This window comes from Tamandua tetradactyla, chromosome 7 (assembly GCF_023851605.1).
Source record: "Tamandua tetradactyla isolate mTamTet1 chromosome 7, mTamTet1.pri, whole genome shotgun sequence".
Classification (NCBI taxonomy): domain Eukaryota; kingdom Metazoa; phylum Chordata; class Mammalia; order Pilosa; family Myrmecophagidae; genus Tamandua; species Tamandua tetradactyla.
The window spans coordinates 27,607,138-27,668,085 of record NC_135333.1 but is presented as its reverse complement, the minus strand read 5'-3'; the positions used below and the strand labels follow the sequence as shown (position 1 = coordinate 27,668,085).

The 60,948-nt window shown below is 39.1% G+C and overlaps 1 protein-coding gene across 3 annotated transcripts; it reads right to left on the bottom strand.

The window, feature by feature from the left end:
* Positions 1-2,407: 2,407 nt before the first annotated feature.
* On the bottom strand, positions 2,408-39,841 carry HMGXB4 (HMG-box containing 4). Of its 3 annotated transcripts, XM_077168657.1 has the most exons (11): positions 39,754-39,841; positions 35,197-35,295; positions 34,399-34,547; positions 34,033-34,111; positions 32,291-33,246; positions 13,117-13,198; positions 11,995-12,059; positions 11,080-11,185; positions 10,442-10,611; positions 5,006-5,128; positions 2,409-4,517 (listed from the first exon to the last, which is right to left on the bottom strand). In XM_077168657.1, the coding sequence occupies exons 2-11, from the start codon at positions 35,225-35,227 to the stop codon at positions 4,473-4,475; spliced, it is 1,806 nt and encodes a 601-aa protein (XP_077024772.1). In that variant the 5' UTR covers positions 35,228-35,295; positions 39,754-39,841; the 3' UTR covers positions 2,409-4,472. The 3 variants fall into 3 exon arrangements, with proteins under 3 accessions (XP_077024774.1, XP_077024773.1, XP_077024772.1); XM_077168659.1 differs by lacking the exon at positions 35,197-35,295 and having other exon boundaries at positions 2,408-4,517; positions 39,754-39,816; XM_077168658.1 differs by lacking the exons at positions 35,197-35,295; positions 39,754-39,841 and adding an exon at positions 33,811-33,925 and having other exon boundaries at positions 2,408-4,517; positions 34,399-34,428.
* Between the last annotated feature and the right edge of the window lie 21,107 nt (positions 39,842-60,948).

Genomic DNA, 60,948 nt, shown 5'->3' with positions numbered 1-60,948 from the left:
CATTAGTTTACAGTGTGATCCAAAAAACTTCCTTTTCTCCTCTGTATGTTGGAATTAGATCAAGGATGCAACTTCTTTTGAGGAGTCACAGGCTTCTTTGAACGTTTGAAGAAAGCCATGAACCTTTCTGGAGAAAAAGGCAGACACAATTTTGCTTGTAACCTTAGGGAATTACGAGATTTCTGAAGAATGCAAGTGGACTCCAGGTTAAGAACCTCAAAGGCCTCTCCCAGTTTTGTGACTTGTTCATTCCTTAACCTTCTTTGCTGTGTATCTTATCTCAGCTATGTCACTTACACATTAGGCTCCTGATCTACTTACTGCTTATGGTTTTTGATTTCTTCCAATGACAGGCACTCTAAAAGCTACAATAATCACTCTTTGGTACTTTGGACTACTTAAGGATGCTTTGGTATCTACTGATCATGATAGCTACAATCTTTAAGTCTGAAATGCTTGTAAACTGACTCTGCACAAGTTTTTAGGATGATGGATAACCAAAGTTAGAACTTGTTTGAGCAGACATGGGAACTGACATCTTTATCAAACAACATAAAAACTTGATGGAAGTCATGTACACCTTTGCTTTGAAGTGTTTTAATAATGCTCATAAAGACCTGATAATAAATGCCCTCCCCCCCTCCTGGTCTTAGATGGTCCATGAGAGCTGGGACACAATGTCTATTTTGCTCACTAGTGTTGTCTAGCACAATGATTATCATATGAAAATTTAAATAAAGTTAATCTACCTTCAATTACGGTATTTGGATTATAAGCAGAGAGTTACATTTAAGATGATTTTTCTGTCAAGTACTTTAAGCAGCATTGCGTGGTTGTATGGAGTATATTTAGTGTGATATTGGGTGGTGATTTGCCAGTTTTTGACTTTTTGCATCACTGTGGTTTAAAGTGACTATGTACAGAAGAACCTAGGCTTTAGTGCTAAGAATAAAATAGCCATCAGCATTATTCTTCATGGCAGAAAATGAGAAACAACCTGGATGCTCTGAAGTGAAAAGTGGAATCATATTAACTTCAATCATACAGAATGTATTATACAGCTATTAAAACAGAATGGAAATGTGTGGATTTTGTCAACACAGTAGACAGGAATGTGAATAGCACACACTGTGTGGTAAAAAGCTGATTAAAACCATGTTTTAAAAGTGTGTGCTAACAAGGAACACAATCATTTAGCAAAAAGTTTATTACAATTTAATTTTTCCTTTTAAGTGTATTAGCAACGCTGATATTAAATGCCTTCCTGAGGGTAAAAATGTTTACATCCTTTAAGACTGACATATTGCCCAAGTGTAATGAAATGTTTATATTCTTTAAGCACTTTTCAACAAAAATCAAGAAATTTTGCTCCTAAAATTTAAAGAAAATAGTATGATAAGAAAAGTGAAGTTTGGTATAGTGAAAGTCAGCTAAGCCAAAAACACATTCCTCAGATAGTTTTCCTACAATCACATCTGCTAAGAGCTATAATAGATAATGGAGGATTCTAACGATATATATGATTTAAATTTGAAAGTTGCTTAGGGTAGAAAGGGCCTAGGCCTTGGAGTTAGCTCTATCAGTGTTCTTATTCTAGTTTTGCCATTTACTAGCTGTACACTTAGGAAATGTACTTTTCTGCAACTGTAAAGGATAATACAACTCATAAGGCTTTGGGAGAATTAAATGGGCTAAAGTATATCAATTATTCTCTATATAATAACTGTTCACCTATATATGGTGGCCTCTTTCTTGCTGCTTCTCCTCAAACCATTAACCTTTTAATCAATTATATTATTTTACTATTTATGACTATTAATACCTTGTGTCTGCGCTGAAATTTTGAAAGGTTAAATCTCCATGCGCTCAATGTTCATAATATTATTCAATATTCATGTAAGGTTGGCCAGCTGCAGGTCTAGAAACAGGGAGGTGATATTAACATTGTATTACAGATGGGAATTTGGAAGCTTATAGATTAAATGACTTATTCAACATCACAGACTAGGTCAGGACAGTGCTGAAACAGCATAAAGTATATTCAGCACATAAATGAGATGCAACCCTTGCACAAGATTGATGGATATTTTCTTGATTTAGGTCAACTTCGTAATGTACATATAGTCTCATTTGCCAACAAGTAGAGGTACGGTTTTCAGATTCACTGGATTTTCAATTTGTAAAAGAGAGAAAATGTGAACCTCCACAGCATAAAAATGAATAGAAATAGAGCAAGGTATATGTAGGATAATGGTAAACATTAGAAATTGACCTTTGTTCCAGGTAGATTTTTGTTTAATAAAATTATGGTAGGATATGGTGTGAAAAACAGCTAGTTTTATAATTTCATAGTAACTGTGGTTAGCGGTAGGGAAAAGATATCTGAGACTGGACTATAAATATTAAAAATGTGATTTTTAATAATATAAGTACAAAATTTTATTTCTTTATACAATTGTAATGGGATTTGGATCAAACCACTAGAATTTATTTAAAAAACAAAATAAAACAATGATATAAAAACTGCAAGGAGGTCTGAATCCAAAGTTTTTCCTCTAATAGTACCAAATACCACAAGGTACAGATTATTATACAAATGTGTACAAATTTTAAATACAAATACAATAGGGTTGGGTTTCAAAAGAAAACAAAAAGCAGGTCCTCATCAGGATTTCATTAATATATATAAATGATAATGGTATGATTGATTTCATCCTGTACTAATTTACCATGTCTTCAAGGCCCCTCCTTAATAATACCCTGTGTCAAACAGGAAACTTCCATGGGTATAGATGAGGTGTGTTGTAAGGGTCTAACCCCTTTTAGATTTCTGTTGTTCTTGATTTTTGGTTCCCAAACATTTCTCTGTTTCCCTGGTTAAATCATAAAACTGCTCCGAACTGAGAAGGGTGTTCAGCAACCAGAATACCTTAAGAAATACAGCCTATATATGACACCATAAGTAGGAATAAAGGGGAAAGAATTAAATAGGATGCAGGCAGGCTGTATTGTCCCCAAGGATTCACTCTGATGCTGTAATGTTCCAACCAGGCCAGAGGAAGAAAGAACGATTACTTCAGCTGGGTTTTCTCAGGTAATCTCACACCAAATTTTAAAACCCTGAAGTACTAAAAACTGTCTTCTCTCTAACTGGGAAGCAAAAGTCTGGTTCTTTGGAAATAAGGGTACTGGGAATGGTAACATTCCTTTCTATTTTTCTTTCTTAGACATTATTGAAGGCCATGAAGTTCTTTATAAATAATTAGAATCTCAACATAATGATTCCTTTTTGAGACAGAATGCCTTAAAATGTGGATGATCTGGAGTTTTCACAGCAGACCAAAGGAAGGAAAGAGCACATGACCAGTCTGTATCTTCCACATGCTGTTGCTGGTGGATGCTTTTGTTATTAAATTATATATACAGAAATTTACAGGATAAATTAAAATCTAAGAGTTCAAAGGTTAAATATACATAATTAAAACACACATTCATACATACACATAAATAAACCTACATAAGAATCGTGTACTTTTTTTTTGCAATTCACTTATGTGTGGAATGCAGAACACTGTGCATCTGCCCGCCAGGGGAACCAAGAAGATGAATCCAAGAATCATGCTAGGAAAGTTTATCTTCTACAACCACCAAATAACTAAGCAGCAGAAATTGTGAGGACTAGGTGGTTAACTTATTGCTGCCAATGAAAGATACCAGCTCTTAGCTTTGCAGACTAAAATATTCTGGGTCAGCTCAGAATATATACAGTTCAACTGGCGGCACTGACAGCTTTACCCTCTTCAAGGTATTTTAAGCTGCCAGTACTCACATAACTTCTTGGCCTCTACTGAGTCCGCCAATGGTACCAATGATTACAATAAATTTTGAGACACGGACACCTGTATAGCAGGAATTGGAATGATCCCCTCTCAGGTCCCCCAAGCCATCTTGATAACTACAAGATGGGAACAGTTTTATTACCTCCCACCTAGGTCACTTCAAATGGAAAGGCTTTGTACTTCATTCAGTTAGTATCTTCCCATAACTTTCTTTCTTATTATGTTTTGGACTGTAAGACAGGTAAGGCAAATGGTCAGTGATGGGTCTGGAGGTACAACTAAGCTTGGAAAAAAAATCACATTTCAGCTGTCTATAAAGAGATGCACTGGGCATCCAGAAGAAGTCCCCAGCCCCCAAATTACACTGATTTTTAAGGCAGATTTATCCACCAAAGGAGAAAAAGAACCCCAAACCCATATTCATGCCAAGGTTTCCTCTTGGCTAAACCTTTGCCATTTCATAAAATTATTAAAAGCAAAATAGTTACAGTCCTATTATATTTTGTACATTATGTGTGTGTGTATATAAATTTAATACCTACACCCAAAGGCCAGTGAAGGGATTTGGAACAATCACACATACACAAACCAGCAATGGGTAGGATAAAGTTTCTGTCTCAGGATTTTTTGCTGTCAGAGTCCAGGCATGATGTAAGCAATGTTGTCTAGTGTATTTGACTGCAAAACAAGGAAAAAAGTTTTAATTGAATAGTACTTACTTTGGTTCCCTGAGAAATGTTTCTTATTTAGGGGAGAGGGATGATGAAGAAAAATTAGTGTTAGAGAAAACAGTACATAATAAAGATGGCAGGCATCCCATTGTCTGTTATGCTAGAGGCTTTTCTGCTGATTTTTCTCCTTAGCCCTTACAAAAAGGAAGAAAACTCTTAGCACTTCCTTTGTATGTAGAAAAGCAAACAGGAAACACAGGAGTTGCTATAACTCAAAACTTAGAATGTTTCTATTTCTCTTCAAAGCATATTTTCCAGTTTCACCAAAAGCATAGCACATATTTTAAACAATATGTTCCATGGACTGAAATATGAAGGGAGTACTATAAGTCATGAAGCTTTATGAGCTTGTGGCTGACACTGCACATTAAACCAGGATTTTCTGGGTCCTAAAGGGCCTGGCTCATAAATCCAAGGAAAACAAGGAAAACTCACCAAGACCTGTTTAGGACATCCATTCAGTTCAGGTAGTTGTGTGGTTAGACATGCCAGGGGGCCAAGTGCACAGATAATGGAATCCAGAAGCACTGACAAACTGCCAGATACAGCCACCATTCCCTGAAAAGAGGAGCATGAAAGGAGGGGAGGTAATAACTTGAATCACATTCCTGATGCTCCCTCTCATGTTCTGGTTGATCCCCACACTTGGTTCTTTAAATCCTGGGCCGTTCAAATCACATGATATAAACTTGCAGTGGAAATGGAAAGCATCTATTTTGATAACTCTTTAAGTAGTTCAGGCCACCTTAGCCTCTGTGTGACCTTGGGGATGTGACCCTGGGGGAGTGACTTCCTCTCTCCTTAACAGGAATAGTAAAAAATGTCTTACCTACACCCAAGAGCAGTTGGGAAGACTAATGGAGATCATATATGCAAAAGGTATTTTTCTTATAAACTCTACAAATAAACCTCAAATACGAGTGATTATCATGAGAATGCTATATACAACATAAATTCACATACTTCTCTACCTATGAGGCTTTTGATAGTTGATGATATCACTGTTCTGGGTTGGGTTGTTTACTCTCAGAAAGGAGTGAATTTGATTCATTTTTAATTTTAACATCTTGTACAATTCCCATTGTCTGTACCACTATGTTTCAAAGTGATAAGATTGTTTTCTGCAAATACTGATGTCTAGTTCTCGTACAATCTGTTCTAACTAGTACCACTGTGAGGGTATGTCATCTCAGGAGGTAGCATAGAAGTGCTGTTAAGTGAATGAGCTCTGAACTCAAAACTGTCAGGATTTAAATCTTGGCTCTATTACTTCTTGTTTTTGTTCCTGGGCAAGTTGCTTACTATGCTATATCAGTAAAAGAATATGAGTAGTACCTGTACACAGAAGGGATTAAGTGACAGAACAGACACAAAGTTATTGTGGTGGTTCCTGGCACAAAGTAAGTGCTCAAAAAGCATCAGTAATTATTACCATTATTAACAAAATCTTCATTTTCAAAACTGCATTTCTGGCTGCCTGCTGGGTCTTTCCTCTTGGATATTTCTCCTTCTCAATGCCCCCTCCTAGCATCCACTTCTTTGCTAAAGTCACCACTATTCACTCAATTACTAGTTTCAAGGCCTTGGCCATTGTTAACTTTTCCTTCCCCAAATCCTCCTTGTCCAATATCTCTTCCCCTACACCTTCTAAAGAAAACAGTTATAGCAAGGAATTAAGAACATCTCTTAACAGATTAAGAGAAAACCAAATGATATCTAAGCTAGTGTTTAATACTTAGAATTTAAGAACTTTGCTATCGGAATTTGTAGAGTTTTTCCTTGTTGTCTTAATTTTAAATTGGTTAATAAAACTTACTGCACAAACACAGGCTTTACAATGATTATATGGATGCAAATATGTCTATAGTTAAGCTAACCAAGATATCCATGTTTGGTGGTTCTAAGTGTATTGTTTATTTTCTTAAATTGAAAAAAAAAAAGTTAAAAAAAAAGAGAAAACCAAATGAGAGCTCTGATCACATCCCTCCCTACTCAGAACATCCCTGCAGTTCCTAAACCCTATACTATAAATGCTTCACAGAATATCCCTAAAGATCCTCTATAATTTGGACTCTAGCCTTAATTTTCAGCCCTCCTCCACCTTACACATTATATGTTCCAGGTCAGTAGGTATAATTTAGCAGTAAAATCCTTTCTCAAATAAAATCATATTTGGAATCCCAACATATAAAACAACTATAATGATCTAGTTAAAGTCAGGGTAGGGATCTAGAGTCCCATAGGCCTCCATTCACTCTTCTCTGCAGAAGACTCTGAGGTTGAAAAACACGATGAACACTATTTTCTTAGCTTAGAATATCTTTTTGCACCATCTCCTTGGACCAAAATCATACTTACCCTTCAAGATCCAGTTTGAATATCACCTCTTTCACAAAGTCCTTCCTGATTCTTCCCTAATTCTCTTTGTTCTTTGACAGTAGCACAATACAATAGAATGAGAATAGGGCTAAAAGTGAGGTAGCTGAACTCTATTCCCAACTCTGTCACTAATAACTAGGTAAACTTGGATTAGACACTGGGCTTTTTAAATGCGTGATCTGTATAAACCAGCATTTCCTAAAGTGTGTATACATTCAGGTGGTACCTAAGTGAACATTAGTTATCTCAATTATATATTTATATATGTCCTTTTCGATGTGTATAAGAAAAAAATTTCTCTAGAATATCACCATTATGATGCCAAGGATATCGTTGTGAAAGTATGGATAAATTTATTTAAATAAAAGTATAAAGTAAACAGTAAAAGTGGTACATGGAAACTGTAAAATTGGGAGGATAAATGCAAAAGATTATAGTCTGGGAAAATGTGGACTAGAAGGGGGATGAGGAATGGACTGGGAACGTGTACAGGGTTTCTTTTTGGGGTGATGAAAGTGTTCTGGAATTAGAACAGTGGTGATGAATCCATAACTCTGAATTAATACTAAACCACTAAGATCACCACTTTAAAAGAGTGAATTTTATAGTATATGAATTATTCAATAAAAATGTTATTTAAAAGAAGCAGACTAAAAAGTCTATAAAGTTCTTTCTCTTTTCTGGTTACTATGTATATGTAAACCTCCTAACAACTACTCACAGAACCTAGCTTGTTTAAATTTGTTAACTATGTTTATATTCTGTTTCTCCAACCAGACTCTAAGTTTCCTGATGATAGGAATACTGTGTTTTTCAAATTTTCTATTTCCCCATGTTCCTGGAATAATGCCTAGATATGTAATAAGTATTTGCTAAACTAAATGGAAATATCAGAGAATATCTGAAATATGGAAGGTCTTTAAATAAATAATTTTTACCTAACTTTTTAGGGAATTTAAGAATGACTGAATATGAAAAAAAGTAAAGATCACAGAATATCTTATTCTGGAAATATCCATAACCATTCAGATATCTGAGCCTACATGAAAATGCTCTAATCTAATACTTGCTATATTTTTAGAAACTAGCCAAAGAACTTAGTTATAGCTTCATCTCATGTAGCCTTCGGTATTTTATTTGTTGAATGATAATTCAACTTTCACACAGAAGCAAGGGTATAGTTTTATATTCCCACATTGATTTCTTAGCTTAAAATGGCTTTACTAGGGGGAAAATTCAACTTCCCCAAGTGGAGAATTCTTGATATTCTCACAAGCACCAGGGACAACCAAAACAATAGGCTGAGCCCCCAATCTTGGGGTTTGTTCATATGAAACTTAACTCCACAAAGGATAGGCTAAGCCTACTTAAAATTAGGCCTAAGAGCCACCTCCAAGAGAATCTCTTTTGTTGCTCAGATGTGGCCTCTCTGTCTCAACCAACACAACAAGCAAACTCACTGCCCTCCCCCTCTCTATGTGGGACATGACTCCCAGGGGTGTGGACCTTCCTGGCAACATGGGACAGAAATCTTAGAATGAGCTGGGACTCAGCATCAAGGAATTGAGAAAACCTTCTTGACCAAAAGAGGGAAGAGAGAAATGAGACAAAATAAAGTGTCAATGGCTGAGAGATTCCAAACAGAGTTGAAAGGTTATCCTGGAGATTATTCTTAAGTATTAAATCGATACCACTTTTTAGATAAGACATAACAGAGAGGCTGCCTGAAAATGTAGAGCTGTGCTCCAGTAGCCACGTTTCTTGAAGATGATTGTACAATGATATAGCTTTTGCAATGTGATTGTGTGATTGTGAAAACCTTGTGTCTGATGCTTCTTTTATCTACCTTATGGATAGACCAGTAAAACATTTGCATTAAAAAAAAATAATAGGGGGAACAAATGTTAAAATAAATTTAGTAGATTGAAATGCTAGTGATCAATGAAAGAGAGGGGTAAGAGGTATGGTATATATGAATTTTTTTTCTTTTCTTTTTCTTTTTATTTCTTTTTCTGAATTGATGCAAATGTTTTAAGAAATGGTCGTGATGATGAACATACAACTATGTGATGGAAAAAAAGAATGTTCATATTGTATGTTGATTGATTTTATTAATAAAAATTTAAAAAAATATTGAGGGCAGGCAACGGTGGCTCAGTGGCAGAGTTCTTGCCTACTGTGCCAGAGATCCAGGTTTGATTCCCAGTGCCTGCCCATGAAATAATTACTGAATATATAGCGTTTATATATAAAATTGTAATACCAATGTAAAGAACTCCTGGCCTGTTCAAATTCCCAATGGTTACAGCTTCACCACATTTACTCCTTGTCATGGTCAGGTTCATGTGTCAACTTGTCCAGGTGGTGGTACCCAGTTGTCTGGTCAGGCAAATACTGGCCTGTCTGTTGCTATAAGGACATTTCATGGACTTAAACCATGACCACATTGGTGGCATAATAATTGAGTAGCATGTGGGACAAATGTACCTATTGCAAACTATGGGTTACAGTTAACAGTAATATTTTAATATTCTATCATCAACAGTAACAAACGTACCACACCAATGCTACGAGTCAATAATAAGGGGAAATAAGGGCTACGGAAATTTTTTTTGATTAATGAAAATATTCTAAAATTGATTTTGGTGACGAATGGACAACTATACTGTGTTTCTCTGAGCCATTCATTGTATACTTGAGATGGATTTTGTGGTGCATTAATTAATATATCCCAATAAATCTACCAAACATCATAAAAAAAAATGGCTTTACTAGCTTGAAATGATTTCTTTGCCAAAATGTCCTATTAGAACCCACTGAATTTGGTTCCTGGAGCCTGCCCATGCCAAAAAAAGAAAAAAAAGAGCCCACTGGAAAGCAGAACTACTACACTACTGAGTTTGCCACGGGGGCAATATGGTTAGAAAATGAATACGGTAATAAAAATGGAACATAACTGATTTGCAGGTTAAGTGATTTTGAAATTGAGGCTTAAAAGGACAATGGTTTCCCTACGTCACATAGTATTGCTAATTCTAGTGCAAGTTGATGAAGAGCTTGAGCCTCAACTTCCCTATTTGGTACCTATATTCAAAGAAGTAGAGGAACACTTAATCCCTTATACAATCTAATAGGTTTATTTAAAATCTTGCTAGAAATGCACAGAAAATTCAAATTCTCTTAGAAGTTCAAGGGACCAAAACTGCCATGGAAGTTATATTCATCTTTTTTTACTGCATTAAAAAAAATGAAAATAAGTTATAAGGCATTCTAACTTCTTTTGGTGCCACTGTTTCAACAAGATGGTAATAGTATAAACTCTGAGAGCCAGTAGGTAGATTCCAATGTGTTTCTATCACATTATTATCACTGTATTCTGAGCACCTGGCATAATCTAACATAAAGTAGCTGCTCAATGAATGCATGAGCAATGAATGATCAAATCCAAGTTATAAAAGGAACTGAAGTCATGCTGCTGACAGCTCTGCTCACCTCTGTTTCCTGCAGGCGGTGTCCAATAAGGCTCAGGGACTCTCCCAATAGCTGAAGGTGAGCAGCAACGTCAATAGGCTCCGTCTCAGGGGTTTTGGCTGGCGAGATTGGGAACAGCATGGTGCTGGGCGGGGACTTCTTTTGGGGTGACAGTACTCCTATGGATGGAGCTGAGAACACAAGGATGAAACAGAGAGATCAAACTTGTCGAGGGCCACAAAAATGTGTTTCCTGCTTTTCCTTTCATGAGCCATGGCAGGCACTGGCAAAACTATTGCCTGTAGGCCAAATCTGCCGTGACCTATTTTTATATGGCCTGCTCACTAAGAAGGTTTTACATTTTTAAAGTGTTGTAAAAAAACCCAACCAACCAACCAAAAAAGAATATGTGACAGAAACTGTATATGGCCTGCAGAACCTAAAATATTTATATTTTGTATAAAGGTTTGCCAACCTCTGATCTATGTTTTCTAAATCTTAACATCTTTTTTTTTACAGCCCACAGTACTCAGTAGTGATACCTAGGTATCAAAATCTGCTTTTAATATAAGCTGCCCTACTAATGTCCTAGCAAGGAAGCAAAATTCACAGTGCTCTAAGGAAAAGATCTAAGATCAGGAGTGGGGTGTGGCCACTACCTTTTACTTTCAGGGAACCTTCTGAGTTGGATGCTTTTCTTTTCACAGTTGTAGCTTCTGCTTTGTTCTGCTTGTGCTGTAGATACTGAGCTTTCTGCTTCCAAATCTGTAGTCAGATTAGGGCAAAATAAATTAAAAAGGACAAAAAAGTAAAAGGGGAAGCAGTCATGGAAGACAGAAAGAATAAATAAAAGGGAATAGTGAAGAAGGTGTGGACAGAAGGTTAACACTAACTAATAAGCTGAGGGTCAGTGAATAGGCTTCAGATAGTCATTATATTCATATCTTAGCTAAGGACTGCAAACATTCTTCAATGCTGATGGTCTAATCTCAGTACTGATTTTTAGATCACTCTGGGGTTGAAATGTGAAATCATGGAGTAAATATACGGCTCAGTATAATGTCTTTATTAAACATTTCCTCTAACCTGCTGCACATGGAATCCAATGACGTGGAAAACAGAAACTAAAGATAGGCTCTCTGAGTAAAATGATGACCTAGAACCTATTTACCTAATAAACTTATTTCCATGTTTTTATTGTTTGTAGTGCCTATTAATAGGACAGCTTTCCTCAGTTCTCTGACCACTGCAGTAGAGTAGGTGTCTACAGTAGAGGGCTCTGACTTTAAATTCCTATAACACTTTACTCACTGCCCAAGTTAGGCCACCTTCGGCTCAAATGTAAGGTTGGAAAAAAATTAGATAAAGGTAGTAAAGACAGCTTTCCTGCGGCTAAATTCCTATCTTTGGTAAACTGGCACCAATACAGTTAGTGCCCTTTGCTAAGCCATTTTCCACTTATCTGTTAATTTTTCACTTTTTTCAGTGTTATCCAGCTGGCTGGTCTACAGAGGAATTGCACATTTTGGAAAGCATAAAGCAATGAAAAAATGTTCATAAGAAAATGTACTTACCAGTTTGTCCTTTTCTGGCAATTGCTTCCACACCTCAGCCAGTTTTTTACTAAGTTCCCCAAAATCTGGCATAAAAGAATAAAAAAACAATAAAGGTTAACTATCCACAAACAAAAGATTGATGAGAACAAAGACTGGAAAAAGGTTTTTGAAGATAAGAATGTATTTAAATATTTCAGAATATCTTTTAGAAAAACTAAACAAACCAAACTAAACCCCATCACTTTCCTTCTGATTCTTTTCTATACAAAAGGGTTTTTTTTTAGTGGTCATGTGATAGGCTCAAAGTCTCCCACATCTATTCTCTAGGGATCCATCTGGTGTCTTCTAATTTGATCCTACAATATTCAGCTTATCAACTTTAGTTAAAGGAAACATGTTTTGGAGAATTTGATAAGAGTAAAGGTGTTAGGCTTCTACCAAATTTCTGAGGTCAGATCCAAAGAACTTTCCTATAGCAGCTCAGAAGCAATCCTCTTGATATATAAGAACATTACTCTTCTTCCATTTGTAGAATAATTTTATGCTTTACAAAGTAAATTGGTATCTTTTATAGCATTTCGTGTGTGTCTCACAACAACCTGGTGGAGTAGGCAGGGCAGCTATTTGACCCATTAGGCAAATGAGATTTGTAGAGGTTAAGTGATTTGTCCATGGTCTGTGGTGTGGTATCTTTCTCACCTCACTAGCTTTAATACAGAGATGAATTTGAACAGTATAATAAAAGTCATCTTGGCCATAACTCTACAACTAAGGGCAGTTTAAGGAAAAGGTCAACTGCAGACTCTTAGAAATGAACATTTATATTCTCATATAAAGGTATTAACACACAACAGCATATGGCTGTACATGTATATGGGTACTGTGCTTTGTAAAACTTAATTTCATACAGATCTCCAAAGTGTCAATTTAAGAGATAAACATAGAAAGGTTATCTCTTTTATAGATGGGGTAACTAAAGCAAACAAAGGCAAAAATGCAGAGATTTGCAGAATTGAAGAAACAATTTTGTGTTCTTCTAATACTATGGCAAGATGTCACCTGCTGACTGACTGATTTAACAGTACTGTTCTCTGATAACAACTGGAAGTAAAAAATGCTGAAAGTCAGAAATATTCTTACCTATGCCTGGATGGTCAGCCACAATGGTTACACGATACTCTTTACAGAACACCTGATAGGCCGACATGTTCTTCTTTTTTGGCTAGTGCCACACAGAAAACAGAACACAGCAAGATTTATTTAGCATAAATTTAGCAACCCTGAATTTATGATAACATAGAGAGGATACCTGCAATTTTTAATCAAGGGAAATATTTTAAATTACTAAACGACTTTCTTAAACAGGATAATTTTTAATCCACATTATTTTTTATCATTCTGAAATGAATGCCAGGTTCACTTTCAGAACTTAAGAACCACATGCTAAATTATTTTAGATTTTTCAGGTTGTTGCAGCCTCATGATAATTATCAAGTGGGGATTTGAAATTGGCAAATCCCTTTATTTTTTCTATATGCAATCCCATGCTACATATTTTTTTAGAACTAAATGCTAAGAAAATTTCTGCCTCTTCTGAAATGTCTATTTCTCATCTTTGAAGATAAGAACCACATAACCAGTATTTTCCTTTAAATTTTGCTGCCAAAAAGCCAAGGGCCAAATCAAGGTTCTTTTTCTTCTCTCAGTTTCATTTCTAATCTTATAACTTCTCTGGTCCTGCTTTTATTGTCACTCTCTAGTTTACCATTATTTTATTATTCACATTCTTGTGCGTCAAGGTGAGAAGTAAATAAATAAGGCAATTCTTGGGCAGTCAATGCATGACAAACCTCTTCCACTTAATAAACTCTTGCTACTTGAATCAGTTTGTTTTCCACTGAATTATGAATTACGGTAATTCGGCAAAGTATACTTTTTAAGAAACAAAAATCAAATACACTTCTTACACCAGTTCAACAAGGGCTATATAAGAGATTATACTATTCTTTATTCCTCTTTATAACTATCCACAGCCTGAGAAAAAAAGTTAAGTTTTCCTACCTGGAAAGGTACATTAGATGTAATCTGTCCAAACCCCTCATTTTGCAGATAAGAAAAAGGAAACTGAAAAAACTAGTGATATGCCTAAGGTTCCCAAACTAAGCTAGTTATAATACCAGAAAATACAACAGCCTAGCTAGCCTGACTTCCAAGGCTATGCACTGTGTTATGCTTCATAGGGCCAAAAAAAGAAAAGATGTTGCTTCATTATAGTAAAAGTCATTTAAATTGAAAAGATTACCACTTTAAAATCTGTATCTGATAAACAGATGTTTTCAGGATAGCTTTCCTTTATTAAAAATGGATCTGTGTAAGCATCAAAATATGCTAATCAGCTCCCCCACAGACTAACCACTTGCAACAAATTCCCTTTTAGTCTTCTAGTTATTATAATTATACAAACATTCGTGTTTAAAAGCTACTGGCAATCTTTGTTTGTCTTAAGAGTCAAATTTTATGACCAAGTCTGTCCTGCCCCAAACCAAAAAAGTCTGGTTTCATTACTTCAGAGTTGCATCTTGTTTAACTAAAGCCTGATCAACACTTTATTCACCTGACTAGTTCTCTTAATATCTTTTAGCAGTTTCCACAAAATACCTTAAAGGACAAAGGCTTGCTGAGAGAGATGACAATAAAAGGTTTGTATGGTGCTCTGACTGAAATTTCAAAAGGAATCCTGAAACTGTTTTGAGGAATGGAAACATTCCTTGAACACCTTCCAGGGTAACTGCTTTGAATGAAAAAGCACTTATTTGGACAAAAAACTGTGGTACGTTTGTTAAACATTTAACTTAAGATGTTATAATTACTCTTTTTTAATATGCCTTAAACATAGGTCTGACATTTATTGTACAAATCTATAACACAGCAAAATCTTTCTCAATTGTAGAATCAATCCCAACACTTAATATGGAGAATATTTGAAAGACTATGTGCTTGAGAGATTTCATAGCCCATATGGCCATATTGTAAAACTTGCAAGGAATTTTAACAATGTTTTCTTAAACACTATATAACACTGTAAAAGAATAATGTTCCTTATATTTAACAAGTCTATCTTTATAGGTGTAACATAAAATTAAACCAGCTTCACAAAATTAATATATTTATAAATAAAATTTTAATAGTAACAAAAACTAAAGTGAATCAACCTAACTTTTAAAATCTTTTAAATTATTGAAATCACATATTGAAGAAAGGGGCTCCTCTCATAATTCTTATAAAGGATTTAATTCAATAATGTAGGAAATAAACTAGTATTTATTAAGTATCTGTACTGGGAGGTAGTATAGTGAATGGTTAAGAATATGAGCTTTTGAAACCCAGATGTTATTCCAAGGCAATCAAGCAGCATGAAATGGGGAAGTACAGGAAATTTAAGTGTAAAGGCCTACCATCTTGTCCTGGATTTGCCATATACTATGTATCTGAATCTTAATAAAGCACATGAGAAGTGGAAAGCAGAGACTAAATGGGGAAGATTTAAAAAGTGACAGATAAGAAGTAGGCAGTGTCCCCAAACCAGGGACTTGTAACCCATATTACAGTATGGACTCTGACCAAAAGAAAGAAAGGCAGGAAGACCTGTTAAGAGGCTGCTGCTGGAGTACAGGGGAGGGATGATGACAGCCTACAGCCAAGATAGTGGGGTTGGAGAGAAGCAAATGATCAAAGAGAAGTGACCGCATGAATCAGAGAAAGTGTTGCAAAACCGGAAGAGCCTGGGCTTTGGAGAACAACACATCTAGGTTAGAATCCGGACCATACTACTTACCAGTGCACAAAACTACTTCATTTCCTTGAGTTTTAGTTTCTCTGTAAGCAAAATTTGGATAGTACCACTTAAAGGTGGGACTTCATCAAATGGTGTCTGGAACTTTGGTAAGTGATACTGAATATCACAAGTAAGTGACATATGATAATATTATTTCTGTGGTAGGCAGGATTGCAAGATGGCTCCCCAAATTCCCACTCCTGGTGCACATGCTCTGCATAATGCCCTCTCCTGGAGCATGGGCAGGACTGGTGAATATGATGGGATAGCATTCTCATGAATATGTAATATAGCAAAAGGGATGTTTTGGGGGGTGCATAGTCTAGGAATTGAACCTGGGTCTCCTGCATGAAAGGCGGGCATCCTAACCACCGAACTACCTGTGCACCCTAGCAAAAGGGATTTTGCAGCTATTACTGATGTCCCTAATGAGTTGAATTTGAGTCAATTAAAAGGGAGATAATTCTGAGTGGGCCTCAACTATCAGGTGAGCCATCAAGAGACAAGCGGCCACTGCAGACACTTTCCTGCTGGCCTTGATGAAACAAATTGCTATGAGTCCAACAACTGCAAGGAACTGAATGCTGCCAGCTGCCAACAACTCTCACTCCTTGGAAGTCTGGTCTACCGAACAGTGAGATAATTATTGGATGTTGTTTTAAACTGCTAAGTTTGTGATAATTTGTTATGCTGCAATAGACAAGACATCTACTAAGAGCTCTTTTCTATTCCCTCTACATTTTTCAAACTAGAAGTTATGGCTCCCCAAAAAGTCAATGCAAGCTTTTTTTTTCTTAATGGAAGCTTTTTTAAAAATAGAAATTGTGGTGGAAGAGGACAGGGTGAAATCATTTGACCCACATTAGACAAAGAATACAGCAGCAAGGCCTTTATTTTAAAAATTATTGATTTCAGTAGTAAAGGTCCATTTTTAGTATTCTTTTGTTGAACCCAGTCCTGTTTAAAGATGTTACAAAAGTGAATTTTGGGTGCCGCATCTCCTTTATAATCATTTAATAGCAGCTTCATATCCCCGAATACTTCTAAGTGTTCTAATTAAAGCTCCCTCTTTTTGAATCCCACTTTATTAGACACAAGATTCAATGGAATAGCCTTTTACACACACACACAAGTTCATGTAAGTTTTATATTTGGCTGTTTCAGAAAAAGATTAAGATGTTTTCCCCAGATAATTTCCTATATGTCCTTCTCCGTGTGCATCTTACTATACCAAGTGGGATTTTGAAGTTTGAAGCTAACATTTTTTTTTAATAAAATGGTGGCTTCAGATCATATATGCTAATTACTTCATCTGGTGCTGAAGAGAGAAAATCTAGCTGTAATGGACTGAAAATTTGTCAGCCTTCCACGTAGAGCCTTCCCAAGGGATTTTCAAGGGACATTCTATTTACAATTTTCACCTTATGCAACTTAACTATCACATAAGATGCAACTCCAGACTGTGGACCTAAAGTTTTTTTTTTTTTTTTATTCACAGAGCTGCTTTATTACAGGCAAAGGATACACCCCAGCAACAGGAGAGGGCTATAATTGAAAGGGATGAAAAGATAAAGAAAATGTGGTATATCCATGGACTGGAATATTATTCAGCCATAAAAGGGATAAAGGTCTGGTATATGCTACCACATGGATGAACCTTGAAAACATTACGCTGAGTGAAATAAGCCAGCCACACGAGGACAAATATTATGATTCCACTTATGTAAAGCTTCTAGAATAAGCAAATTCATAGAGACAGAAAGTAGATGAGAGGTTACTAGGGGCTGGGAGGAGGAGGGGAAATGGGGAGTTATTGCTTAATGGGTACACAATTCCTGTTTTGGTGGTGAGAATGGTTTTGATAATGGGTGGTGGGGGTCATAGCATCACATTGTAAATGTGAGAGAAATGTAATGTGAGAGAACAACAACCTTCTCATTTCTTTAAGCCACTGAATTAATTACTGGGTTTCTTTGTTGCCACTCTAGCTTTAGCTTACCCAATGAAGCAACTGGCACCTAGAACTGGGGTGCTTCTGTAAAACATGTGTGTGTGTGTGTGTGTGTGTGTGTGTGCCCACACACATGTGAACAGCAAGAAACAAGCAAACAGTTTTCGTTTTATTTCTTTTTCTGATTAGATGCAAATGTTCCAAGAAATGATCATGATGATGAATATGCAAATATGTGATGATATTGTGAATCACTGATTATATATGTAGAAGGGAATGATCAAAATAGGAATGTTTGCATTTGTTAGGTGTTTTTTTGATACTTAAAAAAATAAAATTAAAAAATTAAAAAAAAAACCAAGCAAAGAGATATTGCAGGATGGAGAACTAGAGATCATTTTCATGGCATGACAGAATATCCGACACATCCCAGAGGGGCATTTACAAGAGCCAAAGGGCAGACCATGTGTGCTCCCAGAAGCAACTAGAAAGTGCCAGAATGGTGGTGTGTGTTGGCTATTAGTGACAGGAGCTGCTTTTCCACAGCCACTGTCAATTCCCCCACCCTCGAGGCTGCATATCCCAGCTACTTCAAGGTGCACGCCTCCCAGACTGTGGACCTAAAGTTTTAATCTCAAACTTAGGGGTAAAAAATTTTCTAGGGCACAGACATTTTTTCTAAATGAGTAGCTTTCAGCCAGTACACAAATAGTAGATAATCTCTCTATATACAAAACATTTTCACGTGCTTCCAAATGCAAGGCCAGTAATTCCCTCTAGACTTTCTCAGGCAAGAAAATATACAAAATAGCAAGTGAATCAAGTGGTTATATCTGGAATAAAAGTGACTCCATTTTAATGTAATAAAATGTCAATATTCTGAAAGCATGGATACTTAATTGTTAGTAGCAAATTACCTGCAACAAACCATATTTAATGTGACAACTCAAAATGTTCTAATTTTACAACCTAAAACCACCTCTTAGGTTAGTCACAATAGCAAGACCTTTCAAAGAGCAACTCAGTGCTCTTTGTAAAGTAGTCATGCTTAACTTATGGGGCATCACAGAACTCTGAGAATCTCATGAAAACTTCCTTCCAAGTCCATCCATTGATACTTGAATTCCTAGAACTCCCCAGCATGAGACCAGTATACACTTGAAATTGTCTGTCCTTGCCTCTCAGACACTGTCCTCTCTCAGGTCTCTCCTTCAACACAACTGTTCCTTCTTCAGTGCCTTAAACCTAAGTATTCTGAGATTCTGCGCTGGGCTCATTACCCTTTTATCTATTCACATATCTCATTTAGTGCACATGAACACCCAACTTCTAATTCTAGTTCCAGCTGTTCTACTGAATTCTAGGAATTGCATTTCCAGCACTTTCTAGCAATTCCTACCTAGATGATGATTGTACCAACAAAGTTTATGGAATGCTAACTAATGTGACAAGCCAGAGGTTCTCAAACATTCTTGGTTCAAGGTACCTACGTGACTTTTCATGTGCTTTTTATCACAGCAGTGACAGAAAACTCAATTTTGCAAAGATAAGACATTACTGAGAGGAATGTAACATGCTACAATGTTGAAACTGTCAACTCCTTCAAGCTAATAGTTCATGAGGTACCTGACAGACGTTAAGTTCACCCTGTTTCCCTCAAAACTGAAAAAAATCCAGTGGTCCTGTGAGTTTGGTATGGTACCCCAGTGGGTCTTGCCATACTTGAGGCCCTTACTTTGACATGTACGACCTTGTTTAACCCTTAACAACCCTATGAGGCAGATCTATCATTTACCTCCAATTTAGAGACAGAGAAGTCACGTAACTTGTCTTTACAGCACAAAGCTTGTAAGTGGTAAAGCCAGGATTTGAATCCAAGTGGCTTGGTTACGGAGCCCTTACCCTCAACCACTTAAACAGGCTGAATCTTTTGATACTTTACCTCCAAATCTAAACCTAACTTATTTTCTCCAAAATCTAGCTATTCTCACCTTCTCTATTTCTATCACAGTCCTGGCCACAGAATTTAGGCAGAAAGGGCCCATAGAAGTGAGTATTCAGCTTTTTCACCAGTTGGTTCTCCAGCCTTGGCTCACTATAGGCTTACCTTGGCAACACTGCTCCTGAAGCATTCTTTTCTGTCTCTGGGTAGACTTTTCCCCTGACTTTAAGGTAGTTTATTTTAATACTAAAACAACATTCTGTAAACATGCTTCTATATTCTGGTGTAGCTTTATCCTTTTGGATGGCCTAATCCCTCTTTCACAAGACAGAACACTGAATAATAGAAGAGAATAACCAAGAAACCTGGGTTTCTTCAATTACCATATTTATCAGCACATAAGATGTTCAGATTTATAAGATTTATCTTCGTTTTATGAGGGGTTTTTTTTTAGAAAACAAATGAAATATTTTTCATCATACATTTACTGAAAATGATTTGAAATGGTTTTGCAGGGGAAAATATATATTGTGTTTGCTGTACCCAGTAGCTTTCAGCTGCTTTTGTTTTTCCAATAAGTTATTTTCTGTAGTCATGGCAGACCAAAATATTGATGGCTGGCTCTGTTACCATGTTCTCCTACAAAGTTTATAACATGAAATTTGAATCTAGTTAAGATGATAAATTAATTTAAATCTAAAATGCTGGGGAAATAACCCAAATCTCTCTGATCAGGGGTCCAACACTTGTTCTTTCTCTATTAAGAAAACTACTGACCTCTAATCACCACAGCAGAATGAGTAATGTGGGAAGTTTTCGTTCCCACTCTAAACACAGGAATACCAGCATGGTAGTTCGGAGCTGTTATGTACCCCAGAAAAGGCAATGTCCTTTTAATCCTTTCTTGTGGGTGCCGACCTAGTGTGGGTGGGATTTTTGGTTAGGTTATTTCAATTGAGTGGTGACCCAGCCCATTCAAGGTGGGTCTTAATTCTTTATTGGAGTCATATGAGAGGATGAAAGAGAGGAAAACCCCTGGAGAGAGAGCCATTGAAATGAGAACACAGGAGAGAAGGACCAGCAGACATCACCATATGTCTTCCCTTGAGACAGATGAATCCTGGATGTAGCAGACTGTCCTCAGAGAAGGTATCTTCTTTTTGATGCCTTAATTTGGACATTTTCATGGCCTTAGAATTGTACATTTGTAAATGAATAAATCCGCATTGAAAAAGCCAACTTATTTCTGGTATATTGCATTCTGACAGCTTTAGCAAACCGAAATAGTCAGATACAGCAGAAAATTTTTTTAAATCTGTAAATCAGTTTGAAACTAAGTTAAAGGAAATCCTTAGATGTCAGGAACCAGAGGAAACTCAAGGAATAGTGAGTGGGACCTGATGCTAAGGAGATCAGTGAGAAATCAAGACAGACCTGGGCCTTAACATAGAAACTTAAAGCTTTAATGCTAGGTCATGAATTCTTAGGGAACAGAGTTGAACCTCAGTTATCTATATAAAGCTAAGTTAATAGCATGCTTGATCTCATATAGGAACCACAAAAATTCTACCCCAATCCAGCATCAGGTCATGAGGGTGAAAAGTTAACACTGAGAAACTGGAAATCAAGTTGGCATGCACATGTCTATGTTCTAAGGGTCCATCAATCTTACTAATTTTCTCATAGAACCAGTTTCTGGTTTTGTTGATTTTCACAACTGTTTTCATATTCTCAGTTTCATTTATTTCTGCTCTAATCTTCATTATTTCTTTCGTTTTGCTTGCTTTGGGATTAGTTTGCTGCTCTTTCTCAACTTCTTCCAAATGGACAGTTAATTCCTCAATTTTTGCCCTTTCTTGTTTTTTGATATAGGCATTTAGGGCAATAAATGTCCCCCTCAGCACTGCCTTTGCTGCATCCCATAAGTTTTGATATGTTGTGTTTTCATTTTCATTTGGCTTGAGATATTTACTGATTTCTCTTTTATTTCTTCCTTGACTCACTGGTCGTTTAAGAGTGTGTTGTTGAGCCTACACATATTTGTGAATTTTCTGGCACTCTGCCTATTATTCATTTCCAACTTCATTCCTTTATGATCTGAGAAAGTGTTTTGTATGATTTCAATTTTTTTAAATTTACTGAGACTTGCTTTGTGACCCAGTATATGGTCTGTCCTTGAGAATGATCCATGAGCTCTTGAGAAAAAGGTGTATCCTGCTGTTGTGGGTTGTAATGTTCTATAAATGTCTGTTAAGTCTAGCTCATTTATTGTATTATTCAAATTCTCTGTTTCTTTATTGAGCCTCTGTCTAGATGTTCTGTCCATTGATGAGCCTGTGGAAGTGAAGTCTCTGACTATTATGGTAGATGTATGTATTTCTCTTTTCAGTGTTTGCCTCATGTAGTTTGGAGCATTCTGACTTGGTGCATAAATATTTATGATTGTTATGTCTTCTTGTTGAATTGTTTCTTTTATTAATACATAGTGTCCTTCTTTGTCTCTTTTAACTGTTTTACATTTGAAGTCTGATTTGTTGGATATTAACAGGAGAATGTACTCCTGCTCTTTTCTGATTGTTATTTGCATGAAATATCTTTTCCCAACCTTGAACTTTCAACCTATGTTTATCCTTGGGTCTAAGATGTGTTTCCTGTAGACAGCATATAGATGGGTCCTGTTTTTTAAACCATTCTGCCAGTCTATGTCTTTTGATTGGGGAGTTTAATCCATTAACATTTAGTGTTATTATTGTACAGGTAGCACTTTCTTCTACCATTTTGCCTTTTGGATGTTATATGTCATATCTAATTTTTCTTCTCTTTGCCTTTATTGATAGTCTTCCTTTCTACACTCTTCTCCACATCTCTCTCTTCTGTCTTTTCATATCTGCCTCTAGTGCTCCCTTTAGTATTTCTTGCAGAGCCAGTCTCTTGGTCACAAATTCTCTGTGATTTTTTTGTCTGAAAATGTTTTAATCTCTCCCTCATTTCTGAAGGACAATTTTGCTGGATATGGAATTCTTGGTTGGCAGTTTTTCTTTTAGTAATTTAAATATATCTTCCCACTGTCTTCTCGCCTCCTTGCTTTCTGCTGAGAAATCTACGCATAGTCTTATTGGGCTTCCCTTGTATGTGATGGATTGCTTTTCTCTTGCTACTTTCAAGATTCTCTCTTTCTCTTTGACCTCTGACATTCTGACTAGTAAGTGTCTTGGAATACGTCTATTTGGATCTATTCTCTTTGGGGTATGCTGTACTTCTTGGATCTGTAATTTTAAGTCTTTCATAAGAGTTGGGAAATTTTCATTGATAATTTCCTCCACTCCATTAGTTTTTCTCCTCCTTTTCCCTTCTCTTCTCCTTCTGGGACACCCACAACATGTATACTCGTGCACTTCATAATGTCATTCAGTTCCCTGAGTCCCTGCTCATATTTTTCCATTTTTTTCCCTATATTTTCCTTTGCTTGTTGGATTTCAGATGTTCCGTCCTCCAGGTCACTAATTCTATCTTCTGCCTCTCGAAATCTAACATTGTAGGTTTCCATTTTTTTCCTCTCTTCTACTGTGCCTTTCATTCTCATAAGTTCTGTGATTTGTTTTTTCAGACTTTCAGTTTCTTCTTTTTGTTCATTCCTTGCCTTCTTTATATCCTCCCTCAATTCATTGATTTGGCTTTTGATGAGGCTTTCCATGTCTGTTCATACATTCTGAATTAACTATTTCAACTCCTGTATCTCATCTGAATTGTTGGTTTATTCCTTTGACTGGGCCATATCTTCAATTTTCCTAGTGTGATTTGTTTTGCTGGCATCTAGGTATTTAATTTCCTTAATTAGTTTATTCTGGAGATTATTTTCATTTCTTTTACTTAGGGTTTTCTTGCTGGATGAATTTGTTGTCTGTTCTCTGACATTCAGTTCCGCTTTTTCCAGGCCACTAGCTTAGGTTTTGTTTAACAGAGGAGAATTTTTCAGTTTTCGTTTTCATGTTTCTTGCCCTGCCTTTATGGTGCCTTTTCCCCCCACCCTTTAGGAGGGTCTACTTAGGTATTATAGACCCCAGCCAGATTTTCCCAGACCAAACTGGCCCCCTGTCAAGGAGGAAAGAGACACCTGCATCGGCTTTTCCTGAGGGTGAGACCCAGCAGGTTGAAGACTTTCCTGTGAAGTCTCTGAACTCTGTTTTTCTTATCCTGCCCAGTATGTGGTGCTTGTCTGCCTGCAGGTCCCATCAGCATAAGATGATGTGGTACCTTTAACTTTGGTAGATTCTCCCTGCTGGGGGCTGGTGGAGAGAGAGGAGAGATTGTAGGCTGGTTTTAATGGCTTCAAATTACCAAGCCCTGGGTCTGAATTCCTTGAGGGAGAATTCCACCTGAGTTGGGCCTCACCCCTCCCCTGGCGAAGGCACAGGCTCCAGACAAGCTCTCAAAAGAAGCTTATTTCTGTCTATGCCTGGGGCAGTTGCAGCTTGAGAAGCCCTACTGCTGTATCCAAGGGCAGCGAAGCCTCTGTAGAAACACAGTCATAAAAACCTGTTTCTTTTTTCCATCAGCCCTGCCCCCTTAGTGCCGGGGCAAAAATCAGCCACCTCCACTTTTGACCAGGTTCACCTGAGCTGGGGGCCTATTTTCAGTATCCAGAATCTGTGAATTAATTCCACACTTGAGGCTTAGTTGAGCTCAGCTCCTGCTGCTGGTGAAGTCCCTTTCCTTTCCCCTCTGGGAAGCAGCCTGTGGGGGAGGGGTGCCGGCTGCCGCGGCTTGGGTAACTCACGGTTCTGGGGGCGCTCGTAGCCAGTCCAGCTGGTCCAGACTGGGGTACGCTGTGTGTCAGGTCACTGACGTGGCCCCAGGAGCTGTTCTGTACTGTTCCTGGTTATTTAGTAGGTGTTCTGGAGGATGAACTAAACCTCACACCTTGCTAAGCCACCATCTTGGCTCCTCCCTCTCATATCTATGGTCTAATTCACATTCACCTTAGCTGAGGTGGTAAGGTGATCTTAAACCAGGAAACTGACATAAAAACAGGTCAGAAATGTAAAAAAAATCCATATGGTTCGTGATAGAGGCAAACCTAAAACCATTTTGTAGAGAACTCCCATAATGCTGGGCACTAAGAGGACATCCAGAGTAAACAACCTTTGCTGAAGTGTGATTTATAATTAAAAATTATAAATTTTTAATTATAAATTACACTAAAAGGAAATATTATGAGGAAGTGTCAACAAAAGCAACAAACAGAAGAACTTGTACTTCAAAAACTAGAAATACTGAATCAAAACAAAAAATGACTTTAAAATAAATGTTTATTCAATTTCCGGTGTCTGCCCATGCAAAAAAAATAATAAATAAATAAAAATAAAAATAAATAAATATGCTTAAAATGTTCAAATAGACAAGGTAATAATAAAACCAGTGGACAATAGCTGGACAAAGTTAAAAACACTTGAAAAATAAAAATAAACACATGGTCATTAAAATAAAAAATTCATTTCAATTGTCTATATAAAACCGAACAGAATTAGACAGCAAATTAGAAGACAGAAAGGACCAAATGAGAAGGCCAAATTGCTAGTAAGAGAGAGAACAAAGGGAATGAGAGAAAAGGACTTACTTGAAAACAAAAACAAAAAACTAACAATTGTAAAAGACAACTTGAGTGTCCAGGATGAAGGAAGACAGCCTCATGCAACACAAATAAAAACACATTCCACATCTGTACAAACTGCAGTGAAACCAAAGAAAATAAAGATATAGTCTGAACTACTACCAACTTACATACATGCAAACACACATGAGAAGGGAATTAAACTGATAGTGAATTTCTCGTCAGCAGTGATAAATGTCAGTCACTGGCATAAAATCTTCAAAGTGCCCACAGAAATAACTGTCAACTTAAAACTTTTTTTCCTTTTCTGTAATGCCTTCATGGGGGGAAATAAGGACATTTTAAGAACATGGAAAGAGCTTATTATTCACAGACCCTTCCTGAAAGAAACTTGTCCAACAAGAAAGAACATGAATCCAGAAGGATGAAGTGGGCTACACTATGAACAACAACAAAAAAGATAGTAGATATGTTGGTAAATCTGTGTATCAAAATTTTGAAAATATTTTGAGGTGGAATTAAACACAAAGTAGAACTAAAATATATAATAAAAATAAGTGGAAGATGGGGAAGGAAGGTAGTAAAACCGGATACGGTAATCTAAAGTCGTTATATTGTCCAGGATGGAGAGTGGAAAGGCAGATTGACTTCAGACTTTGTTATATACGATGCTCCATGTTAAAAATTTAAGAGTAATACCCGGATACACACACCCTCAATCTCCTTGTGTTTTTAAGCCAGCAGTGGGGCAGGATGGGCTGGAGCACAGAGATATGGGAACTGTGGAGCAAGTGAAGAGCGTCACCAGGGCCAGGCCTGAGCTCCAGCCAACTACACCTTGCACTGGGACAGGTTCCTCTCCAGTGATTGAGAAGTCACACCCCTCACTGCTGTAACCTCAAGATGTCAGAGACAGGGTGGAAATGTTCATGTGTTTTAGGACAGCACTGTGTCATTTATTAAAAAACAACAGTATACTCCCCCACTACGTGAGACATTACTCCCAGGGTGTAAGTCTCCCAGGTAATGTAAGACATTACTCTCAGGGATGAGCCTGGCCCTGGCTTTGTGGGATTAAGAATACCTTCTTGACCAAAAGGGGGAAAAGAAATGAAACAATATAAAGTTTCAGTGGCTAAGAGATACCACACAGAGTTGTGAAGCCATTCCGGAGGTTATGCATGCCTCAAACTGCCATAGTATTCAAGCTTCAACCAAAAGTATCCCTGAAAACCCTAAACAATATCCTGGTCTTTCTCTAAGACTCTATAAATGTTTTACTTAGTAAGTTTATTTTTTCAGAAATGTAAGTCCTCCAGATTGTTCCTATACCAGATAAGCCCTGAAATCCACAGGTACCAGTCTCTCCAAGAACATCAACCAATTTCAGTTCCTCTACTCCATAAGGCTGACACCCCTTTCCAGCAAGAAGAAGCTAAATGGTCATTGTCCAAAGATCCCTGAAGATCGAGAGAATGCTCAAATGACAGGGAAGAGGTATAACTGAGAAATTAGGATTTAACAAATTATGACTACTGACTCATTATTTAGATAGTTCTTTTTAGTCTAGTGTATTAGAATAGGCAGAAAGAAATACCTGAAATTGTTGAACTGTAATCTAGTAGCCTTGTTTTTGATAATGATTATATAACTATGTAGCTTTTATCATGTGACCATGAGATTGTAAAAACCTGTGACAGATACTCCCTTTATCCCGTGTATGGGTAGATGAGTAATAAAATAAAGACATACATGAAAAAAAATAGGTTGAAATATGGGGAAAAATACCCCTATGTAAACTATGGACAACAGTTATAGTACTACTTTAGTAATATTTAATCAATTGTAACAAATGTAACTAATGTTAAAAAAACAGAATTACAAGAAAGTGTTATCATCAATGGTTACAAATTTTCTACACCAATGCATGTATTGGTGACGGGGTGGTATAAGGAAATCCTGTATTTTATGCATGATTGTTTTGTAAACACAACTTCTCTAATAAAAAATTTAAAAACAAAAACAAAACAAACAAAAAATTTAAGAGTAATCATGAAAAAAAAGTAGAAGTAGATTGTATGGATTTCAAACAGCAGGGGAAAAGGGATAAAAAAGAAAACTATACAAACAGTAGGGGAGAAAAGAAGAAAGAAGCAATGCTAAATCATGGCAATAGCAAACAACAAATGACAACAAATAGCAAACAACAACAGATTAAATTGACGTAATGAAAGGTAAGCTAACTGACAAGATGCAATACACACAGATAATCCAGTTATTTGCTACCTACCAGAGACATATTTAAAACAAAATGACACAGAAAGATTGAAGATGATAGGTTAGAAAAATATATACTGGCAAATCTAAATAAAAAAAACTGGTATGGCAAGAATAAAACCAAACAAAATATAATTTAAAGCAAAATGTGTTAATAGCAATAAAGAAATTTTGTACCTATGAACTTTTACCAAAAGAGAAGTATCATGAACTTTTATGTACCTAACACAGACTCATAGCATACAAAGCTAAACTGTCAGAAAAGGAAAAATTGTCAAGTTCATTTCACAGTGGGAGATTTTAATATATTTCTCTGAAAATATATAGATTAAGCAGACAAAAAGTGAGGAAGATTGTAGAACACTTGAACAGTACATCTGAAGCCTAATTAAGAGATGAAAAAATTGAGTACATTCTAGGCCATAACGGAAATCTCAGCAATATCTGCCAACAAAGAGAAATATTTCAGCTCACATTCTCTGAACACAAAATAATTACTTTAGAAATTAACAACTGAAGTTTAAATTTGCAACCTTTATCTTTGGAACAAACAAACAAAAACAATTCATGGTTAGGGAGGAAATTAAGTAGAACTATTTAGAACCCCATATTAAAATCATCAGAGTTGCCAAAAGGGCACTGAGCAGGTAACTTAAAGTCATTTATATGAATTTATGAGGAAGCAACTGTTAAAAGTGAAACAATCTCTACTGTGATATTTTGTGTTATGTTCCTTGTGTGACAAATTTTAAAATTCTATTACCTTTCTAGTTTCTTTAGCCTCTGGATGCCACAGTTGGGAACTATCCTTCTGAAAGTGTGGCACCTAGAAAAGAATATAGCTTTTTTGGCTGTGAACTACCCAGTAGAAATTAGAACGGTTCTATTACTTACTCTGTTTTGCTATCAGTGCTTCTTAGCCTTGGATGTGCATCAGATTCACCTGCGGAGTTTTTAAAATAATAAAAAACCAAAACCAAAACCAAAAAAACCAGATGCATGGGCCTCACCTCAGACCTAAAGAATCAGAACCTCAGAGAACAGGGCCCAGGCAAAGATACTTATCTTTTTAAACTCCATAGGAAATTTTTAAACATACGTAAGGTTTAAAAGCATAATATGTGCTTAACACATATTTGTTGGAAAAATAAATGATTAGATTTAGAGCATGACTACTTCAATTTTTATTTTAGATAGCTATGATTAAATGTTGATTCCTAATATGGTTTTGCTATAAATATTGATTCCTAATATGGTTTTGCTATAAACTAAAATTAATTTTGCACTAGCAATTGCTAGCCATAAGAGGGAATTATAGATGAGTAAGTCCCAACTCTTGAGGAAACTATAATTTTATCTTCTTAAGTATCCAGGTTCAAAACTTTAAGGGTTACCCTTTATACATTCCTATTTCTGCCTTTCAGATCCAAGTCCAGTTGCCAGACCTTATCAATTTTTCCTTCGGTCTTTCTGGAATCTCCTCAACTTTATTTCTATCAAGTTTTTATTATTGATCTTCTGGAATATCACAACCTCCTAGGTGGTCTGTCATAAGCCTCTCCAAGGTACAATCCACTTTGAACAGCTCTATAATTTAATTCTTAAACTATGAGGTAGATCATATGTAATCCCTGCACTCAAAACCCAAAGTGTCCACTGCTAAATCCCTTATCTTGGCACTTAAGATTCTCTACAATTTGATCCCAGTCTGCCTTTTCATTACCGTTTTCACTCACCCTCATTCCTCTGCCAAATACTTACAAATGATTACCAAGGACACTGTGGAATTGAATGCATTAATAGTATAATTATAATAATTAATAGTATTAAGGTGACTAAAACAATCACTACACTTAAAGAGCACAGCCTTTAATAGGGCAAATGGGATATGTACAAAGATAATTGCACTATAAGGAAGAAAATAAGTACAAAAAGAGAGACAGCAAGGTGTTATGGGGTTCTGAAGTTACTTCAGACTTGGGAGAAGTTTTAGAAGAGATGCCATTTGATTATGTCTTGAAGGGAAGTCAGAGCTTCAATGTGAGGAGAAAGTCACTGCAAAAAATGAGCAAAGTAATGGAAGTAAGAATGTATGGGAAATAAGTTTGGTAATTTACATTATATGTAAAGCAGACTAATAAAAAGTAGAGCTGAAAAGAGAGGTTTAGGGCTAAATCATGGGTAATAATGTTTGGCCAAGGCTCTGGACTTTGACATTTACTCATTCAACAAGTATTTTCAAGAGGCCAAACTGGGCTAAGCAATAGAGATAGAGTTGAGAGCAAGAAAGGTAAGATTATGGTCCTTTGGGAGCTTGCAGCCTAACATAAGGGCAGTAAGGATCCACTGGAGGTGGCAAAAAGAGGACTATAATCATCAAAGTGATACTTGAAGACCAGACTGCCATCAATGTGTAAGATTAACTGCATGAGGTAAGTAACAGAAAGGAGGCCTTTTGTTTCATTAAGTAAGAGAGTGATGAGGCCCAAGAGAATAGCAGTGGTAATGAGGAGATACAGGCTTACAAGTTACAGAGGAAAAAAAAGTTACCATAATGTGAACATCATAGGTAACAACTTTCAACATGTTACTGCCCATTGAGGAAGAATATCAGGCTTAATACTTGAGTGCAAATAGTTGGGAGGCAACCAGGGAAGAGGGAAATGTAAAAGTAATCCATGAGGTTGGAAAAAAATCTGCACATTTGTGGGCTTTGGGGGTGGGAACGGACTGGGAAGGGGTATGAGAGTGCTTGTACAGCATTATTGTGACAGTAATGTCTATATCTTGACAGCAGTTTGGGTCATACAGGTGTATGCATTTATCAAAACTCATCAAATGGTGTACTTAAGATCTGTACATTCCATCATGAAAACGAAACATAGCCAAAAACCTAAAAACAAACATTGAACTCATGTAAATGATATGAGAGCTGAAGAGTTTAGGGGTGAAGTGTATGACACATGCAACTTACTTTGAATTACATTTAAAAAGATGGACTGATGATAGAGGGATAGACACGATAAAGCAAGTATGACAAAATATTACTTGTAGAATCTCAGGGGAAAATATATGGTGTTCCACTGTACAATTCTTTCAATCCTTTTAGTTTGAAAATATTCATAATGAAATGTTGAGAAAAATGATTGCAGGTGGCTTTGACTTTGACTGGGAGGGCAGTTGGAATACAGGAGGACATGCAGGTTTGGGGGCCTGAAGGACAAGCTCAATTAGTGACACACTGATTTGAAGTACTCAAGGCAGACAAACAGAAATGTGTATCAGGCAGTTAGAAATACAGGACTACAGTTCAGTTATTTCACAGTAATTAGTTTCCCTAAACATCTCTCTGCCTCCATGCCTTCCACTGAAATTCTTTCTCTTCTTCAAGGCCTGGTTGAAAATGATCACAATACTCTCTCAACTTCAGCACTGTAAGATTAGTTTATAGTATTATCATATATTACTAGAATGGAAATTCCTATGACAAACACAAAATCTAACAGAGAATGTACACTATGGATTCGGTGAAGCAATGTTCAAATAAGTAAGTGAATAAAAACTGACCCAGTATTTGAATACCCAGTTCTTTGTGTTTGCATTGATTCTTGGCTCAAGGTATCATCTGGTTTCCTCCTTTGATATAGTCACTTTCTTAAAAGGCACTCTGCAATGGGGACAATAACTTGCACCTAAGTTGTAGACTAAAATGAAATTCCTGTTCCCAAGTTTTTTTTTTTTTTGCATGGGCAGGCTCCGGAAATCGAACCCGGGTCTGCAGCTCCGCAGGTGAGAATTCTTGCCACCGAGCCACCACTGTACCGCCCTCCCAAGTTTTTAATATATTTGCTTTTCTCTCATATTTTATCTGACATTTCATTTTGCAGAACTATATACAAAGGAAGAGAGAGGTTCTCCTCAGGTGACAAAATTATGATTTTTTTTCTTTCTACTATTCTAAATTCCCAAATATCTACAAAAATAATACACTACTTTGATAAGAGGGAAAAAAGTTTGCTTTTTAAGGGTACTTTTGTATCCTAAAGTACAACTGCTGGAAAATTCCTCAAGTCGTGAGAAATCAAACTGAGGTGACTGATTTCTCATTTCTACATCCCCAAAAGACAGCGCACTCCCTGAGGTCAAGAACTATCTCCTGGTCCTCCTTGCACCTCCTGGCACTATCGCAGCACTGAGGCTGACATAATAAGCACTCAAATGGTGCAAGAACACGTTTGACACTCAAAAGAATACCACAACGTACCCAACACCAGTTAGTGGAAATCCATTAGCATATTCCATTAACCTGACTGACTACCATTCTATTAATTTTGAAAATCTACTTTTCAAAATGACCTCAAAAACAACCCTCTTATCTATCAATTGTCTCCAGACAGATAAGTGTTGCTGAGTCAAAGAAATCGGGATTTTCCCCTTCTATGAATTCTAAGTCCCAGACAGAATTACCCAATGTATTCCTAAACCTTTGCCTGGCACAGTGGGATAAAACTCTACTAAGAAAATTCATGACTAATGAAGATTGCTTACATTCTGTCCCAGACAGACTTGGTCAGTGGTAATATATTATCTTTTATACCATTCTAAAAAGATCCTCCTACTCTGCAAAATTCCCATTGGTTCACCTTAGCTGTTTAACCCCAAGTCTTTTAATCCCCATCATACTTATTATTATTTTACCTTTTCTCCTCTATCTCTTTCTCTGTCCTTCTCTTCTTTTTTCTTTTTCTTCTCACTATGCGCATCTGTATGGAGGCCTGGAAGTGGTGGGGGAGGGGCAGATGCTCCAGTGTATGGGATGCTAGGAGGAGGGCCAGGTGTCCCTGTGACCTCTCCTACTGCTGCAGTAGAAAGTCCTGAACTTCTCTTGGACTTGGAATGTCTCTTCTCTTTATGCTTCTCCTTGTCCTTCTTCTTTTTACTCTTCTTTGATTTCTTTTTCTTCTTGATTTCCCGGTAAGAATCATCTATCACTAACTCCCCAGCCTCCAGCTCCCCACCAGAGGATGAGTCTGATTCTACTAGAATAGGTTCAAGCCCTGAAAGATCAAGGTTAGCACTCTGAGATTCTGGGAACTGGGAGGCATCAGACCCACAGCCTTCAAGGCCAGGAGATGAATGTGGGTCTGAGGACACTTTGTGCTTCTTCCGGGCTGTTTTCAGAAAGCTCTGTAACTCATGTCCTAGGAGTAAAGCACCTTGCTCATCCCGAGCTGATTTCTTAGAGGATTTTTTCACAGTCACTTGTTGAGAGGGGTACTGAAAAGATTCCTCATCAACTGAGCCGCTTCCCTTCTCCTTTGGTGAGAGAATAAGTTTCATCTTTAAACCATCAGGCTCACGAAGGGTCAGTGTCTCTGTGTTCACATACAGCGGTTTCATTTTCTTGGATTTGTGGGAGCCACCATCCTCCACGGATAGTTCCCCACTGCTTCCACTTACTTTCTTCCTGTGGTGTTCCTTTTTACTCTCTGAGTGGCCTGAAGAACTAGAGGATTTCTCCCCTGTCTTTTTGGAGGGCTTAGAGCCTGCTGCCAGTGGGGAAGTGATAGCCTTCAATAGGTCCATGGCTGTATCAGCAGATTGTGGGCTGGACTTTTTCTTTTTCTTCTGTGATGATTCCAAAGACGAAATGTCTGGAAATAGTCAAGGAAGTAATGTGAATATTACCAGTAGCAACTTCCAACATGTTACCTCTCTCACCAAAAGCACCCAACTAACACGAGGCAAAGCTAACAGGAATGATCTGAGGGGAGACCCTTTAACTGACTCCTAATATTCACAGATGATGCCCATGTGTTTCTTGACTTGACAGACTCTGCCTCTGACCCTGGAGACAGTTCTTGCCACTAAAGTTGCTTCTCTTCACTGAGTCTTCACAAATAATGAAAAAAGCACACCCAGAATTATGGATTATAGCTGTAGGATTAAGGACAATTACACTTTAAATTGGATGGTAGACAAGAATATCATTTGTTTCTGTATTTTGGGACAAATCAATTGTGGAAAAGGGTTAGTCTCCTCAGCTATATGCGTACCATAGCTATGAAAAACTGGTCTTGTGAGTCGATATGCACTAGATGAAGAATTAACCCACAGGTGCAGGCCAGAGGGCCCAGGGACTATATATGGCAAAGGGGATACTAGATAACAATGGGCACAAGATAAGTGGATGATTGGGGGGAGAAGGAACCTGGTACCTTGTGTATCACAAATGAAGACTGTTCTTCTATGCTGAATCCTCCAAAATACCAGCCCTCCACCTCTCTCCTCCTTCACACTGGTTTATCGGCACTCAGAACAAGAACCACTGTCCTGTTAAATAGGCCACTGAGTCAGCAACATCTGGATCCCTTTCCCCTACCCCGACTCCAAGAACCAGTGATGTGTTTATCCCACCTGCTGCCCTTTCCCACTCTTACCTCCATAATAGTATTCATCAGAGGAGTGCTTCCTCTTCTTCTTGTGTGTGTCCGTCCCCAAAAAGTAGAGTTCACTATCCTGGAATTAAAGAGGAAGACTAATTGTCCATTGAATAAGATGATGTGGCAAAAGCAATTTGGAACCATTTTTTAACTTCAGAAAACAAAGTAAAACATAAGAAAACAAAAACAGATAAATGTTTTATTTTTCTTTCTAAAACTTCCTTATTCCAAAAAAAAAGAAAAACCAAAACAAAATACAAAAAACCAAAACCAACCAACAAACAAAAACTTCCTTATTCAAATGTTAGGAAATATAATTTTAAAAAGTTTAAAACTTTGCTAATCAAATGTCTAGAAACTTACCTTTAACTTCTTCTTGGAAGAATTTCTGACCTGAGCAGCGATTTCTTCCTCTTCCCTTAAAAAATCTTTGTAAGAACGTTTCTTTTCTCGTTGGCTTCGGCCAGCTGCCAGTCCTATGTCCTCAAAGCTATGATCACCATCAAAGCAATCTGAAAAGCATGGGTTTATTTGGGAAAGGAAATGAGAAAGTCAAGTAATCACCAAATCACCACATACATAATACAGGTCCCTCCATTTCCAAATTGAAATCATGTTTCGATAAGTCCAATGAAATACTGGGCTAGATCCAAGGGGACAAGAATATTTTTTGATGATCTAGCTGCAAATTCAAGAATCGAACCTGAAGAAACAGTGCTTCCACAGTATGCAAAGGCCCAACGTGCATCCTCAGACAAGGTTTCTTAGCTGTGATTTGGCAGGTGGACATGGACTTGCAGAGGTAAGGCTGAAAAGAGTAAGGATTCATGTGCTGTGTTGTTCTGTGGGAGTCCAATATGTGATTCTTATCTCCAGACTCCTGTACACTGGAGCTGGCAAGGACCAAGAGTGCTGCTGGGGATCACCCCAATAAGCTACAGAGACTCATATTTCAGACTCTCATGTTGGAACCCCTTTCCTGGTTTTCATTTCCGTGGGCCCAGCCTGGGGATGATGTGGAGGCTGAGTATCATAATAGCGCTCTGGACCATCACTTGGGAGTCCAGGCTGTGGTGCCCAGTCCTGGTCTCTATGTCCATGGGCTGCAAGGATTGAAGAGGACACCCCCTTTGGAATGCTTCTCAGATTAAGGGGTCATACCTTCTTTCTTCACGGAGTCATCATAAGCCATGGTGGTCCTGCAGGGCCTTTGAGAATGTATCACTGTGTCCAGGCTCCTTCTCGTCTACAGGACCAAGTCTGAGAAACAAAGAAGGAAAACCCTCCTGTAATGTGAAATCACTGTGGAGAAGAAACCTTCCAGATGGAAATGCGTAGTGATCCAAGGGCCGACTGGAAGGGCAGCAAGAAATAAAGGAGTGTCTTGTCACCTCCTCATTCTGCTTGTAAATCTATTGGGGTTGAAATTGCAGGAAGAACACTAGGCTTAATTAGATTTGACTCAGGAATTAAAGTTGAGTTTTGGGGAAGTATATATATTAAAAAAAAATTTCAAAATTATGAGAATTTCTGAAATGCCAATAGGAATGTCAACATTAAGGAAGAGCAAAAATGGACATTACGTTATCAGAGGTATAGGTTCAACCATGGTTACAAAACACACATATAAAGAAGGATGCAGAGGAAGACAGATTACGATAGAGAGAGGAAGACCAAAAAATCCTACCAATTGAATCGGTGACATGCCAAAATTTATTGTATTATAATTTAAATAGAGACGATGGTAATATAATAGGGATATTAAAGATCCTTAGAGCATAATTTTTTCATATGCATTTTGTTGGGTTAAGACTTTGCTCAAATTCATGCAATTATAGAAATAGGTATACTTCTTCTATTAGTTGCCCACATAACAGCTCTCAACACTATCAAATAGCCTTTCTTAAAGCTAGTTTGTCTAGGTGGAAATTAAGAATTATCATTTGTTCACTGGTGATAAAAATTTTATGATTAAGATTTTGACTGATTAGAAGAATTACTGCAATTTAAATGTTCTAAATATTGTACTGGATTTGATAAAATTATAATTTTTTTGGCATTCAAGTTTCTATGTGCATTTTGACTTTGAAGACCATAAAGCTGTAAAGTGACTGTAAGGTAAAGTCCTTCAAATACTTTAAAGATAGGTAATAGTGTCACAAGTCCTGCAGGAAAAGTCTTTGCAGGAAATTTCAAATTCATATACTAAATATATTGAAAATGTTCTCATCCATCAAGTAAAGTTTTAAAAATGATCTGATTGGTCATCTATTTAAATTTCATTTTACCGTCATTACTATTAAGAAATTTTGAAGACTTCAAAGGGACATTACTAATTTCTTCAGGTAGGTGTGGATGATAGTGAAGGAACTTTCTGTGAAAGGATGAATTTGATAACAAGGGGACTTTCATAAGAGTTTTAAAAACCATTTAAAAACAAAAACAAAAGACACTGATTCTAAGATAAAATATGATGCAAGGATAGGTGTAAATTGAAAAAAGGAGAAAATATCAAGAATGACTTACAAGTAATATTAAGAAAATAAATATAAAAAAGCATTTCTCCACTTCTTTAAGAAAAGAAATTAAGAATGGACTTGGGTAAAGTAAAAGAAGCTAGAGTGAAGTGAAGAAATGAAATGAACTAGATTATTTTAACTGCTTAATCAAAGGGCTTTTTCATAGGAAATGGAGGGGATTTAAGGCCAGGTCTCAGGTAAAAATGCTATAAGGTAAGATACATAATGGAACAAAGTCTTTTCATGTTCTAACATTAAGTAGTAAACATTTTCAAAGATAAACTACTGTCTTCCCCTTTCCATCCAAGTGGTGCTGACAAGAAAAAGGATGGGGTGAGGGAGTAAAGGAAATGTCACAGAGTATTCTACCCATTCATTTAAAAATAGTACATCCTCCTACTGGCATCAAAATATTGAGTTTATTAGAAAAATATATAGCTCATGTTAGTCTTCACAGGCTGAGCATGCCAAGAAATACCACAACATAAGACTTTAAGTTAAATGCTTTTCATGCCAAATAGTTTTTGGCAAAGAATTATTTGAGAAATAATGGGGAAAAAACTTAAATTTTCAATACCATAAATGTGGCCATCAATCTGTCAACAATAAAATGCACTTCTACATGCAAGCAAAGGTAGGTCCTGAGACTTATAAGCAGGCCGTCCTCTGGTAACACCAAAACATGACAGAATTGAGCACTCTAACACTCAAAACAGGAATAAGTACCTTGAAGAGGGTATGGAAAAAAAAATACAAAGACTGACTTACTGGACTATGGCAAGGCATTCCAGGTCTCATATTGACTACTTCAAATAATTGTGAAAGGAAATGGAAAATTAGGCACTCTTCAGAGGCACAGACCAATCCTCAACATGTGCTGGTATTAGTGTTATTCATTAGAATTGGGCTTACTACTGCTAAAATTTTCTTTAAAATATTGAAGAGCATTTCATAAATTATAAATAAATAAAAATGAGAGAGATCTCTAGGCAAGTCCAATTCCCAAAAGAACTGGAGCTGCTAAGAGCTTGTCAAGCTAAAATTAAACACAATGGACTACATCACAACTTGGGGAGAGTGATGGGCCCTCAATTTCTAGGTTTTCAAAAATCAGGATATTATTGCAGCTCAGAGGCTAGTTGTGATTGCTGACTTATAAAGATAATATCAGATAAAGGAGTTTCAAGCAATAGTGTGGAACTTGAAAGGCAGAGTTAAGGTAACACATATAAGATCAGATGACTCTGACATTCTTTTTGGGCCTAGAATATTATCCTTGATAAAATCAGAGTTCAGGGATAAGGAGAAGACTATTGGGATTAACAACAATGAGAAACATTAGGTTTAATTTTCACATTAGAAAACAGAGCCATTTAAATTAAATGTTGGCGAATGTAAAACAGATATTTAAACCCATTCTCTTGAATTTCACAAATTTGGATTTGACAGAATTCAATGTTGTCAATTTCAAGAGGTAGGGATAAGTTTTCAATTCTATCTCAGTGTACTAAGGAATAACAGCAAAAGTAAAAGTTCACTAACACTGTTAATGGAAGTAAGAAATATGACATAAAAATGTGTACTTATGAAGTATAAAATTGTAAATGGGTCTTTTGGAACTTTTCTATGGGATATCAAAAAGGGAGGCAGAGCAGTTCTTCCACTTGCAGATAAACAAGTTATGTTCAGAAATAGGCTTTCCAGATTACCAAATTAGGGAAAAAATTCCAGATTAATTAGGGAAAAATTAACAAACTGAATTAAAAAAATTAAAAGTATAGATACTGAACACAAAGTTTCAGAAGGTAATTTTTTGAGGTAACCCAAGCCTCAGAAATCACTAAAAGGTTTCTTCATCCAGAATGTAAATGGATATTGAAAAAGAGGGAACAAAGTAAGTTCCATAAAGCAGGCAGTAAGTGAAATCCACGTCTAGTCCAGGATGAGTGCCTTGTCCAAGGTTCTGTGTTCTTTTCTTCCAGCCCTCCTTTCAGGAACTCAAACTCCCAGTCAAAGCAGGTAAAAGAAGCACATCCAACTGTTGCCAGTTTGTGATTTTTTTTTTTTTGTTACTTCTAGGAGTGAGCAGGTGATGTCTTCTCATATTTGTTGAGGTGTCCTCCAGTATGAGAATACAGCAACTCCGAATTCTTGCCACTCCCTCTCTCCAAGGACCTATCTATGCAGCACTCACAGCCCCTGCCAGCTCTGGAAGCTGCAGAGATCTCGACAGTCTGAGTTGGGGATTGAATCCTCTCACTGCAGGGTAATTTAGTGGAACCACGACCACCGCACAAATTGGCTGACAACACACATTTCCATAAAACCAGCAATATAAATTTTGACAAGCCTTGGCCGATAGTTTTTTTTATTATTTATTCCGCTATGAAGGACTATACTCAGCCACCGATTCAGCCATCAAAAGGAAGATAGGTGTTTCTTTCTTCTGTATAATATAAAATAAAGAGAATCTACAAGTGATAGCTCTGGGGTATAATGGGCCTGTATGGGTCCCACTACAAACCACGTTCTATCTGGGTCGCACGCAAAGAAGACACACAATACCAGGTTATTTATACAAAGAGCCCCCCAGGACCACCATTTGTATGGGCCCCACGAGAAAACCACTGGGATTCTCCCAGTAGTTTTGCAGCAACAGCTAGTACAACGAAGCTATGTGAAGAGGAAAAGAGGAAAACTCCTCGTAGCTTCTCCTGCCAGTCGAAGACTCAGTCCTCCCGCCGCCCGGTACCCGGTGTCCTTTCCCCTTGACAGCCCCAGGAACTGCATTCGGGTTCCTAGTTGCACCCACGATTCGGACCAGTGCGTTCCCGCGTCTCCGGCGGCCTCAAGGCGCCCCCGGGGGCGGGGACGGCCTGAGCAGGGGGAGGGGCAGCTCTCGCCCGCAGGCCCCCGGAGCGGCTGCACGCCCCCTCTCGGTCCCGCAGCTTTCCCGCCTTCCCCGTTTGAACAGCTCCCTCCCGCCTTCCTCCTTCGGCCCGCTTCTGCCCTATCCCAGAGGCGGGCTGCGGCCGCTACTCCAGTCCCCGGTTCGACCCTTGGGCTAGGCCGCGAGGGGCCTGGGGCGTCCCTTGGGCAGTGTCGCGGGCCCAGAGTGGCGGGTGACGGCGGGGCGGGGCCGCTGCCGCCTCCGGATGGGGGCCCAGCCCGGCCTCGTGGGGGCTCCGCTCGCCGCTACCTTCACTCGGCTCGCCCGGATCCCGCCTCTGCGCCGCCGACCACCGCCATCTTGAGAAGGAGAGAAAAGCGCGAGCGGACAGGGAGCCTCAGTCGATCCCAGAGCTCAGACTCCGGCTCGGGTGGGGAAACCCGCTCGAGAAAGAGCGCCGAGCGCATCGAATGAAATGCTGAGTTTGCTGAGCCACGGGATGGGGAAAGGCTCGGCGACTTATATTTATTGGGAACCTGCTCTGTGCTCCCTAGCGAGGCTTGGGCTAGAAGTTTTGTGAACATTATAGCTTTTACTCCTCACTGCGTACTTGTGAGGTACGTTCACAAACAGGCTCGGAGGAATTAAAAGGATAAGTGGCTGACCCACGGGCACACAGGTAGTTGGAGCGGGAGGCAGGTTGCTATCCCAAGTCTACTGATTTTTAATGCAGTGTTCTTTCCAAAAGGCTATGTTGTTTCCTTCAAGATGTTTTTATATAGTAACGCAAACTAATAACAATAGAGCTTATTTGGAATTTGGCATATACATTTGGGTGTTTGGCATTCTGGTGTGAGATGAGAGAACATATCTTTATAGCAAAGCACTGTAAGTAATTTGCATGAAAAACATCTGCATTTCTCTCCATAAATTATTTGCACTTAAAAGCTAAATACGGTCTTCAGAGAGATGAAGAGATGTCACGTTCAGGAGAAAACTGATTTTTTCTGATTTGTTCTTGAGTATTGGGCCAATAAGTAGAAATTACAGTGTGCAGATTTTGGTTTGATATAAAGAAATTATTTTTCTGGAATGGTTCAGTATTGTACTTTATGAGGTAGTGAAGACCCTTTCGCTGGAGGAATTCAAGCAGAAGGTAGTATCCAAGTTACTGCAGAATTGAGAGGTTAGCTATATAGACTGTCTTCTAGAAAGGTGAACCCCATGACATATGTAAAATTATGTGTTTGTGCACATGTGCATTTTCTGTAGTTTAGGCCCCATCAAGATGAGTTACCCCTGCTTCAGTGGACTTTCCACTCTAGAATTGGATAGGTGCTTGGAAATGTTGTAGTCATACTGTTTGCTATCCAGACTTAGAAATTGAGACTGAAAGCAGCAAAGTAATTTGTCTGAGACCACATTGCTAATTATTGATCAAAAAGGACTAGAAGTTTAGTGTTTTTTTTTTTTTTGTCAGCGCATGCTCTGTCCCCTTCTGCAGCTGTGAGATTCTGAGATGGAAGTTGTGGAATTTATTTCTAAAATGTAAATGCAAATAACAAGACTAGTATCATGGTCTCCTTTCCTTCAGCATCCTTTCTGCTTGCTCACCAACAAGCTAGACAATGAATTTCTCCCCCAAATATGGGATTTACATGTCTGGGACACTTTGCCTGACTTTAGGCCTCCTTTCCAGGTGTTTAAGAGCCTTAAGAATTATTTCCCTTTTGTTCGTCAATACTTTGGATGTATTGCTCAGCACATTTTCAGTTGTAAGTGACAGAAACCCAACTCCAAGTAGTTTACTATGAAAGGGGGACTTATTGGCTTGCGTTGTTGAAATGTCCGGTACCTTCAGGGAGGAACTCAAGTTGCCTCTTGACATTTCTCTGTGGTGCTTTCCCTTGAGTTGGTTCCATTCTCAGACTCTAGGTGGTAACTCCCACAACTCGAGGCTTCCTCATCTTTACTTGTAGCAGTGTCCCTCAAGAGGGTGTTTAATTTTTCTCATTTGTTTTCGATGAAGTCCTGGGATTGACTCTTACAGTGTGAGTTGGATCATGTGTCCAAACAGGAACCAATCACCATGAGCAAAGGCATGGGATAGCTGATTGGCTAAGGTTAAGTTACATTCTCACCCCCTGTGGTGGAGAGGCGCTGTATGTAGCCAAGAACAGCATGTTCTTCCACTACATCCATTTCTATGGGTGTGTACCCATTATAAGGATTTTTTGATGAGGTTACTTCAGTGAAGGGTAGTGATTTCAGTCAGGATGGGTCTTAATTCTAATTACTGGAGTTCTTTATAAGAGAATGAAATTCAGATGGAAGAGAAAGCCATAGAGGGAATAGCCAGAAGTGGTTATCAGTGTAATCCTGAAGGGAAGGGAGAGGCCAGGAGAGTCAGCCATGTGCACTGCAGTGTGACAGAGAAGCCAAGGACTGAAAATCGCCAGCAACCAGCCCCAGAATGCCAGTCTTTGAGAAGAAAGCCTCATCTTGATGCTACTTGGACTTGAACTTCTTTTATTCTCAAAATGAGCTAATAAATCCCCATTAAGCTCACCCATTGCATGGTATTTGCTTGAGCAGCCAAGGAAACTAAAACAACCCCTGAAGTAGTGTAGGGGAAAACTCAAGGGAAACCCAGAGCAGATGGGTGAATAGGTGCTAAGTAAGCTTAAACAATAGCTGTCCCCTCCAGCTGTGCCACTCTTGTATTTGAATGCCTTATGAATTCCATTAGTCCCCTTCCATCTTTTATCTCATCTGAGGTTGGGGCATATAAGGTTGCTGCTCATTTTTGCCTCCCATAAACCTGAAGGCACATTGCATCTCAGCCACTCTTCCTCTTGATTACAGGATCCTACTAACTTGCTCCCAGTCTTGGATCATTCATTCATTCGTTAAAGCACAGCATGCTACAGGCATTGTCTGGTGCTGGAGATAGATCAATGAATGAAATCTACAGTCCTTGACTCCTGGAGTTTACATCTAGTTGGGGTGGGGGCAGATGCTGTAACATAAATAATATTTGTATACTAATAAAAATAAATAGATGCTATGTTAGGTGATGATAAAAGTTATAGAAAAAAAGTAATGCTTGGTAGGATAAGGGAGTACCAGGAAGAAGTGGAGGTGGGAAAGGGTTGTTATTTAAAATAGTGATGGGGGAATCTTCTCTGATAAGGTGACATTTGAGATCTTAGAGAAGCAAGAGAACTAATCAGACAGCTTTCAGGAATTAGAACATCCTAATGTTCTAAAAGGGAACAGCGAGTATGAAGGCCCTGAGGCAGGAGCTTACTTGGTGTCTTCCAGAATCAGGAAGGGGATGGTACAGCTGGATGACGGGGGCATAGCAGGGGAATGGCAGGAGGTGCATTCTGAGACAATAGGGACCAGGCCATGGAGGGCCTTCTAAGCTGCAGCTGCTCTGTGGCCCCAACCCATGCCAGCAAGACCCAACAAGGTTCCAGCTTTTCCTAGTGACCTTGACCCTGAGCCTTGGCAACAGCCCTTCTTGCCTTTGAAACAGTCTAAGGGTGGTAGTAGCTTCCTGCTGTTGGTAATCTCAGGTTTACCTCTCTGTCCCATTTGGGTTCTTGGCTCTTGCATTATTTATGTAATTAATTGCTTGTATTCAATTCCTTTGATTTTAAATATTTAGAATAACTTCTTTTTTTTCTTGGTTGGATCCTGATACAAACAAGTGTCCACTACCACTGATTGATGAGCATTGTTTTAGTTTCCCAACTACTAAAACAAATATCCATGAATGCATTGGCTTAACAACAGGGATTGATTGGCTCATGGTTTCTCAGGCTAAAAGGCTTTCTTTATTCTGGGGTCAATATCTTCTGGCTGGCCAGCAATCTTTGGGGTTCCTTGGCTTTTCCACCACATGGCAATGCACATGGTAGTGTTTTCTCCTTTCCCTTCTAGGTTCTCTTGACTTCCAGCTTCTTGCTTTTCCTTGTATTCAATTTCCTCTGCATATAAGGACTTCAGCCATATTAGATTAAGGCCCACCCTCATTTAGCTTGGGCACACCTTAACTAATAACATCTTCAAAAGTGCTATTTACAAATGAGTTCATACCCACAGGACCAGGGAGTTGGGACCTGCATGTACCTTTTATGAGGGACAGGATTCAACACCTAATAACTACTGATGACCTTGAACACTGCAGTGAAAAGGACTCTGAAGCAACTCTCAGACTCAGCTGGAAAAGAGCACTATGATCAATTGATAATTGAGCTCTGCCATGGGCTGGAGAATGCAGGACTCTGATCTAGACTAACTGCTCATTTTACAGATGGGCAAATGGAGGCCCCTAGAATACAAATGACTTTCCCAAGGCCACACAGTGAGTTATCTACATCCCAGCCTCATTTATTGCCTTTGGTTTTCCAGCAACAAGCTTTGACAGTTTATTGGTTAGAATGACAAGGATTGATCATTGTAGCTCTGCCAAAGTTAAGATTCTAACCATCTTAATCCCTTGCTCACATTTTGTCCTTTGATGTTTGCAGAGCACGCTATGTGCATGGCCTCATTTGATCCTCACATATTATTATTCTATTATTATTATTCTATTTTCCAATGTCTCAAACTAGGGCTTAGGAGAATTAACAATTCACCCAACTCTCATGACTAATTAGTAACAGACCTGGGACTTCAGGTCTCCTGACCCAAGTCCCAGATACTTGCTGAATCTAAGTGGCTAGTTGCTGTCTGGGAGGTTATTGTGTTCTGGAGGTTAACTTAACCAGCAGTGGGTTGGTGGTGAGAACCAGAATGTCAAAGCACCTGGAATGGTTGCAAAGCCTTCTCTGAGCCTGGATGGAAAAATATTCTCTCCAGAATATGCTTCCATGGTTCTCTTGTATTTCAGAGATTCATAAAGAGAGCAAGGAGGACCAACTTGGTGGCATGAGATGGAAAAGATTTTGGCTGCTGGACTTGGTGAGTCAGAATGCATTGTCCAATGACAAACTGAGGATGGCATTAAGGATATGTGAAGATTGGGTGCTTCCTGGGGCTGGAACTTTTCTCTGGCTGATCTGACCCTCGTAAAATTGCCCAGTGTACAGAAGTAGCAGATGGTAGCTGATCAAGTTTTGCTTGACTTGGGAATTTTCTTCCTCAGAAATCTTTTTTCTGCTCTGTGCCTTTTCCAGCTGTGTTCTGGGCAGCTTCTTTGTGCTAGGCCTAGGGGAGGATGCAGTGATGTTATGTACATTAGTCAGGGCCCTTTTGGCTGCAAGTCGTGGGACCTAATTAAAATTACCTTAAAGAGATAGAAAGAGGCTAGAGAAGGGGGAGCAGTTGCTGTATATATGCCGAATTTTGAACTAAGTTGAATTTAAATGTTTGGAAATGTATGGAGGTGATGGTAGCATGTTATTGTGAGTATAATTAGCAGTACTAAATTGTGTGTGAATGTGGTTGAAAGGGGAAGTTTAGAGTCATTTATGTCACCAGAAGGAAAGTTAGAGGTTAAAACATGGGACTGTATAACATAGTGAATCTTGCGATGGACAATGACTGCAATTAACAATACAAATATAAAAAAGTTCTCTCATGAACTAGAATAAGTATATGACACATAACCGACTTTGACTGAATTGTCTCCAGAGATGAGACACACTCAGTTGTGGGTGGGACATTTTGATTGGATTGCTTCCATGGAGATGTGACATACCCAACTGTGGGTGTGGCCTTTTGATTAGATGAAGATTTGACTCTGCCAATTCAAGGTGGGTCTTGATTAGCTTAGGAGTCCTTAGAAGGGGAAACATTTTGGACACAGCTTCAGAGCTGAGAGATGCAGACATTTAAAGATGCTTGGAGTGCCGACAGAGAGAGCAGACACCTAGACATGGACATTGGGAGGTACAGAGCCCAGCAGACATTACCACGTGTCTTCCCATGGGATGCTAAGCAAGCCAGAACCCAGAGTTATGTCCTGGAGGAGCTAAGTGATGGCCCAAGACTCTTAGAGAGGAAACCACTGGCATCAGAAGCTGGAAGCAGTGGAACTAGGAACAAGGACCAGCAGACACCAGCCACATGCCTGCCCATGTGACAGACACTGGCATTCCTTGAGTGAACTTATCTCTCTCTGATGCCTTAGTTTGGACATTTTTATGACTTTAGAATTAGAAACATGTACCTTAATAAATTTCCTTTTTAAAAGTCATTCCATTTCTGGTATATTGCATTCTGGCAGCATTTAACAAACTGAAAAAACAAACAATAACAAATGTACCACACCAATACAAGGGTCAATAATGGAGTAGGGGGAGATAAGGGGTACGGGATGCTTGGGGTTTTCTTTCTTTATTATTATTATTTATTGGAGTAAATGTCCTAAAATTGATTGTGGTGATGAATGCATAACTATGTGATGGCACTATGAGCCGCTGATTGTATAGTTTGGATGAATTGTATGATGTGTGATTATATCTCAATAAAATTGCATTAAGAACAAACAAACAAACAAAAAACACTATCTTAAGAGAAAAGAAGGAATTTATGGCTCATGTAACAAAACATACTAAGATCTAGAGAGAAGTAACCCTCTGGATGACTGAGGCCAGGGAGTCAAATCCCTCCTTCTTAGCTCTGTCCCATCAGAGTAGCAGTCTTCATGGGCCTGGAAGTATAGTCAAAGGTAGCCAAGTCTGACATCCTTATAGTCTCCTGACCGGAGAGGAATGAGAGCTTTCCCACACTAGCTCCATGGGGAAAAAAAAAAATCCCAGGGAAGAACTCTGATTGGCTGGGTTGTCATCATGTGATCATTCAATATTGTGACTATTCCTGGCCAAATCACAGGGTTGGAATGGGACAAAAGAAAGGGGATCTGTTTTGGGTAGACAAATAGTAAATGTCTTCTATAGTGAGACATCTGTATTACTTGGGGTTCTCTAGAGAAACAGAACCAACAGGATATATCTGTAAATATGAGATTTATAAAAGTGTCTCAAGCAACTGTGGGGACATAAGAGTCCAAAATCTGTAGGGCAGGCCGAAGCTGGCATCTCCAGTGAAGGTTCTCAGTGAACTCCCAGGAGAGGCTGAAGTGAAAAGACGGGTTTATCTCTTCTGAATTCATCTTAAAAGCCTTCAGGTGAATAGATTAAGTGTCACCCATTGCAGAAGACATTCCCCTTAGCTAACTGCAGATGGAATCAACCATGGATGCAACCACTGTGCTTATAATTTAAGTCCATGAAATGTCCTTATAGCAACAGATCGGCCAGTACTTGCTTGACCAGAGAATTGGACACTATCACCTGGCCTACCTAGTTGACATGTGGACCTGGCCATCATAGTCCACCACTTGTCAGTTTGGCAGCTATACACATCACCTTAAACCATACTTAATCTCTAAACAGAAACAATTACAGACATTTTTCCTCATCTAACAATACTCAACTGTCCTGTGTACAACTGAAAACATTAAATCTCTCCAGAATAGGGTACAAATCCTTGAGTAATATTCACTCTGAAACTTGATATCCTACAACTTAATACTATAATGTGAACAAAGCAAATTATGTCATATGATAAAGAGGATAAAATAGAGAGGAAAACAAAGGTATGTGCTTTACATATAAATACATAGATACAAATTACAAAACAAGGAAGAAATATTCATACCATTACAGACCTCATTTCTGTAACTGATCATGTGGTCATACTTCATATTTATCACTACCTTCTTCCCCTACCCATTCCATGTTCCCTTTACCTTCAGCAAGCACTTTAGTTGGCCATGGTTCTTTGCCTGGTGGGGTGTCCCAAACGTTCATTCCCTAAGTTTCTGAGCCATTGGTAGTCCTGCCTGGACTGGATTGTTGCAGTTTTCCATTAACTTTAATCACAGGGCATGGTAGTACTAAGAGACCCCCTAGGGGATCTCCTGTATTCCAGGAAAACTTCTTTACCTCCATTGTGTAGTTTGCAGTCCTATTTCTCCTTGATAGTTAGAGTCAGTCACCCCAGCCAGTAAAGTAATCCCCTTCTTTGCCTGTTGATCCAGGGGCATGAGTAGCCCAAAGTGATGAGGTGACGGTCTTAGATTTCAATTCCATGGAATCATTGCTGTTTCTCTTGGTGGAAGCACTCTCCTTATGGAACTAAAACCTGTAGACCAGCAGAGATCAAGGTGGCAGGGACATGAAGCAAAAATTTTCCTAGTGGATCACTAGGGGTGATAGTGAGTGGTGCCACTCCCATTTACACACCTTGATTCCTGGACCCATAAATCCTGGCTATGGGAGAAATAGCACCATAGATTGGACACTGATTCAGAGCATACACAACCTCCTGGAGAACGTTGCCCCAGTCCTGCAAGGTATTGCCACCTAGTTGGCACTGTAACTGGATTTTCAAAAGGCCATTCCACCATTCTATAAACCCAGCTACCCCTGGATGATGGGGAACATGGTAAGACCAGAGGATTCCATGAGCATGTGCCCATTTCCTCACTTCATTTGCTGTGAAGTGGGTTCCTTGATCAGAAGCAATGCTGTGTGGAATAGTAATGCCTTATAACATGACAGTGGATAAGGCATTCTGTAAGTCCACAGATGATAGTTTTGGCAGAAGCATTGTGTGCAGGGAAGGCAAACCCATATCCAGAGTATATGTCTATTCCAGTGATAATAAATTGCTGCCCTTTCCGTGATGGAAGTGGTCCAGTGTAATCAGCCTGTCACCATGTAGCAGGCTGATCACCTTGGGGAATGGTGCCATATCAGGTACTGAGTGTGGGTCTCTGCTTCTGGCAGATTGGGCACTCAGCAGTGGCTGTAGCCAGGTCAGCCTTGGTGAGTGGAAGTTCATGTTGCTGAGCCCATGCATAACCTCCATCCCTACCATTCATGAGTCCACTGGGCAATGACAGGAGTTGCTGGGGAAAGAGACTGACTGGTATCCACACAACGGATCATCTTAACCACTTGGCTTGGGTACATTCACATGGGACAGGAATATCTTCATGTTTTTTGCCCACTCAGAAAGGTCTAGCCACATACCTCTTCCTCACCTCTTTGTCACCAATTTTCCAATTATGCTCCTTCCAAGTCCCTGACCATCCAGCCAAACCATTAGTAACAGTCCATGAGTCAGTATACAGTTGCACCTCTGGCCAGTTCTCCTTCCAAGCAGAATGAACTACCAGTGGCACTGCTTGAAGTTCCACCCACTGGGAGGATTTCCCCTCACCACTGTCCTTCAAGAACCTCCTGGAAAGGGGCCGCAGTGTTGCAGCTTTCCACTTCTGGGTGGTATCTGCATGTTGTGTGGAAGCACCTGTAAACCAGGCCTGAGTTTTCTCTTCCACAGCCAATAGACTATAAGGAACTCCCTGAGAAGTCATAGCTCTGGGCTGGGAAAGAGAAGGTAATGTTGTAGGAGTGTGGATCATGGGCATTTGGGCCACTTCCTCATGTAACTTCCTTGTGCCTTCAGGACCTTCCCTGGCCCTATCTTGTATATACCATTTCTACTTTATGATGGAGTGCTGCTGTGCATGTCCAACTTTATGGCTTGGTGGGTCAGACCATACCCAGCTCATGAGAGGCAACTCAGGTCTCATGGTAACTTGGCAGCCCATAGTTAAGTATTCAGTCTCTACTAAGGCCCAGTAGTGGGTCAAAAGTGGTTTCTCAAAAGGAGAGAACTTATCTGCAGAGGATGGCATGGCCTTACTCCAAAATCCTAAAGGCCTGCATTGTGATTCTCCTACAGGGGCCTGCCAAAGACTCCAGACAGCATCTCTGTTTGCTACTGGAACTACCAGCACCATTGGATCTGCTGGATCATATAGTCCAAATGGCAGAGCAGCTTGGATAGCAATGTGGACCTGTCACAAAAACTCCACTGGTTCTGGTCCCCACTCAAAACTAGCAGCTTTTCCGGTCACTCAGTATATGGGCTAGAGTAGCATATGCAAATGAGGAATATGTTGTCTACAAAATCTGAAGAGATCAAATAGGTGTTGTGCTTCTTTTTTGGTCTTAGGAGAGGCCAGATGCAACAACTTATCCTTCACCTTGGAAGGGATATCTCAACATGCCCCACACCACTGTACACCTAGAAATTTCACTGAGGTTAGAATGCCTCTGTATTTTTGTTAGGTTTATCTCCCATCCTCTGACACACAAATGCCTTACCAATAGTCTAGAGTAGTTGCTATTTCTTGCTCACTAGGTCCAATCAGCATTATATCATCGATATAATGAACTAGTATAATGTCTTATGGGAGGTACAAATGATCAAGTTTATACGTAGGGGTGTAGAGTTTATATACCCCTGAGGTAGGACTGTGATTGTATATTGCTGGCCTTGCCAGATGAAAGCAAACTGTTTCTGGTGTTCCTTACTAATAGCTATTGAGAAAAAAGCATTTGCCAGAGCAATAGATGCATACCAGCTGCATACCAGGTACCAGGGGATGTGTCGATTTGCTCAACACTGCTCAACACTGCTCAACAATGATATCACATATGGAATAGCAGCTGCAATTAGAGTCATCACCTAGTTGAGTTTTTGATAATCAACTGTCATCCTCCAAGACTCATCTGTTTTTTACACAGGCCAAATAGGAGAATTGAATGGGCATGTGGTGGGAATCATCACCCCTGCATCCTTCAAACCCTTAAGAGGGGCACTAATCCCTGCAATCCTTCCAGGCATCTGGTGTTGCTTCTGATATACTGTTTTGCTTGGTAGGGGAAGTTCTAGTGGCTTCCACCTGGCCTTTCCTGCTATAATAGCTCTTACTGCATGAGTCAGAGAGCCAATGTGGGGATTCTGCCTGTTGCTCAGATGTCTATTCCAATTACGTATTCTAGAGCTAGGGAAATAACTACAGAATGGGTCTGGGGATACACTGGGCCCACTGTGAGACAGACCTGAGCTAAAATTCCATTGATTACCTGACCTCTATAAGCCCCCACTCTGGTGTGACCAGAGTGATATTTTGGGTCTCCTGGATTGATGTCACTTCTGAGTCAGTGTCTAAGAGTCCCCCAAATATCTGATAGTGTCCTTTTCCCTAATGCACAGTTACCATAGTAAAGGGCCATGGTCTCCTTGGGGAAGGTTGAAGGAAGATTAACAGTATAAATTTGCGGCAATGTAACAGGTTCCTTCCCCAAAGTGACCTGTCCTTTCCCTTATTTAAGTGGCTCTGGGTCTGTAAACTGTCTAAAGTCTGGGAATTAATTAAGGGGCCATGACTCTGTTTTTATAATTCAAGTTAGACTTCTGTTCACTTGACCTAGAACTCTTCTGCTTAAACAGTCCAAACAAGAATGTAGTAGACTGCCCATCTATTGTACTTCTAAAAACCCCACAATCTACTAGCCAATGCCATAAGTCTCTCTGAGTCAGAATATTTTGACTCCTGCTTGAGTCTGCTGTTCATTATGGTGGTCATGCCCACCTTGTCTTTGGTGATTAAGTGCTGCCACCTGGCTTCTGCCAACTTGGGATCCTATCATCCCCATTGTGTTTAAAGATTCCAGCTTAGTGACAGCAGTTTCCACAGTAATATCTGACCTACAGAGAAAGGCAATTACGAGTTGTTCAAGGACAATGGAGCTAGTCTCACAAATTTAGTTCTGGGAAAAGGTGTGTCCTCTGGACATTCCTGGGTGTGTGAGCAGGTCTTCCATGATAAATCCACTCTAACATTCCCATCTCTCAAAGCCTCTGAATCCCCTCATTTACATTATACCAGGGAAGTTCTAGCATTTCAACCTCAGGTGATGTTGACCACCCTTTTTTTTTTTTTTTTAAGTTTTTTTATTGTATAGTATAACATATATACAAAGCAAAGAAATAAAAAGGAATAATTTTCAAAGCACTCTTCAAAAAGTGGTTACAGGATAGATCCCAGAATTTATAATGGGCTACCATACTGTCCTCTCATATTTTTCCTTCTAGCTGCTCCAGAATATAGGAGGCTAGAGGGCTTAAATACTTTTTTATGATCACAATCAACTTTTTTTTCCTTCTTTTTTTGGTGAACAATAACATATATGCAAAAAAGCTATAGATTTCAAAGCACAGCACCACGATTAGTTGTAGAACATATTTCAGACTTTGCCATGGGTTGCAATTTCACAATTTTAAGTTTTTACTTCTAGCTGCTCTAAAATACTGGAGACTAAAAGAGCTATCAATTTAATGATTCAGTATTCATATTCATTTGTTAAGTCCTATCTTCTCTGTATAATTCCACCATCATTTTTGATCTTTCCATACCTCTCTTTGGGGTTGTTTGGACTATGGCCATTCTCACTTTTTGATATTGGAAGGGTCTGTCACTAATTATGGGGTATGGAGATGGAACTACCTGATATTCTGGAGAGGCTGCGCTAGGTTTCAGGACTTATCTGGACCAGGGACCCATCTGGAGGTGTAGATTTCTGGAAAGTTACTCTAGTGCCTAGGAGCCTTGTGGAATCTTATATATTTCCCTAGGTGTTCTTTAGGGTTGACTGGAATGGTCCTGGTTGGAGGTTGGCAGGTTATGATAGGTAGCAAGGTCTACCTGAATCTTGCATAAGAGCAACCTCCAGAGTAGCCTCTCAACTCTATTTGAACTCTCTTTGCCACTGACACTTTATTAATTACACTTCTTTTCCCCCTTTTGATCAGGATGTAATTGTTGATCCATAGTTGTAGGCCACTATTGATCCATATTTCAGCCAGCCACCCAAACAAACTGTTAATTCCCTTTCTAACCCCTTGAGCTATAACATGAATGCAGAATCACTGCTTAGTGGGCCCATCTCAATAAATTCAGCTTGATTCAGCTTTATAGTCGTTCCACCATTATCCCACACCCTTCAAATCCATTCCCACATATATTCCTCTGATTTCTGTCTATATAGATTGTAAAGCTCATGCAGTCCTTTTGGAGTATAGTGTACCTCCTCATGGGTGACATTTTGTACCTCACTTTTTGGGACCTGTTGGGACTTTAGTCTAGTTATAGGTCTGGAAGAAAGAGGGTGGTGGGGGTGGGTCATGAAAAGAAATAGAACTGTCTTTCAAGCCAATTACCTTAGGGCATTCCTTTGCCATTTCGTCTGGTGAAACAGGATTAATCACTCCAGACAGAGGAGCAAAGGCTGTTTCCCCATGGGAGGCAATTATGTGCCTCACAGGCACTGAGGGTTAATCCTTTAAAGTGGAGGTTAGGTGACCAAATTCTCAGGGTGGTCTGGAGGTTAGGAAGCCATTTCCTCAAGGCAGGCTGGACCTTGGGTAGCTGTTTTCTCTGGAGACTGGGAAGCTCTTTCCTCAGGGCAGGCTGCAGGTGGGGTGGCTATGTCCTCAGGGAAGACCATTACAGGTTTATCTAGAAGAGACTCAGTACTCTAGGGTTCCAAAGTTTCCACAGCTGTCATTTCATCCCATACCATTTTTCAGGATCCCACTCATTTCCAATCAATGCCCTCACTTTAACAGCAGACACCCTGCAATGTTGAGATTTCAATTTATGTTGTAAATCTGCTACTCTAACAATGAGATTCTGGGTCTGATTATCAGAGATCTCAAGTCTGCAGCTACAAGAAATAAGATTTTCCTTCGGGGTACTCATAGAAACTTTTACATCTTTCATATGGCATTTAAGCTGAAAATTTGAAGCCCTCAGCTCCTTCCTTTCCCTCATCACTGTATCCAGTTTATCTAACAACAACCCACCAACATCATTATACCTCTTAATTCCACAAAACTCCGTAAAGGTGTCAAAAACATTCTTATCCAGAAACTTGCCTCATATAAGCATACAATTAGCAGAATCTAATGGTGATGTTTTGAGTATCTCTTTTGCCAGCTCACCCCATGGACTGTCAGTGCCATCTTGATTATTAGAAACAGAGTCATTAGTGCCTCTGAGTCTAGTCAGAGTAGAAAACCAATTGTAAAAATCCTATTTTAAGTTTCTGTTTCTCAAGAACCACCCCTAATACCAAGCTGTGTTAGTCAGAGTTCTCTAGAGAAACAGAACCAACAGGAGATATCTGTAAATATGAGATTTATAAAAGTGTCTCTCACAACCATGGGGCAAAAGAGTTCAAAATCTGTAGGGTAGGCTGCAAGCTGGCAGCGTCAATGAAGGTCCTCAGTGAACTCCCAGGAGAGGCTGGCTGGCTGAAGTGGAAAGAGGGATTGTCTCTTCTGAATTCTCCCTAAAAGCGTGAAGGTGATTAGATTAAGCATCACTCATTGCAGAAGATGCTCCCCTTAGCTCACTGCAGATGTAATCAGCCATGGATGCAACCAGCATGCTAATGATTTAAGTCCATGAAATGTCCTCATAGTAAAAGGCCAGTGCTTGCTTGACCAGATAATTGGGCACAACCACCTGGCCAAGTTGATACATGGACCTGACCATCACACAATCATACTCTGTTCCTGCTTTTGAGAAGGTGTGTATTTTGTGGGAAATGTAAGGTAAGTCCATAAATAATCATGATACAAATTAAAAAGAAAGATGCCCTCCTCCCTCACTGTGCTATTACAGCAGCATCCCAACTTATTCTTTTCCTCCAGGCTCCCCTTCTCACTGCCAAGTCTATCCCTGCCCTCCTGCCTCCCCACATAGTCATCATGATAAAGAACAGCTAAAATGAGGTTATATTCCAGATAAGGAAAATTTAACAGTTCTGTTGTCTATGCCAAAAAGGACAAATACCTTTTGGTGAATGTTAAGACCTCTCTTAATCTACCCCAAATTCCTCTCCAACCTTAATACATCACATCTCTTGATACTGGGCTCCAGCCACACTGACCTTCTCACCATTCCCCAAGCATGCAGTACTCATTCAAGCCTCAATCCCATGGTACACACATCTCCTTGTCTGTGATGTTTCACCCACTCCACAGCAGAAAGCTCTTATTTTTTCAAGATCTAACATGTATGTGTTCTCTCCAAGTCATCCTCTTGTGTTTCCCACACATTTGATAACATGCTTCTGTTATTGCCCTCAGACACTGCATCGTAATAATCCTTTTACATATCTAGTTTCTCGGTTCCCTAGATAGACAGAGCCTCTATCTAAGTCATCTTTGTCCCTTTGGGCACATGATAGATACTCAATAAACACTTCTGATTAGATATTGTTGAAGGAAGTATGGGACAAACAATTTTTCTTGGAACTCAGAGATAGAGATGAAAACTTCTTGGGAGAGTTATGTGTGTAGTGGTGATGGGATTGGTTTGCCTGGAATCTCTCTCTCCTTCTCTGCCAGACACCAATGCCCAGGTTTCAGGAGTGTCCACTGGACTTCCAGCCATGTGAATCATAACTCCTCCCTGTGAGCTTTCCTGGGCCTGTTTTCAAACTTTAGATGGAGGAAAGAGGCTCTTTTTGTCTCTTATCACAAGCTGTGAGAGTAGGAACCTGGCATTTCCCATAGTCAAGTCTCCTCCCAAGTGGAAGAACTTGCCTGTGAAAGTAAGAAAGATAAACTGAAAAAGGCTCAGAGATGTTACAGTGCCCGGATCAAGTGGTCTCTGCAGGCAGCTCTGCCCCTGTCTCTTCCATGCTTTGTGATGTAAGTCAAGAATCCTCCTTTCCCCCCTCTTCTGTAAGCTGGCTGTGTTGCTCCTCTGACCTTTGTGAATAGAGAAGAGTTCACTAATCTCATAGGCTACAGAGAAGACAAGGCTTTTGAGCTGGTTCTTTCATGGGGTACAGTGAAGGAGGAGAGGAGGGCATTCCTGGTGGAAGGAACTGGGTGAATGGAGTAAAAGAGGCTCAGTGGCATTTCCTGACCTGTGGTGTCAGTTTCTAGGAGTTCTGGGGGGAGGTTGGTGCCACACCCAGAGTTTGTACTTAGCCTGAAAGGGCTAGGTTATCTCTTGGCTTCTCCTCCACGTTTCCCTGCCCCTGTCTTTCATTTGTGCTTTTGAGCCTCTGGGGACTCTTATTTCTGCTTTTATTTCTTTTCATAGGAAAATATCTTAAACTTATAAAATATTTCAAAGCACAAACATCCAGGTACCCAGTTTGTACATATGCGAACATTATTCTACTATACTTTTTAAGGAAAGAAAACACTGTGAGCACTGTTTAACTCCTATCCCTATCCCCAGAATCAATAGCTCAATTCTTTCCCTCCCTTCTCAGAAGGAACTTCTATCTTGAAATTGGTGGATTTCCTTCCTGTCCATGTTTGCTCGCTTATATGCATGAGAGGCAGGGTAGCCTAACGGTTAAGGGCGTGGACTCAAAAGCTGGACTGTGTTGGTTTAAATCCCATCTCTGCCACTTGCTAGCTTTGGGTTGTTGAGCAAGTTGCTAAGCATCTCTGAGCCCCAATGCCTCTCTTCCACAGAGGAAAATAAGTTGAACAGAGCATTTACAAAAGTGTCTAATACTTGGAAGGTGTTTTTATAAATTTAGCTGTTATCCATTGAATGAAATATGATACTATGCTGTATTGTACTGAGCTAGTGCTGTTTTAAGAGCTATGTAAATGGCATAGGACCGAATGTGTCCTTTGGCAATAACTTGTTTTCCCACTTAAAATGATGTCTTTGGGACTACCTATAGGTATGCCTAAAAGTTACTTCCTCTTTTAGGCATAAAGGAGGACCTCTTTTGTTGCTCAGATGTGGCCTCGCTTTCTCTAAACCCAACTCTGCAAGTGAAATCATTGCCCTCCCTCCATGTGGGACATGACATTCAGGGGTGAAAGTCTCCCTGGCAACTTGGGAGGTGACTCCCAGGGATGAATCTGGCCCTGGCACTATGGGATCAACAATTCCATCCCGACTAAAAGGGCGAAAGGAAGTGTAACTAATAAAGTATCAGTGGCAGAGAGAGTTCAAATAGTCAAGAGGCTACTCTGGAGGTTACTCTTATGCAAGCTTCAGTTAGACTTTATTACCTATCATAACCTGCCAACCCCCAACCAGGATGATTCCAGCCAATCCTAAAGAACACCTAAGGAACTCTATAAAGTTCCACAAGGGTTTCATGTACTAGAGTAACTTTCCAGAAACCTGCAACCTCCAGATGTGTCCCTGGTCCCGATAAACACTGAAACCTAGAGGGCCCAGCCTCTCCAGAACATCAGATAGTTCCATCTCCCTACCCCATATTAGTGACAGACCCTTACAATATGAAAGTCGACACAGGTGGAACCTAGTGGTCTCTCTGAGTTGAGGAGATGGAGCTGGGAACCTGGGGAGGCCAGAGTGGCTAGAATTAACAGGGCTAAATCCCCATGAGGAATGAACTGCCCAGCGAGTAAGCTCTGTAGCTCTGCTGACAGCCCCCTTGAATTCTCTGCTGAATACTTATCGGGACATGTGCTGAATACTTATCCAGCACCAGGGAAAGAACCACCTGAGAGGATTCGTGAGAACAATTTTTGTCCTTCACTCAGGGCTGGGAATACTTTGGGTTCCATCAGCCAGAATGGAAAAGGCTTGTAATTCATGGGACATTTGGAAGAATGTTCAGTTGTAGGAGGATATTTTCCCTAGAAGTTTTGTTTTGGTCCTTCACCTAGTGAAGCTTAAAAGCAAGCCTTGAAAAGATCACACTGTTTCCAAGTAACTCAACTGTATTACAAGACAAATCTCAAGACTATAGGAATACAAAAATATTCAGCCCCAAACAAGGTGAAATTAACAATGTTTGGCATTCAGTAAAAAAAATAATGATCAGGCATGCAAAGAAGCAGGAAATTATGACCCACATAATTTGATTTATTGAAAATTAAAATTGATTTCAATGAGAAGAAAAAAATCAATATAAACAGACCCTCCAAAAACATAGATAGCAGAATTAGTAGACAAAGACATTAAAAGAAAGTAATTATAATTATATTCATGAAGAGAATATGGAAGAACATAGAAGAAAGATTAAGCATGCTAAGGAGAGACATCAAAATTATATTTAGAAAAAAAGAATCGAGAAGTTTGGTTCTAAGAAGATGGAGTAAACATTCTTTTCCCTATTTTTCCTACTAAGTACAAACAACAACAAAACCCTGGATTTATATGTTTTATACTATATGTTCTAGTTTGCTAAAGCTGCTGGAATGCAATATAACAGAAATGGAAGGGCTTTATAAAAAGGAAATTTATTAAGTTTCAAGTTTACAGTTCTATGGATATAGAATGTCCAAACTAAGGCATCCAGAGAAAGATAACAAAGAAAGGGCCGATGAGGTTCGGGGTTTCTTTCTCAGCTGGGAAGGCACATGACAACTCTGCTAACTTCCTCTCCTGGCTTCTCACTCCATAAGGATTCTCTGGGGGTGTTTTCCTCCTGCATCTCCAAAGGTCCCTGGCTTTGTGGGCTCTGCTGGCTCTGAAGCATTTTCCAAAATGGTTCTTCTTAAAGGGCTCCAGTAAGCAATCCCATCTTGAATGAGTGGAGATACATCTCCATTGAAGGAATGTATCCCACCCAGTAATGGTGAATGAGGATTAAATAATATGGCTTTTCTGGGGTACACAACAATTTCAAACTGGCACATTATATTAAAACAACAATAACAACAACATAGGAAGACTCCAAAAAGTGGATAAAAGAAAGCAGATTGGCTAGGGATCTCAGAATTCTGAGAGGGACACAGTGTGAGTTCCCTGGGTTTTCTTTTTGTCTTACATAGCACAGACTTGGAGCTGGAGAAGCCAGAAGCCTGGAAATGCCAATGAAACAAAATAAAATCTAACAAAAGCCTACTCTCTCTTCCCAAAGGACCAGAAAAAGGGAAGCCTAGTGAGACAGAGAACTTTTAGAAAATAAATGTATACTCCAGCCTAACACCATAGAAAAATCTGTGGCTGCACCCCACCCATGCCAGCAAAGGCCAAGTGGGAAGACTAGACTCTCACTTATCATGCACCCCTCCCACTTTCCCTCACCCACTAGAATGGTGCCAGAGAAGGCCAAGTAGGGAACTGGGACTTTCATCTATGCTGGGTGGTAATGAGGGCCCAGCTCCATCCTGCATTGTCAGTGGAGACAAGGTGAGGAACATAGATTTCTACTTCCACCATGTAATTATGAGACACCCTCCACCCCTGCTTCCAGCTCATGTGGCATCAGAGGAGGCTAGTGGAGAATCAAGACTTTCACCACTGGCTGGAAGTAATGAGGCCAAGCCGCACACCATGGCATTAGTGGAGTCTACAGAGACAGTAGCAATGAGGCATTCCTACTCCTCCCAGCAAAATTAGTGGAGGTCTAATTGGGGACCAGGACTCCTAATCTATTCAGCAGAAATGAGAACTCTCCCTCCCTTGGGAATCAACAGTGGCTGAATGGGAAACCTGGACTTCTACCCCCAGGTTGTAGTAATGAGGTGGTTTCCCCCACTCCACTGCAAGAGTTGGTCAGAGAAAGCCAGCTAAAATAGAAAGTTTAAATAAGATCCAGAGTATCAAAGTATGATACCAAAAAATCCTGGTTTTATAAAAAAGATCACCCATACCAAGAATGAAGAAAACCTCAAACTAAATAAAAAAAGACAATCAATAAATGCCAGCACCAAGAAGACAGAGATGTTGGAATTATCTGACAAAAATTATCTGTCCCCACCATAAATGCTTCAATAAGCTGTTATGAACATGCTTGAAACAAATGAAAAAATCATCTCAGCAAGTGATAAAGGGAACCAATTGAAATTTTTAGAATTGAAAAATACAATAACTGACACAAAAAACTGAATAGATGAACTCAACAGTAGAATATAGGAGCTAGAGAAAAGAATCAGTGAACTTGAAGAAAGAAAAATAGAAATTACCCAATCAGAACAGCAGGAAAAAAAAAAAACAAATTGAAAATAAAGTGAACAGAGCTTCAGGGACCTGTGGAACTATAACAAAGGATCTAATATTCATGTCATTGGGATCCCAGAAGAAGAGGAGAAGGAGGATGAAGCTGAAAAGTACATGAAGAAAGAATGGCTAAAAACTCCCCAAATTTAGCAAAATACATAAATCTGTGCATTCAAGAAGCTGAACAAACTCCAAACAGTATACACCCAAAGAAATCCACATTAAGACATACTGTAGTCAAACTTCTGAAAACTAATGACAAAGGAAAAATCTTGAAAGCAGCGAAAGAGAAATAACATCTTATCTATATGAGAAAAAATGAGATGACAGAGATTTAGCATCAGAAACCATGTAGAACATCTAGAAATGACACAATATTATTCAAATGGTAACAGAAAATAACTGTCAAACCAGAATCCTATTTCCAGTGAAAATATTCTTTGAGAATGAAGAGGAAATCAAGTGTCATGGTCAGGTTCATGTGTCAACTTGGCCAAGTGGTGGTACCTGTTTGTCTGGTTGGGCAAGTGCTGGCCTGTCTGTTGCGATGAGGACATTTCATAGAATTAAATCATGAGCATGTCAGCTGCACCCACAGCTGATTCCATTTGTAATCAGCCAAAGGGGAGTGCCTTCTGCAATAACTGATGCTTAATGTAATCACTGGAAGCCTTTTAAGGAGGATTCAGAAGAGACAGGCTGTCTTCCTGCTTCAGCCGGCGAGCCTCTCCTGTGGAGTTCATCCAGACCCTCCATCGGAATCGTCGACTTCACAGACTGCCCTGCGGATTTTGGACTCTGTTCCCATGGAGACACTTTTATAAATTTTATATTTGCAAGTGTTCCCTGTTGATTCTGTTTCTCTACAGAACCCTAACTAATACTTCAAGACATTCTCAGATGAAGGAAAACTAAGAGAATTTGTTACCAGTAGACCTACAATAGACTTTCCTTCTCCTCTTGAGTATTCTAAATTGTTTGATGGTTGAAGCAAAAATTGTAACAGTCTGATGTATTTCTAAATGTATGTAGAGGAAATATTTAAGACAACTATATTATAAATGGGGGAGCATACCTTTACCTTTACCAGATATTGCCAAGTTGCTTTTTAAAAGTTGTTATATGTTTTCTACCATTGGCTTCCTGAACACTGTTCTGCTATGATCTGAGGGCTCCCACACTCTCTCGCCCTCCTCTCTCTATAGCCTATTTATGGGATGACTAATCCTAGATGTTGGAAACAGTGCTGCCTCCTTTCACCCAGATATCCTAAAATAGTGTTAATACTCCCTTGAATTTTACTCTCCCAAAATAATGTCAAAGCTGCAATATCCCGATAAAGTCCAATATAAGAGAAATTGACATAGTGTGCATATTTGGCAATTTTCTATATACACAAAAACTGATGAACATGTTCACAGATACGAGTTCATTTGCATATTAGTTTGATATTATTAGTTTCGTAAGAACTTCTTCTTTTTTTTTTTAACATGGGCAGGCACCAGGAATCGATCCCAGGTCCTCTGGCATCGCAGGCAAGCATTCCTGCCTGCTGAGCCACCGTGGCTTGCCCTAAGAACTTCTTTTGTACCTAGGGTTGGTCTCATCCTATTGGTATTTCAGAGGAGGAGAGTGATATTCATAAAAGTTAAATGACATAT

Coding starts and splice junctions, on each gene's coding strand:
- HMGXB4 (XM_077168657.1), bottom strand. CDS start 35,227: ATGGCTTATGATGACTCCGTGAAGAAAGAAG. Junction 13,199..32,290: donor AAAGAGATAGAGGAGAAAAG/GTAAAATAATAA, acceptor GTGTGGCACTAG/CCAAAAAAGAAGAACATGTC. Junction 12,060..13,116: donor GGCTGACCATCCAGGCATAG/GTAAGAATATTT, acceptor CTTTTATGCCAG/ATTTTGGGGAACTTAGTAAA.